At 46.9% G+C, this 72,089-nt stretch overlaps 1 protein-coding gene across 1 annotated transcript; it reads right to left on the bottom strand.

Annotated features, from left to right (window-relative positions):
* Positions 1–54,397: 54,397 nt before the first annotated feature.
* LOC142875597 (U5 small nuclear ribonucleoprotein 40 kDa protein) lies at positions 54,398–55,906 on the bottom strand. Its single transcript, XM_076010332.1, has one exon. It carries the CDS (start codon positions 55,890–55,892, stop codon positions 54,816–54,818), a length of 1,077 nt encoding a protein of 358 aa, XP_075866447.1. The 5' UTR covers positions 55,893–55,906; the 3' UTR covers positions 54,398–54,815.
* Between the last annotated feature and the right edge of the window lie 16,183 nt (positions 55,907–72,089).

Here is a 72,089-nt window from a genome sequence, read left to right as displayed (position 1 = left end):
TCCCAGCAACCACTGAGGCCATGGCTGGATAAATCAGGGGCCATCAGGATGGAGAAAGGAAGGAGGAAGGTAGAGAACCAGTGTCTGTCCGCATCACCGTGTGCCAGACACGGTGCCAGAGGCTCTCCCTGAGCCAGACCTTGGCCCTCCCCTGCCCCCTGCATTCCCTGCCCTAGGCCAGCACACTGTGCTCATCACTGCCGAAGTGACATTATTTCACTTTATTCTGAGCTGCAGGTCCCCACGGAAGAAAGGGAAGGCAGTCCCAGGTTATGTGAGGGGAAACCAAAGGAGTGGGGGGCCAATGCCTGTGCCCTTTCAGATCCATTTCATTTCAGGCAGAGCTCTCAGGAACTCCTTTGCCTCTTGTCTAGAAGGATGGAAGCCCCCAGGAGGACTTTGGCCCCTCTCCAGTCAAGGAAGAGGCAAAACAGTCCTGAGTACACAAACACACTCATACACAGGTGCATGCAGACACACACACACACACACACACACACACACACACACCCCTGGGGCTAGGGAAAGGAGTTGACTTACTCAGCAGGTTAAATGCCCTTAGGGCTAAGGTTTGGATCTCTTCACAAAGAGCTGGTGGGTGGCTCTCTTTTGTCACTCATCTGTAGGAAGAACAAGGCCTTCAGACTAAAACCAGGGCCCCTGGGGCATGGCTGAGGAAACTGAGGCATGAAGCCAAGAAAGACATGGTGCTTGGCTATAAGGAAAACAGGAAAATGCAACCCAGGAATTCACAGTTCCCTCCTCATAGGGAGAAAGACAATGGCTAAAAATCAAATACCAGGAAAGTATCACCCTTTTGCTAAACACCAATGGTCCTCCTCCTACTCCATAACAGAGAAGTCTAGACATTTCCCACAGGCAGATGGAGAGGCTCGAGCTTCTGGCCTTTTCCCAGAGTTCAGGGGGACCAACAAAGGCCCTTCACCCCAGGAATCATACAGATCTGTCCACCTGTCCTCGTGGGAAAGATCCCACTGTGTGTCAAGAATCCAGGCATGTCACTGTTCCGGGGAAGCCTGAGGTGTGTAAGGCTGAGATCCCCACGTGAAAGACACCTGTGCTGTGTGCAGTGGCGCCCTGGTGGGGGGAAGCCGTCCCCTCCAAAGCAGGGAGAAAGGGGAGCCCAGGATGGCTCTACTGCCGCGGCACTCACCTGCTCCAGGAGGATGCCTGCCAGCTCCTCTGCCCAGGATTGTACCTTGCGACCTCCGTGTTCGCTGCAGTACAGGGCTTTCAGGACGCCGCAGAGACACTGTGTGAGGAAGGACAGTCAGGGTTAGGCTTCCCGGCCCTTCCACAGCCTCAGGGGAAATACTCTTTCCTCACATCTTCTCTTCAAGGAGGAGCCAAGCCACAGTCATTGCACATGGCTCTCTTAGACCTTTTCAAGGAAGGCTCAGGGGCCAGTTCTTCCACAGCTCAACGCAGCCAGAACCTGTCCTTTCGCCTCACCCAGCAAGCTAGACTGATTTTCAAATAACCCCATCATTCCACAGAAACTGCCAGGGCAATTCCACACTGCAAGTGTTGGCTGACTTCAAAGAAACAGGATGACATAACCATGGCCAAAGCAAGAACCGCTTCTATTGTTCTCTGACATTAAAATTTCTGAAGACTACATCTGAAAGCCCGAAGAGCTCCCTTCTGCCTTCGGGACTCTTCCATTTTGTGGCTTGTTCTTACCCCTGGTGTGAGGAAACAGCCTCAGATTCTACATGTGAGCACATGCCCTTTGGTTTTTTTTTTGAAAAACAGCTTTGTGGAAGGATAATTGACATATCATAAACTGCACATACTAAATGTACAATTTGAGGAATTTTGACAAATGCATACACCTGTGAAACTGTCTCCACAATTAAAAGGATGAACATTTCCATCATCCCCCAAAGTTGGACCTTCTTCTGTGTAATCCCTCCTTTCCTGCCCTACCCCAGGCCCCCAGGGCTGTTTTCTGTCAGTGTAGACCTGTCCCTTGTATTTTACCAAACTGCCAAACTGTTGTCCAAAGCGGTGTTCCCATTCATTCTAATAGATGTGTACTGGAATCTCCAGTATTCCCATTTTCTTAGGCCTTTTTGAATGTCTCACAGCAATGATGTGTAGTTTCCCGTGTACAGGTTTTATGTGCCTATATTCAGATTTATTCCCAAGTATTTCATATTTTTATATAGCTGATCATATTGACTGAAAATAAAGACAACTGTACTGCTTCCTTTCTGATGTGTATGCCAATCGGGTCAAATTGTTTTATAGCATTGTTTAAATCTTTCATATGTCTACTGGTGGTCTAGTTATTCTATCAGTTATTGAAGAGGCATGTTGAAATCTCTGAGTGCAATTATGAATTTATCTATTTCTTCTTGCAGTTCTATCAGTTTTTGCTTCAGGTATTTTGAAGCTCTGCTATTAGGTACAAAATTATTAGAATTGTTATGTGCTCATGGTGAATTGACCCCTGTGTGGTTATGAGATGACCTTCTTTATGCCTGAACACAGTCTTCACTCTGAAATCTACTTTTTCTGATAAGACTATAGCCAACACAGCCTTTTGGTTGAGAAGTGTTAGCACAGAATGTCTTTTTCTCTGCTTTTACTTTTCACCTATTTGTTGCTTGAGCTTTCAAGTGCATTTCCTGAAGGATGCAGACAGATGGGTCTTGCCTTTTTATCCTTTTGAAAATCTCTGCCTTTTTTTTTTTTTTTGAGATGTAGTCTCACTGTGTTGCCCAGGCTAGAGTGCCGTGGCGTCAGCCTAGCTCACAGCAACCTCAAACTCCTGGGCTCAGGCGATCCTCCTGCCTCAGCCTCCCAATTAGCTGGGACTACAAGCATGCGCTGCCATGCCCGGCTAATTTTTTTTTTATGTATTTTTAGTTGGCCAATTAATTTCTATTTTTAGTAGAGATGAGGTCTCGCTCTTGCTCAGGCTGGTTTCGAACTCCTGACCTTGAGCAATCCGCCTGCCTTGGCCTCCCAGAGTGCTAGGATTACAGGCGAATCTCTGCCTTTTAATTGGGATGGTTAGATCATTGATCTCTAACGGGATGGTATATGTGGTTAAGTCTACCATCTTGTTATTTGTTCTCTATTGGTCTCAGTTCTTTATTCCCTTTTGCCTCTCTTTCAGTCTTTCTTCAAAATTAATTGAATACTTTTAATAATTCCACTTTATATTCTTCATTGACTTATTAGCTATAACTCTTTGTTGTTTCAGTGCTGGGTAGAGTTGATGGCACACATTTTTAACTTGTCCCAGTCAACCTTCAAAGGATAGTATACTACCTTATGCATAGTAAGAATTACTATGTTTGCACTATAACCATACTTTGAGCTATTGTCATACATTTCACTTCCCCATGTTCCGAAGTCCACAATATGTTATTATATTTGCTGTTTAGTTTTGTGTTTTCTTTTCTTTCTTTCATTCTTTTTTTTTTTTCTGTTTAAGAGACAGGGTCTTACTATGTTGTCCAGGCAGGCCTATAACTGCTAGTCTCAAGCCATCCTCCTACCTAGGCCTCCTGACTAGGAGGACTATAGGCACATGCCACCATGCCCAGCTTCATTTTTGTTTACACAACTATCTAATAGACATATTTTATTTTTTATTTATTTATCTTTATTGGGAGGCCGAGGCAGGTGGATAGCTCGAGGTCAGGAGTTCAAAACCAGCCTGAGCAAGAGCAAGACCCTGTCTCTACTATAAAGAGAAAGAAATCAATTGGCCAACTAATATATATAGAAAAAATTAGCCGGGCATGGTGGCGCATGCCTGTAGTCCCAGCTACTCGAGAGGCTGAGGCAGCAGGATCTCTTGAGCCCAGGAGTTCGAGGCAGCTGTGAGCTAGGCTGACAGCATGGCACCCACTCCAGCCTGGGCAACAAAGTGACACTCAGTCTCAAAAAAATAACAATAAAATAAAATATATGCATACTAACAGAAAATATTTGTGTCACAATAGTTAAATATTTTTCACAACTTAAATTAGGAATATGTATATGTAAAATCATGCCTCAGATTTATTTATTTATTTATTAATTATCATTTTTTAGTGGTGGTAGGAATTCTTTATTTTTTTATTTTAGCGTATTATGGGGGTACAAGTGTTAAGGTTACGTATATTGCCCATGCCCCCCTCCTAGCTCGAGTAAGCTTCAAATGTGTCCATCCCTCAAACGTTGCACATCTTACTCGTTTGGTTGTATATACCCCTCCCCTCCTCCCCCCTCCCCCCCTCCCCACACCTGATAAATGTTACTCCTATATGTCCACTTAGGTGCTGATCCGTTAATACCAATTTGCTGGTGAGTACATGTGGTGCTTGTTTTTCCATTCTTGAGATACTTCACTTAGTAGAATGGGTTCCAGCTCTATCCAGGAATATACAAGAGGTGCTATATCACCATTGTTTCTTAAAGCTGAGTAATATTCCATGGTATACATATACCACATTTTATTAATCCATTCTTGGATTGATGGGCACATGAGTTGTTTCCACATCTTCGCAATTGTGAATTGTGCTGCTATAAACATTCGAGTGCAGGTGTCCTTTTCATAAAGTGACTTTTGATCTTTTGGGTAGATGCCCAGTAGTGGAATTGCTGGCTCAAATGGTAGATTCACTTGTATCGCTTTAAGGTATCTCCATATTGCTTTCCACAGAGGTTGAACTAATTTGCAGTCCCACCAGCAGTGTAGGAGTGTTCCTCTCTCTCCGCATCCATGTCAGCATTTGTTGTTTGGTGACTTTTTGATAAAGGCCATTCTCACTGGAGTTAAGTGATATCTCATTGTGGTTTTGATTTGCATTTCCCTGATTATTAGGGATGTTGAACATATTTTCATATGTTTGTTGGCCATTATTCTGTCTTCTTTTGAGAAGTTTCTGTTCATGTCTTTTGCCCATTTTTTGATAGGGTTGTTTGATTTTTTCTTGCTGATTTTCCTGAGTTCTAAATAGATTATAGTTATCAGCGCTTTATCAGATGTGTAGCTTGCAAAAATTTTCTCCCATTCTGTGGGTTGTCTCTTTGCTCTCCTGACAGTTTCTTTGGCTGTGCAGAAGCTTTTTAATTTGATCAGGTCTCATTTGTTTATTTTTGTTGCTGTTGTGATTGCCTTTGCGGTCTTCTTCTAAAGTAAATTCTTTGCCCAGGCCAATGTCTAGAAGAGTATTTCCAACATTTTCCTCTAGCATTCTAATAGTTTCACACCTAAGGTTCAAGTCTGTTACCCAGCGTGAGTTGATTTTTGTGAGAGGTGAAAGGCGTGAGTCTTGTTTCAGTCTTCTACATGTGGCTATCCAGTTTTCCCAGCACCATTTATTGAATAAGAATTCTTTTCCCCAGTGTATGTTTTTGTCTGCTTTGTCGAAGATTAGTTGGCTATATGAGGATGGTTTCATATCTGGGTTCTCTGTTCTGTTCCACTGGTCAATGTCCCTATTCTTGTGCCAGTAAAAAGCTGTTTTAATGACTATAGCCTTGTAGTATAGTCTGAAGTCTGGTAAATTGATACCTCCTATTTTGTTTTTATTTTCTAGGATTGATTTTGCTATACAGGGTCTTCTCTGGTTCCATATGAAGTGTAAAATTATTTTTTCTATATCTATGAAAAATGATGATGGTATTTTGATAGGGATTGCGTTGACTCTGTAGGTCACTTTGGGTAGTATAGACATTTTAACAATGTTGATTATGCTGACCCATGAGCATGGTATATTTTTCCATCTGTTTACGTCCTCTGCTATTTCCTTCTTCAGTGTTTCATAGTTCTTCTTATAGAGGTCTTTTACCTCCTTAGTTAACTATATTCCAAGGTACTTTATTTTCTTTGTTGCTATTTTGAAGGGAATTGAGTCTTGGATTTGGTTCTCACTTTTACTGTTGTTGATGTATATGAATGCCTCTGATTTCTGTGTATTGATTTTGTATCCTGAGAATTTACCAAATTCATTTATCAGATCAAGGAGTCCCTTGGTTGAATCCTTGGGGTTTTCTAGGTATAATATCATGTCATCAGCAAAGAGTGAGAGTTTGATCTCTTCTGCTCCAATTTGGATGCCCTTTAATTCTTCTCTCTTGTCTGATTGCTGTAGTGAGGACTTCCAGCATTATGTTGAACAGAAGTGGAGATAGTGGGCAACCTTGTCTTGTTCCAGTTCTAAGTGGGAATGCTTTCAATTTTTCCCCATTCAGTATGATATTGGCTATGGGTCTGTCATATATGGCTTGTATCATTTTTAGGTAAGCCTCGTCTATGCCTATTTTGTTGAGCGTTCTTATCATAAAAGGGTGTTGAATTTTGTCAAATGCTTTCTCTGCATCTATTGAGAGGATCATATGGTCTTTGTTTTTGCTTCTGTTTATATGGTGAATTACATTTATAGATTTACGTATGTTGAACCATCCCTGCATCCCTGGGATGAAGCCCACTTGGTTGTGATGAATTATTTTCTTGACAAGCACCTGGATTTGATTGGCTAGGATTTTGTTGAGAATTTTTGCATCTATATTCATCAGGGATATTGGTCCGTAGTTTTCTTTTTCTGTTGCATCCTTTCCTGGTTTTGGTATCAGGGTTATGTTCGCTTCATAAAATGTGTTCGGAAGGATTCCATCCTTCTCGATGTTGTGGTGTGATTTCTGCAGGATAGGGACCAGTTCTTCTTTGTAGGTGTGGTAAAATTTGGGTGTGAAACCATCTGGTCCAGGACTTTTCATTTTAGGAAGGTTTTTAATTGCCGTTTCAATTTCAGTACTTGATATTGGTCTGTTCAGGAATTCTCTTTCTTCCTGGTTGAGCCTAGGGAGGCTGTGTGTTTCTAAGAAATTGTCCATTTCCTCCACATTTTCCAGTTTGTGTGCATAGAGGTTTTTGTAGTATTCATAAATTCTCTCTTGTGTCTTTGTGGCATCAGTTGTAATTTCTCCTTTATTGTTCCTGATGGAGCTTATTAGAGATTTTTTTTTCTGCTTTACGTTAATCTAGCCAATGGTGTGCCAATTTTGTTTATTTTTTCAAAGAACCAACTTTTTGTTTTATTAATCTTCCATATAGTTTCCTTGTTGTCAATTTTGTTTAGTTCTGATTTGATCTTAATGATTCACTTCTTCTGCTGGGTTTGGGATTGGTCTGTTCTTCTTTTTCCAACTCTTTGAGACAATTCATTAGGTTGTCTATTTGTGATCTTTTCGACTTTTATATATAGGCATTTATGGAAATAAACTTTCCTCTCAGAACTGCTTTAGCTGTGTCCCACAGGTTGTAGTAACTTGTGTCTCCTTTGTCGTTTAGTTCAAAGAATATTTTTATTTCCATCTTGATCTCATTTATGAAATGATCATTCAGCAGAAGGTTGTTTAGTTTCCATGACTTTGTGTGGAAATGAGGACTCCTGTTAGGATCAATTTCTACATTTATTCCATTGTGGTCTGAAAAGACACATGGTATAATTTCTATTTTTTAAAAATTGTTTGAGACATGCTTTGTGGCCTAGGATATGTTCAATCTTAGAGAATGACCCATAAGCTGATGAGAAGAATGTATATTCAGTGGTTTTGGAGTAGAATGTCCTGTAAATGTCAGTCAGACCCATTTGTTCTTGGGTTCTGTTTAAGTCCATTATCTTCTTGTTGATTTTCTGTTTGGAGGATCTGTCCTGTGCTGTCAGTGGGGTGTTAAAGTCTCCAACTATTATGATGTTGTTGTTTATCCATTTGTTTAGATCCAGTAGAGTTTGATTTATGAATCTGGGTGCACCAAGGTTGGGTGCATATATATTTAGAATTTTTATGTCTTCTTGTTGAACTGTACCCTTCACCATTATATAGTGACCTTCTTTGTCTTTTATTACTTTTGTTGATTTAAAAACTATGTTATCTGTCATCAGCACCGCCATGCCAGCTTTCTTTTGGCTTCTGTTTGCTTCAAATATTGTTCTCCACCCCTTTACCTTTAGTCTAATTGCATCCTTGCAGGTTAGATGTGTTTCCTGAAGGCGGCAGATACTTGGCTTGTGTTTTTTTATCCATTTGGCCAGCCTATGTCTCTTGAGTGCGAAGTTCAAGCCATTCACATTTATTGAGATAACTGATAGGTGGGGCAGATTTCTGTTCATTATGTTGGGTTGAATTTTGTTGCTTTGTTTTCTCTCTTGAGCCATTGTAGTATCTGGGCTTCGATCTTTAGCTTTGAGTAGATTTACATTCTGAGTGTTTATTGTGCTGATCCATGGGTAACACTGTTTTGAGTAATTCTTTAAGGGCTGGTCTTGTCTTAGTGATTTGCTCAGTCTTTGCTTCTCTGAGAATGTCTTGATTTCTCCTTCATATACAAAACTTAGTTTTGCAGGGAATGAGATTCTAGGCTGGGCATGGTTCTGTCTCAGAAGAGTGAGAATGGGGCCCCAGTCTCTCCTTGCTTGTAAGTCTCATTAGAGAAGTCTGGTGTTATTCGAATTGGCTTTGCCTTGTATGTTACTTGTTTCTTTCATCTTACAGCTCTTAGAAGGTCCTCTTTAGTTGATATTTTGGTCAGTCTGATGACTGTATGTCGTGACATCTTCCTGTTTGCATTGAATCTCCCAGGGGTCCTCTGAGCTTCTTGAACTTGTATATCGAGATTTTGAGCAAGGCCTAGGAAATTTTCCTCTATTATATCTTCAAATAGCTTGTCCACCCCTTGAGTTTTGTCTTCTTCCCCTTCTTGTAACCCTATGACCCTCACATTAGGTTTCTTCATATAATCCCACATCTCTTGTAGGCTTTGCCCTTTTCTCTTGTTTCTCTGCTCTATCTCTGTGACTGATTTATTTAATTGGAAGGTGTTGTCTTCAATCTGTGAGATTCTTTCTTCTGTTTGATCTACCCTGCTCTTCAGGCTTTCCACTGTATTTTGTATTTACCTGAATTGATTCTTCATTTCCAGGAGTTAAGTTAAACTTTTCTTCATTGTATCAATTTCTTTAATGAATTTTTGTTCCAGGTCCTGGAGACTTTTTTTTTTTTTTTTTTTTTAAGACTAGTCAAGTGCAGTAGTGAGGAGGGGGGAAAGTAGTAGAACAAGGAGTTCAATCTGTAACTGACTGTGAGCAATCACGTGAGATAACTCACTACCTTCGGACCAGCCTTTTTTTTTTTTTTTTTCTATATATATTAGTTGGCCAATTAGTTTCTTTCTATTTATAGTAGAGACGGGGTCTTGCTCTTGCTCAGGCTGGTTTTGAACTCCCGACCTCGAGCAATCCGCCCACCTCGGCCTCCCAGAGAGCTAGGATTACAGGCGTGAGCCACCGCGCCCGGCCTGGGTCATTGAATTTCTTATGATCCACATTCGAAATTCGTCTTCTGTCATTTTGGTTGCCTGATTTTGGTTGGTGTTCATTTCTAAGGGGCTGGTGCTCCTCTTTGGGGGTGTGGTTTCCGTTTGGTTCTTCATATTTCTGGAGTTCCTTTGCTGATTTCTTCTCATGTCGATCAGTTGTTGCTTCTTTCCTTTAGGTTTTCGTTTGGGTATTTACAGGCCTTGTTTAGTTTCTGAGCCAGTAGGTGGTGTCTGTGGGTGAGATTCGACCACTCCCTGTATGATGAGTCAGTACGTGCCGTGAAAAGGGTGTGCAGGATGTCCTCCCTGTCAGTAGGTGGCGCTTGCTTGGAGGAACATGATATGTTGTTGTTTTTGTGTCCTGTAACCAGCTCTTTATCCTCTGGAGAGGCACATTAGTGCCTCAGGTGGTCAGTGGGGCCCTGGAACTTCCAGGTGTGTCCTTTTCTCCCCCTCAGTGAGGGCTGGTCTGGGAGAGAGTCTGGGCAGAGCTGGGTGGGGTAAGCCTGCCCTCAGGCACCACCAATGTTGTTAGCAGGGATCAAAGTTCTGTTCTCTACTTCCAGGAAACGCTGTCAGGGAGGGGCTGGGATGGCCCGGCTCAGTCAGAAAGTCTACATTTGGGGTGGGGCCGTCTGAGACCCACAGTCTGGAGCAGGCCTTGCTCCTTTCCACCCTCTCCAACTCCACGGCTCCTCCTGGGCCTCTGCCACCCAGCCAAACCTCCCGCCTCCGGGCCTCCCCTGGCTGTTGACATATTTTAAAAACAAGAAAAAATATATTTATCTACCTAGTTATAATTTCTGCTTCTCTTCACTCCATGGCACAGGCAGTGGTCCCCAACATTTTTGGCACCAGGGACAATATTTCCACAGTTGGAGCTGGTGGGAGGAGGCAGAGCTCAGGCAGTGATATGTGTCCTGGATCCTGACAGGACACAGACTGATAGCAGGCCATGGTCTAGGGATTGGGGATTGTAGCTATGACGCATTTTCAACTGGTATTTTATTTCTGGTTGAAAGACTTCCTTTAACATTTTTTAGACTGCAGATCTGTTGATGATTAAGTATCTCAGCTTTTGTATGCCTGAAAACATTTTTATTTCCAATTCATTTCTGAAAGATATTTTTACTGGGTATAGAATTATATGAGACAGTACAAGTGGCGTAGATAGTGAACTAGTAGAAGCCTGGACATGCTACTTTCAAGGAGAGGATAGAACATTGCAAGTAGATGCCCACCTACCCATGGACCCTGTTGGAGAGAGCATTATCAATCATCAGAGAAGGTATGGGAGACACTCAGAGTGAAGGAGATGGGGATGGGGAGTTCCTCTTGCCAGGATCTCAAGGTACCATGGGGGCACATGTACACATGGGGAAGGTAAAGGCAAGAACCCTAGGACCCCACCCTCTGTGCATGGACACTGTACTTGGGCTGGTGGGGGCCCTTAGCACCACTGTGGGCCTCCATTCTGATCATGGAACTAGTTGGAAACTGTATTGTAAAGTTGCAAAAGAGAGCAGGCTCAGTAGTGACCTGCTGGCCTCTGTTTCCTTTAAGCTCACAAGTCCAAACAGCCTAGTCTACACATGGATCAGCTTTGTTGCGGATGCCCCTGCATCACCTCTTGCTGATCCTGGGAGGGAGCAGGGAGAGCAAAAGCCTTTGCATGCCTGTGACTGGGAGCCAAGCATACTACCCACTGGGGAACTTGAACAGAGTGGGTGACATTGCCACTTGAGAGGTCCCACAGGAGCAGCCCCAGTAGAATCTGTGTGAGGAGAGCCAGCCAGCCATCTAGCTGCCCAACCCAGCAGCCCCATGCACCAACCAACAGAATAGGCTTCCTGACGTCATGTGCCACAGTGCTGAAGTACACACCCCCAGGAACTTGTGTGCTGCATGGAGGTCCTAGGCCCCATGAGCTTCCATGCTGACCAGAGCAGCAAGCTTCTGGCATTGTGGGCCATGCATACATCCATGAAAACACGTACCCATGTACCGTAAGATGGTTAGAACCCCTACATCTTAGAACCCCCCACAGATCCATGTGCCACAATATTTGATATCACCAGAGATTCAGATATCCAGATACAAGATGGTCATTAAACACCAGAAGCAAAAAGGACACCTCCAAGACATAGTCATCAACCTGGTCAAAGTCAAGATGAAGCAGAAAACTCCACAAGCTGCAAGATGAAAGCAACAACTGACCTACAAAGGAAAGCCCACCAGGCTACAACAGGTTCTTAGCTGAGTCCTTGTAAGCCAGAAGGGATTTAATCTACTTCAGCAGAACAACTGCCAGCCAAGAATTTTGTATCCTGCAAAACTAAGTTCCATAAGTTATGGAGAAATAAAGGTTTTTCCAGAGAAGCAAACACTAAGGGAATTTGTCACCACTAGACCTGCCCTATAGGAAATGCTTAATAGCGCACTATACATGGAACAGCACAATAGATACCCTCCAGTGTAAAACTCCCCCAAATTAAAGCTCATAGCTCTTACAAAACAATAGCACAAGAGGGAAATAAAACAAAAAGGTATCATTCAACATGATGAACAGAACAGTACCATAGATATCATTACTGACACTGAATGTGAATGGCCTTCATGCTCCTATTAAAAGACATAGATTGGCTAAATGGATAAAAGGTCGTTGCCAAAGTATATGCTGTGTCCAAGAAACCCATGTAACTCACAAGTACACATACAGACTTAAGGTAAAAGGGTGGGAAAAAATATTCAATGCAAATGGAAACCTAAAGTAAGCTGGTGTAGCCATTCTCATATCAGATAAAATTGCCTTTAAGTCAGAAATGGAAAAAGAAAGACAAAGATGTTCATTACATAACGATCAAGGGGCAATTCATCAAGAACATATCTAAATGTATGTGCACTGAACACATGAGCTCCTAGATTCATAAGGCAAATTCTATAAGAGCCAAGCAAAGAAATAAACATTTGCATCATAGTAACCAGGGAGTTTAATACCCCACTGACAAAACTAGATATGTCATGAAAGCAGAAAACCAACAAAGAAATACTGGATTTAAATGGAACCCTAGAACAATGGACCTCATGATCATTTACAGAACGCTCCACCCAAAAACTACAGAATGTACATCCTTCTTATGAGCACATGAGAAAATTTCCAAGATTGTTCATATCCCAGACCACAAAGCAAGTCTCAGAAAATTCAGAAAAATCAAAATCATATCATGTATATTCTCATCCTTTCTTGAAAGGATGGTGAAAAGGGCTACTGTTCTTGAAGTAATGGTGATCGATGGGGAGGTAATTTTTTAAAGAATGGTTATTATAGGTCAGAGCAAGATGGCGGACGAATAACACTGCCAGAGTGTCTCTGCAGAAAAGACAGATTCTAGCAGAAATTAGAGGAAAGAAGCAAGAAGACGAGCATACAGCAGACAAGGGCCGGAAGGGGGGGTACCTGAGACCCCGGGAGACTCCACGGGAGGAGGCTGTGGAGGAGAACTGGAGGCTGAGACCACCAGAGCAGCCCGGAGACCAGCGGCAAGGGTAGGTGGATTTGCTGTTTCCCCTCCCCTGCATTTGGGACTGCTGGTGGGCTCCCCAGCGGGTGGAGAGACCTGCGGACACCAGCCCAGAGACTGCCGCCGCCAGCCAGCGGTGAGCCTGTAGCAGATATGGCACCAGGTTCCCAACTTCCTCTGGGCACCTCCGTGTGCACAGACCCGAGCCTTGCGGCAGGCGCCATATTGTCTCCTCCTCCCCACCGCCGACCCTACCCGCGGCTGGCCAGAGAGACAATACAGCCACCAGCCAGAGGCACCTCCAGGGAATGGGACCTTCCCTTTTGGGACCCTACAGCTGACTCAGGGGAACTCAGACTGTGAGCTCCCTACCCGCCCGCCATCCCAGGTGCTGCTGGCACGGTGTTCCCAGGAGAACGGTGCCGACTCAGAGGCTGAGAGACATAGACCCAGCTTGGGCTTCCTGTGGATGAATTGGGACCGGAAATCCTCTCCCTGGTGGGGATACAGTTTGAACTCTGGGACCCAGAGGTCGGACCTGCAGACCAGATCCCCTGCACCGAGGGCTAGCATTGCCCGGGGCACAGAAGGGTTATATGTGAACAGCCTACTGAGGTGTGTGTGTCTCCAGGGGTGGATTGGCGTCCTAGAGGGCAACCCTCCTCCAAGGAGGAGGCCGTGCACCCAACCCAGGTGGCGTTCCTGTGCAGGGAACCTCCCCGCCGGCATCACAGTCCGGGGAGGCCCGGTGGCTTGTGGTCTGGCCTGATGGCAGAGGCCCAGGAGTAGCTGCGGAGTTGGGGAGGGTGGAAAGAAGCGAGGCCCGCTCCAGACTGCGGGTCTCCGACAGCCCCACCCACACACCCAGACTTTCTGGCTGAACGGGACCATTCCAGCCCTGCCCTGACAGCTTTCCCTGGAAGCAGAGAACAGAACTTTGACCCCTGCTAACGGCCTGAGGGCAGGCTTACCCAACCAAGCTCCGCCCAGAACAAGAGCTGTTAACAGGACACAAAATCAACAGTATAGCCTGTTCCTCCAAGCAAACGCCACCTACTGACAGGGACGGCATCTTGCACAGCCTTTCCACGGCACCCACTGACTCAATATACAGGGAGTGGTCCAATTTCACCCACAGACACCACCTAACGCCTCAGAAACTAAACAAGGTATGTGAATACCCAAACAATAACTTAAGGAAAGAAACAACAACTGATCGACATGGGAAGAAATCAGCGAAAGAACTCAGGAAATATGAAGAACCAAATGGAAAACACACCCCCAAAGAGGAGCTCCAGCCCCCTAGAAACGGACACCAACCAAACTCAGGCAACCAATATGACAGAAGAGGAATTTCGTATGTGGATCATAAGAACACTCACCCAGCTGCAACAACAACTCAATAACCAACACAAAGAAACCACAAAAAGCCTCCATATATGGGAAAAGAAATAGACATAATGAAGAAAAGTGTAACCGAACTCCTGGAAATGACGAATCAATTCAAGGAACTACAAAACACAGTGGAAAGTCTCAAGAACAGGGTAGATCAAACAGAAGAAAGAATCTCAGAGCTTGAAGATAACACCCTCCAATGAAATAAATCAGTCACAGAAATAGCAGAGAAACAAGAGAAAAGAGCAAAGCCTACAAGAGCTGTGGGATTATGTGAAGAAACCTAATGTGAGGGTCATAGGGTTACCAGAAGAGGAAGAAGACAACACTCAAGGGTTGGACAAGCTGTTTGAAGATATAATAGAGGAAAATTTCCCAGGCCTTGCTCAAAATCTTGATATACAAGTTCAAGAAGCTCAGAGGACCCCTGGGAGATTCAACGCAAATAGGAAGACATCACGACATGCAGTCATCAGACTGTCCAAAGTATCAACTAAAGAGGCCCTTCTAAGAGCTATAAGACAAAAGAAGCAAGTAACATGCAAGGGAAAGCCAATTCGAATAACATCAGACTTCTCTAATGAGACTTTACAAGCAAGGAGAGACTGGGGCACCATTCTCACTCTTTTGAAACAAAACAATGCCCAGCCTAGAATATTATTCCCTGCAAAACTAAGCTTCATATATGAAGGAGAAATAAAAACATTCTCAGACAAGCAAAGGCTCAGAGAATTTACCAAGACAAGACCAGCCCTACAAGAAGTACTTAAAGCAGCGTTACGCACGGAACATCATAATAATAACCCACGAACATAAAAACAACCAAAACCCAAAGATATGAAAGGCCAGATATTACAATGGCTCAAGACAGAAATCATTGCAACAACATCCAACCCAACAGAATGATCAGTAATCTACCTTACCTATCAGTTCTCTCAATAAATGTGAATGGCTTAAACTCTCCACTCAAGAGACATAGGCTGGCTGAATGGATAAGAAAATACAGGCCAAGTATATGCTGTCTTCAGGAAGCACATCTAACCTGCAAGGATGCATATAGACTAAAAATAAAGGAATGGAGATCAATATTCCAAGCAAATAGAAGCCAAAAGAAGGCTGGTGTGGCAGTTCTAATTTCAGATGATTTAGTTTTTAAACCAACAAAGGTAGTAAAAGACAAAGAGGGTCATTATATAATAGTGAAGGGCACAGTCCAACAAGAAGAGATAACAATTGTAAATATATATGCACCCAACTTAGGTGCACCCAGATTCATAAAGCAAACCTTACTGGAGCTAAGCAAATGGATTAATAGCAACTCCATAATCACCGGAGATTTCAACACCCCACTGACGGCACGAGACAGATCCTCCAAACAGAAAAATAATAAAGAAATAATGGACTTAAACAAAACGCTAGAACAATTGGGTCTGACAGACATCTACAGAAAATTGTACCCTAAATCCACTGAATATACGTTCTTCCCATCAGCTCATGGGACATTCTTTAACATTGACCATATCCTAGGACACAAAGAAAATCTCAAGAAATTAAAAAAAATAGAAATCATACCATGTACCTTCTCAGACCACAGTGGAATAAAAGTAGAAATCAACCGTAACAGAAACTCACATTTCTACACAAAAACGTGGAAATTAAACAACCTCCTACTAAATTATTACTTCATAAATGAAGAAAACAAAACGGAAATAAAAAAGTTCTATGAAGAAAATGACAATGGAGAGACAAGTTATCAAGTCCTCTGGGACACAGCTAAAGCAGTTCTGAGAGGAAAGTTTATCTCCATAATTGCCTATAACCAAAAGACAAGAAGATCACAAATAGACAATCTAATGAAACGACTCAAAGAGCTGGAAAAAGAAGAACAGACCAACCCCAAACCCAGAAGAAGGAGAGTAATCAACAAGATCAAATCAGAACTAAACGAAATTGAAAACAGGGAAGCTAATCAGGAGATTAATAAAACAAAAAGTAGGTTCTTTGAAAAAATAAACAAAATTGACACTCCATTGGCTAAGCTAACGAAAAGCAGAAAAGAGAAATCTCTAATAAGCTCCATCAGGAATAAAAAAGGAGATATCACAACTGATCCCAAAGAGATACAAGATACAATTTATGAATACTACAAAAATCTTTATGCACACAAACTAGAAAATGTGGAGGAAATGGACAAATTTCTAGAAACACACAGCCTCCCTAGGCTCAACCAGGAAGAAATAGATTCCCTGAACAGACCAATCTCAACAGCTGAAATAGAAACAGCAATTAAAAATCTCCCTAAAAAGAAAAGTCCCGGTCCAGATGGCTTCACACCTGAATTTTACCACACTTACAAAGAAGAACTAGTACCTATCTTGCAGAAACTATTCCACAACATCGAGAAGAATGGAAACCTCCCCGACACCTTTTATGAAGCGAATATTACTCTGATACCAAAACCAGGAAAGGATGCAACAAAAAAAGAAAACTACAGACCAATATCCCTAATGAATATAGATGCAAAAATTTTCAACAAAATCTTAGCTAACCGAATCCAGACACTTATCAAAAAAATAATCCACCACGACCAAGTGGGCTTCATCCCAGGGATGCAGGGATGGTTCAACATACGTAAATCTATAAATGCAATTCACCACATAAACAGAAGCAAAAACAAAGACCACATGATTCTTTCAATAGATGCAGAAAAAGCTTTTGACAAAATTCAACACCCTTTCATGATACGAACACTTAAGGAAATAGGCATAGAAGGGACATACCTAAAAATGATACAAGCCATATATGACAGACCCATAGCCAACATCATACTGAATGGGGAAAAATTGAAATCATTCCCACTTAGAACTGGAACCAGACAAGGCTGCCCACTATCTCCACTTCTGTTCAACATAGTACTGGAAGTCTTGGCTACAGCAATCAGACAGGAAAGTGGAATCAAAGGTATCCAAATAGGGGCAGAAGAGATCAAACTTTCACTGTTTGTTGATGATATGATATTGTATCTAGAAAACCCCAAGGATTCAACCAAGAAACTCCTGGAACTGATCAATGAATTTAGTAAAGTCTCAGGATACAAAATCAATACACAGAAATCAGAGGCATTCGTATATGCCAACAACAATCTAATTGAGAACCAAATCAAAGACTCAATATCCTTCACAATAGCAACAAAGAAATTAAAATACCTAGGAATATACTTAACCAAGGAGGTGAAAGACCTCTACAGGGAGAACTATGAAACACTGAGGAAGGAAATAGCAGAGGATGTAAACAGATGTAAATCCATACCATGCTCGTGGATCGGCAGACTCAATATCATCAAAATGTCTATACTACCCAAACTGATCTACAGATTCAATGCAATACCTATTAAAATCCCATCAGCATACTTCACAGATATAGAAAAAATAATTTTACGCTTCGTATGGAACCCAAGAAGACCCCGAATATCAAGAGCAATTCTAGGCAACAAAAACAAAATGGGAGGTATTAATATGCCAGATATCAAACTATACTACAAAGCTGTAGTAATTAAAACAATATTGTATTGGCACAAAAATAGGAATATTGACCAGTGGAACAGATGTGAGAATCCTGATATAAAACCATCCTTATATAACCATCTAATTTTTGACATAGCAGACAAAAACATACGCTGGGGAAAAGAATCCCTCTTCAATAAATGGTGCTGGGAAAACTGGATAGCCACCTGCAGAAGGCTAAAACAGGACCCACACCTTTCACCTCTCACAAAAACCAACTCACGCTGGATAACAGACTTAAACCTAAGGTATGAAACTATTAGAACTCTAGAGGAAAATGTTGGAAACACTCTCCTAGACATCGGCCTAGGCAAAGAGTTTATGAAGAAGTCCCCAAAGGCAGTCACAGCAGCAACAAAAATAAATAAATGGGACATGATCAAACTATAAAGCTTCTGCACAGCCAAAGAAATAGTCATGAAAGTAAACAGACAACCTACAGAATGGGAGAAAATGTTTGCATCCTATGCATCCGATAAGGGACTGATAACTAGAATATACTTAGAACTCACGAAAATCAGGAAGAAAAAATCAAATAACCCCATTAAAAAGTGGGCAAAGGACTTGAACAGAAACTTTTCTAAAGAAGACAGAAGAATGGCCAACAAACATATGAAAAAATGCTCAACATCCCTAATCATCAGGGAAATGCAAATCAAAACCACAATGAGATATCACATAACCCCAGTGAGAATGGCCTTTATCAAAAAATCTCCAAACAATAAATGCTGGCGTGGTTGCGGAGAGAGAGGAACACTCCTACACTGCTGGTGGGACTGCAAACTAGTTCAACCTCTGTGGAAAGCAATATGGAGATACCTTAAAGCGATACAAGTGAATCTACCATTTGATCCAGCAATCCCATTGCTGGGCATCTACCCAAATGATCCAATGACACTCTACAAAAAAGACACCTGCACTCGAATATTTACAGCAGCACAATTCATAATTGCAAGGCTGTGGAAACAGCCCAAGTGCCCATCAATCCAAGAATGGATTAATAAAATGTGGTATATGTATACCATGGAGTACTATTCAGCTCTAAGAAACAATGGTGATATAGCACATCTTATATTTTCCTGGTTAGAGCTGGAACCCATACTACTAAGTGAAGTATCCCAAGAATGGAAAAACAAGCACCAGATATATTCTCCAGCAAACTGGTATTAACTGAGTAGCACCTAAGTGGACACATAGGTACTACAGTAATAGGGTATTGGGCCGTGGGGAGGGGGGCGGGTATATATATACATAATGAGTGAGATGTGCACCATCTTGGGGATGGTCATGATGGAGACTCAGACTTTTGGGGGGACGGGGGAAATGGGCATTATTGAAACCTTAAAATCTGTACCCCCATAATATGCCGAAATAATAATAATAAAAAAAAGAATGGTCATTATAAAGGCTTTACGACCGACTTCTTGGAAATATCCCCTTAGCTCGGCATCAACATAGAAATCTCTGGTAGAACCATCTTAGACTGTGAGCTCATGAAACCACTCCTTTAAAAACGCTGGTAAAAGTGCTGCTGTCTTTAGAGATGGTGAAATAATGGTGAAACAACACTTAAAATAATTATTTTTTTCAAATCTGGTGCTACCCACTCCTTGAAAAATCCAGGTGACCGTGCCTAAGCATAGATTTATCTGCCAGAACTGTTTTCCATTCCAAGCTGAGTAATCAAATCTCAGACTACAGTGGAATAAAACTAGAAATCAAGTCCAAGAAAATTTCCAAATCCATACAAAGTCATGAAAATTAAACAAACTTCTGCTGAATTATCCTTGTGTCAATGATGAAAGTAAAAATGAAATCAAAATGTTCTTTGAACTGAATGACAGAGGGGATACAAGCTTTCAAAAATCTATAGGATACAGCAAAGTCAGTGCTAAGGGGAAAATTCATAGCCTTAAATGCTTATGTCAAAAAGATAGAGAGATCATAAATTAACAGCCTGATGTCATATCTCAAGGAACGAGAACAACAAGAATAAACCAAACCCAAAGCTAGTAGAAGAAAGGAAATAACAAAGCTACAAATGGAAGTAAACGAAAGGGGAACAAACAACAAAACAACAATACAGAAGATCAATGAAACAAAAAGTTGGTTCTATGAAAATAAAATTGATAGACCACAAGCCCCGTGATACAGAAGTAGAAGAGAGAGGACTCAAATAACCTGAATCATAAATGAAAAAGGAGACATTACAACTGACATCACAGAAATCCAAAACATCATCCATGATTACTACAAAAATAACTAGAAAACCTAGAGGAAAAGGATAAATTCCTGGAAACACACAGCCTCACAAACCTGAATCAGAAAAGAATAGAAATCTTGAACAGACCAGTAACAAGCAGCGAGATTGAGGCATTTCTCCAGAGCCCCAGGCAACCTGGGGTCTTCGGGGCTCCTGTGTGTGACATACAACATGCTGTGTCCAGTCCTGGGCGGCGTCCTCACAGGCTCTGCAGGAACTGGCAACAGCACGGGGCCCAGACACGTGAGGATGCTCCACGCATGGGTGCACCTCCAAGCCACAGGAAGGACTTTTCTGTGCCCTTTGGCCTCACTTGTGGGAGCCAGTCCCTTCCCATCTACCCAGAGCTTGTCCCAGCAACCGGGCTCTGCAAGCAAAGGCTCGCGCTGCCCTCGCTGCTCCCTCTCCTTTCAATCCCTCCCAGCTCAGTCTGCCTGGGGGAGAGCTGCCTGCTTCTCTAAGGTGACAATCCACAACCATAGGCATTTTTGTGTTTTGAAATATGGAGACACTGTGGAATGGCTGAACTTTGAGCTAATTAACACACATCACCTCACATACTCAGTATTGTATGTGCTGAGAACACTTAAAACCTACACGCAATTTTCATTTACACAATACGGTGTTACTATGTCAACTCTTTCAGTTTCCACACAGAAGTGACATCATATGCTATTTGCCTTTCTCTGCCTGGTTTCTTGCACTTAACGCAATGCCCTCCAGCTTCATCCATGTGGTCACAGTGACAGAATGTCCTTCTGTTGAAAGGCTGAATAGTATCCCACTGTGGGTGTGCCCTGTTTCCGTCACCCATTCATTTGGATGGATTCCCTGCCTTGGCTACTGTGCATAAGGCTGTGACACAAAAGGAGAGAAAGCCTTCACCATCTGCCCACTGAGTGTGATGTTGGCTTTGGCCTGTCACGTGTGCTCTTTACTGTGTTCTGGCACATTCTGTCTGTACTTAATTGTTGAGAGTTTTTATCATGAAAGGATGTGAAATTTTGTCAAATGCTTTTTCTGCATCACTCAAGATAATCACATGGTTGTTTTCCTTCATTCTTTCAATGTGCTCTGTCATATTTATGAATCTGTGTGTGTAGAACATCCCCTTTGATCAGGGTGAACGATGATTTTAATGTGCTGCGGAGTTGGCTGGCTGCGTTTGTTGAGAAAGTTTGCATGTATGTTCACCAGGGCTACGGGCCTGTGACTGCATTTTCTTGTAGTGTCCTTGTCTGGTTTGGGCACAATGCTAATGCTGGCCTCATAAAAGGAGTTTCTGTAATTTTATTCAATTTTGGGGAAGAGTTTGAGATGTGTTCTTATTAGTTCTTTAACCACTTGGGTACCGCACTCACCGGCGGCGAAAGCTCGCCCGCAGCGGCGCGCAGGCCGCGCGGTGGTCTGTGCTGTGCACTGACGGCGCGTCCGTTTTGCTCTTGTGTGATGAGGAAAGCTTTAAAGCTTGTTTCACTTTACAGGCAGCTTTATTTGTCATGTAAATCAGAATAGGTAACATGCACATATATGTTTTCCTTACATTATTTTTAAATGTTCACAATTTTATTTTGATATGTGAAAGATTGGAAAAGTCGTATCACGGCTGTTGGCTAAAGCCGATGCTTGGCTGTGCGCCTTCATATCACGGCTGTTGGCTACAGTCTCTGCGTGTTCATCTGTGGCTGTCGACTATAGTAGACGCTGGTACTGAAGTGGTTAAACGTTTGGTAGAATTTGGCAGTGAAGCCATCAGGTCCTGGGCTTTTCTTCCCTGGAGGACTTTTTAGTACTGATTCAACCTCCTTATTCATTATTGGTCTATGCTGTCTGCCTCATTCTTCAAGGTACAATTCAAATGTCACCCCTCTGAGAAGCTTCCTTAAATCCCTGCAGGCCCAATTGATCATGCTTTCTCTGCTTCTTCTAGTCACCCCATCCCCATAGGTAGAATGCAGCTCTGACACAAGCACCATGGCGGATCCAACTCCACCTCCCCAGCCCTGCTTCGAGCAGCTTCTCAGTAAATGTGGGCTGCACTCACTCAGGGCTCAGCGAACGTTCTGTGTAAAAGGCCAGATGGGAAATGCTTTAGGCTCTGCCAGCCATGGGGTTTCTGTGGCGGCTGCCCCTCCACTGCGGTAGTCAGAGGCAGCCTTGGAGGACACGCACACTATGTGAGTGAGTGGACGTGGCCGAGTTCCGGTGAAAGCTTATTTACAAACAAACTCTGCAGCTCCAAGTACTCAATAAATATGGAATGCACCAACTAGACACGTTTCCTTCTCACCCCCCAGTCACCTTGCACATGTAGAGTGGCCTCACTGCTGTGGAAGTCAGAGTCGTGAACCATTTGGTTAACCAGTAAACATGACTCTCAAGATTTTCAACTGACAGCAGACAGAAGAGGTGGCCAATGGTCTCCAGAGCTTCCTCTGCCACCTGTGTCAAGAGACACAATGAGTTTGCCTCAGCTCGTCATTCCTCTTGGTATCCCCAGGGCCTAGCACAGTGCCTGAAAGGCAGAGGGGGCCAGGCAAAGGCAAATGACAGAACCCTATCATTACCGAGTAAGTGAATGGACAGGGGAGTCTTTTCTGATTGTCCCCTTTTCTGGTCAACAGGAAGAGGTGGCTGAAGAGGGTCCTTCTCCCCCCTGCAAGGGCCTGGTAAGTCAGCCTGTCACAAGCGAGTGGATACACACTGTCCCTCCCCACCTTTGGCTCCAGCCTCTCCCTTTCAGCCTATCCCCCAACCCCAGCTACCTCCCACTGACACCTTGCTGTTGCTGGCCAGGGACCGATTCTTGAAGAAAACCTGGAGGGTTTCTTCAGCCCTGGTGGCCACTTCCATGGGCGTTCTGTTTGTCACTTCCTTCTGCAGAGAGGCGTCGTCCAGGAGATCATGGGCACCCGTGGCCAGTCCATGGAGCACTGTGAGGGGAGCAGAGAGTTGGAGCTGCCATCACCCTTCCCTCCCCACGGAGGAAACAGACACACAGACGTGTGTACACAGTCCCCCCTGCTGCCCAAGAGGGCCCCTGGGGCCCTGTGCTGGCAACATTGCCCATTCACCGTCTCCCCAGCTATCCTCCCCTGATGGCACCCGGTCCACCCAGAGGGGCAAGGGAATGGGTGAGGCTGCCGACACTCCCCGCATCCCGATCAAGTTGGCTCCTGGCCACAAACCAGGTGACGGAGCACAACATCTGCTGACACGCTGGTCTGCTCCCAGCCACCTCCCGCCCCTTCTCTGGGCTTCTGGGATCCACGTTCAGAGACCCCATCTTTTCCTGCCCTTCTTTGCTCCCTCCCTGATCCCCACAGAGCTTTCCCCACACCCCGACCCTCACCCTGACACAGCAACAACATGTCCTCCTCCCTGCACTTATTCCTCAGCAGGCTCAGGATACGGGCCCACGTGGCATCCCGGCAGCTGTCTATGTCTGGGAGGGAGAGAGCAAGATGACACCCCCATCCTAGCGAGGGGGGCCTTCCAGCCATGCTGTAGTGTAGGAGGCCTCACTGATTAGGGGCCACGAGGCCTGGCTTCTGACCCTAGCTTTGCCGGCAAAGAGCCTGGGTAAGCTGGAGCAAGGTACTTCATTGACCTGAATCCAGTTTCTGCAGCTATGAAAGGGGACCCGACCTGGCTGCCTCTGGGAAGCAGCGCGGAAGGTGAAGCTCCATGTCGGTGTGAGCACAGCACACAGAAGCCGGGGGCTGCCACCACCTGCACACGCGCCCCCTTTCAGGAACACTTGAAGAACCAAAGACATGTGCTGTCTGAGCGCGATGTGAGAGCATTTGTCATGATCAGACCGGGAGACACAATGCCCGCCTCTGTTGCTGTGTCCTCTGTGCTGTCTGGTAGCCCAACCCTCGTGCCCTGTCCTTTGGAACCTGAGGCGCAGAAGGCCGGCTGACTCCCCAGCTTCTCTTTGGCCCCAGCTCAAGTGGTCAACAAAGGGCAGGGACTGTCATTTATCCTGTGACTTGATTTGTTTTGGATTGAGGGACAGAAGTGGAATGGGTAAGAGAACCACTGCTGTCACCAGGTGCCACAGGGGCAGCGTGGAGGAGGGAGACTGTGTGGTGATTCTCTGCCTCCTCCTGCTACTCAATTGCCCTTCCAAGCCTCTCATCCGATCCACAGCCCAGTGTTCCCTAAGCAACGTCTCCTCACCGCCCCCTTCGCCCCTCCCGCCTCTGCGGAATGGGGCTTTCTGATCCGCCTTCTCACTCACCTTTGCAGCCCCCGGCCTCTGTGTGCTGTGCTCACACCGACATGGAGCTTCACCTTGCGCGCTGCTTCTCATACCCTAATACTCTTTCTTCTGAGCCATTCCTGGTCCCCAGGAATTGCTCCTCAGTTCCCATCTGCCCCACATGGAGCCTGGATGGTCCCCCTCCTCCCCAACACCCCGAAGTGGTGGCCCAAGTTCAGCTGTCCCACTAAAAGAATTAGGAGAATCAAGACTCCCTACAGTGACCCCTCTCCTGCTGCCCCATCATCTTCTCACACAAAATCTCCCAGCACAGGGTCCAGACCTGGGCGCAGGCTGAGTTCCTCCACTGCCAGCAGGAGGATCCTTGGGGGCATCATGTTTTCCTCAATGTCATACAACAGCATATGGATGACCATTTCTATGCTGTGTGACTCCAGAGCCAGGAAGACTGATGTACACGCATCCTCCAGTTCTCCCTCTGGCTTCTGGAAAGAGAAGGACTGGCTGTTCCCAGGCTCATCCCCAAGACGAGTCCCCAAGCTTCCGAGAACCACATTTCATCAATAAGTGATTAAGACAATCACTTCTCTCAAGAGGGCAGGAGCTCACTCACCTCAACCCACCACCCATCCAACATTCACCTTAATGGTGCTGGAGGGCGAAAGCTTCCTTGAGTGCACACAGGAGGATGAGAAGACAAGAAGGGACAAGTTCTCGGCCTGCAATGTCTCTGGCTTGTGTACTGGGGTGAGGGTGGGGAAAGGAGGTTCCAAAGCACAGAGTGTCCCCTGTAGCTGCGAGTGAACCATCAGGAAGGTTGATGGAAGTGGTGGAAGCAACTTTGGAAAGTCCCTGGGAGGTCAGTGGTCTAGGTCACCAGACAACTGTGCCAAGGGAAGGCAGGTAAACTGGAAGAAAGGTACCTCCCAGGTAGCAGTTATCCAAGAAAATAAGAGGGCAGATTAACCCAGTGTCAGGAAAGTAACTGCAAAACTATGTGGATGGATAGACAGGTTGATGGCATGAACATTCAGTGCAGAGGTGGGCTAGCACACTGGTGATGGATTTAAATAGCTTAGAAAATTGAGTGGGACAACTAGTTGAGTCACAATAACGGAGGTGACCACCTATGGTGTCCCACAAGGGACACGATGCAAGGATGAAGTCACCTATTAGGATATAAAATTAAGGGAGGCCAAAGGTGGCTAACAGAAGCAATGAAACAGACTGTGCTTGGAATACCCACCCCGACCTCATGTCGGAAAGTGCGGGAATTCCTGGGGTCAGTGGGATACTGCCGCCTCTGGATTCCAGAATTCGCAGAGAAGGCTTGACCCTTGTATGAAGGGTGCAAGGCAGGGCAAACGTGGAAATGGACAGTGCAGATGGAGAGTGCCTCTCGAGCCTTGAGAACAGCTATGTTAAATAAAGGCTCCGGCTCTGGTGCTTCCTGATCCTGCAAAGGAGTTCCACCTGTTTGTAGACGAGAAGAAGGGAATAGCCAAGAGAGTGCTCACACAGGCACTAGGACCTTAGAGGCGCCCAGTGGCGTACCTGTCAAAAAACAAAACAAAACAAAACAAAACTAGACCCAGTCGCAGCGAGATGGCACACCATCGAGATGGCGAATCGTGGCACCTGCTGCCTTACTGGTGAGAGACGCGTTAAGCTCACCCTGGGTCAGCATTTGCAGAGTGCCACGCCTCACGCCAGAGAGGGGACCCTGAAGCAGCCACTGGGACAATGGATTACGAATGCAAGGCTGACTCACTACCAGGGGCTTCTGTTGGACACTCCTCGCATTGAGTTCCGGACTCCTGCCATCCTGAACCCGGCCACGCTCCTGCCGGATCCCGAGCCGGAAACACCTGAACACAGTCGCCTCGAGATCCTGGCGAGACCCAGATGGCCAGGAAAGATCTAAAAGACCGCCCTCTTCAAACAGCGACCTGACCTGGTTCACCGATGGGAGCAGATTTGTCCGGGACGGACACAGGTATGCGGGGGCGGCTATAGTGAATGAGCGGGGCAATCTTATCTGGGCATCACGCCTCCCGCAGGGGACAGCAGCCCAGAAGGCGGAACTGGTGGCATTGACAAAAGCCCTCCGCAGGGCCCAAGGAAAGAGGCTGACTGTATACACTGACAGTTGCTATGCCTTTGGGACAGTACACATACATGGGGCTCTCTGTAAAGAGAGAGGTTTCATCACGGCAGAGGGCAGAGAAATCAAACATACGCCTGAAATACTTCAGCTGCTAGAAGCCATTTTGTTGCCAAAAGCAGTGGTAGTAGTCCACATTCCGGGACCCCAGAAGGGGGATTCTTTTGAAGCCCGGGGCAACCCGGCTGCAGACGCTGAGGCAAAAAGGGCTGCAGAGGAACCAGCACTAACAGATGTTCTATATTTGAGCTTGCCACCTCCTGGGATGGGAAAGATGCCCCCCAACCGGATTATTCCAGCACGGATATAACCTGGGCCAAAGAAAAACTGCAGGCAACACAGAGTAAGGATGGTTGGCTCCAAGATGAAGAGCATTGCCTAGTAGTTCCTGAAGCCTTGGGGATCCTCCTACTAGGACACTTGCACCAGACGACACATCTGGGAAAAAGGAAGATGTTACAGTTGCTGGACACTGCACAAATCAGATTCAAATCACAAGGAAAGACATTGTCCGGAACTGCCGTGTCTGCCAGATCATGCAGCCGGAGAGGATCAGAGGGTACCACGCAGGTACCAGGGAGCGGGGAAGGCAACCAGGATTATTTTGGGAAATAGACTTTACAGAGGTAAGGCCTAGAAAATATGGGTACAGGCATTTGTTGGTCATGGTAGACACCTTCTCAGGGTGGGTAGAAGCTTTTCCTACTAAAGGAGAGACTGCCTTAATAGTAGCAAAGAAAATAGTAGAAGAAATAGTTCCCAGGATCAGGCTGCCGGAGAGCATAGGGCCTGACAATGGGCCAGCCTTCACAAGTCAGGTCAGTCAAGGGCTAGCCCGGGCACTGGGGGCAGATTGGAAGTTACATTGTGCATATAATCCCCAGAGCTCAGGGCAGGTAGAAAGAATGAACAGAACCCTAAAGGAGACTTTGACTAAATTGGTCCTAGAGACTGGCGGAGACTGGGTGACCCTCCTTCCCTTCGCCCTGTTCCGAGCCGGAACACCCCTTACCATTTGGGCCTAACCCCCTTTGAGATTGTGTATGGTACCCCTCCACCTGTAATCCCCAGGGTGAGCCCTGAGGCTCTCCTGGAACACCCTAGAGGGGTACTGCAGGCTGTACAAGCTCTGCAAAGTGTTCACAGCCGAGTGTGGCCGGCCCTCCTGGCCATCTACCAGACAGCTGGGCCAGGGAGCAAGAGTATTAAACACTTGTATCACCATCACCAGCCAGGGGATTGGGTGTGGGTAAAATGGCATAACAGTAAAACCCTAGAGCCTAAATGGAAAGGACCCTCTCAAATTATTCTTGTTACCCCCACTGCCCTTAAGGTTGACGGGGTAGCAGCCTGGATCCACCACTCCCACGTGAGACCGGCTGGTGAGGACGAGCAGAAGTGACAGCAGGACGAGTGGAGGCGACAGCAGACCTCACACATCCACTAAGACCAGGCTGACCCGTGTGGCGTCTGCGGAGTAAACGAGACTACTGACTCAGATGCTGGTAGAACTGCTGATCGCCCTGCTAGGACTCGGACTGGGACTAGTTACCCCAAAGATTGGGACTAAGCTGAAAAGATGGGGTTTAGTATTGTTCTATGTTTCATATGCAAGTGCATTATGGATATCCTGCTCTTGGACTAAAAGTTTTGCAATTGTGATTAATAATGAGAACCCACATCTGCCATATAAACTTACATAGAAAATAACTAACTTAGAAACCTATGAGGTATATAATAGCACCTCAAAGGCAGAGCCACTAAACACCTGGTGGCCAAATTTATATTTCAATGTAGAAAAAGTCAGTCTCCTAGAAAAGCCGGCACAGACAGTACCATATCCTCGAGAGGCCCTGCTGCTGCCCCAATCCCCAGTTCTTAAGTAACTGGACTATGGAGGAAAAATGTGAAATAGACCTCTATAAGCCGGAATAGGTTTTACGCCTGTATGGAATTCCGGCCCCCTCAGGAAAACCGTCAGTGTGGGGGTATTAGAGTTTATTATTGTGCCAAATGGTGGTGTGTAATCACAAATGACAGACAGTAGAAATGGCAGGTACAACCTCTTTTCACTATAATATCCTATGTCCAACCTTGTACTAGAGACCGGCCTAACCCCCTGCTTAAGCCAGTCAGTCTTCAATGAGTCTGAAGAATACTGCATTATGGTACTAGTGTTCCCTAAGGTCATCTATCATCAAGAAGACACTGTCTATGCTGCTTGGACCAGAGAAGGAAAGGACTCCAACTTTTTTTTTTGTTTTGTTTTGTTTTTTTTTTTTGGTCCTCAGGCATCAGTGAAAAGACTCCAACTTAATTTTAAAAAAAAAAGGGAGCCTTTCACAGCAATAACCTTGGCCACTCTTTTTGGCCTGGGGGCAATAGGATCGGGGACAGGCATCTCATCCTTGGCAGTGTAGCGTAGGGGGTTCAATAGTTTAAGGGCCGCCGCAGACGAAGACATAGCCAGAATTGAGGAGTCCATCTCCCATTTAGAAAAATCCCTAACTTCGTTGTCTGAAGTAGTGCTGCAGAACCGGAGGGGGCTGGATTTAGTATTCCTCCACCAGGGTGGGGTGGTCCATGTGCGGCCCTAGGAGAGGGGTGCTGCTTCTATGCAGACCACACTGGGGTAGTAGAGAGTCCATGGCAAAGGTCAGGGAGGGACTTGCCCGACGAAAACGAGAGCGCGAGCAGCAACAAAAATGATTTGAGTCATGGTTCAACAGTTCCCCGTGGTTAACTACCCTGCTATCTACCTTGTTAGGACCTATAATAGTGCTCATGCTCATCCTCACCTTTGGGCCATGTATTCTGAATAGGTTAGTCACTTTCATAAAGGAACAAATAAATACTGTGCAGTTAATGGTACTGCAGCAGCAATACCAAAGGGTGAGTCTTAAAGAAAACAGCTTAGCAATAGAAGAGATACAAGACCCTGGATACGAGCAAGAATGCTCGTAAGAACCTAGCGAAAGGGGAGAATGTAAGATACTGGGCTAAAAGGACAATAGACACCTTCCAGCTTCTGTTTACTGCTTGTTTGCCAACCGCAAGGCATTATGAGTGTACTATGGGATGCAGAAGAAAAAGACAAAGAGAGCAGAAACCTGAGTCTCTCAGCTAGGACCCGGAACAGGTCAGGGCCTATCGAGCAGGCTGAAGTAAGACTCACTGTGGGGCGGATGCATGATCAGCGTGCAAAGAACTAAGTTATAAAAAGGGGACTAACACACAAAGGAGGGTCCCTGCCTGGAGAAGAGGCCACAGTGCTGGCACTCTGGGGGCTTGGACCCTAGCTTGAGCTAGACAATAAAACTCCTTTTGATAATACAGCCTCGGTGACTCTGTCTCTCTGTCCTGCGGCCTTGTGAATCTCGAATATAACAAACCAGCATGAGGTCCCATGGCGCTAGGAAGGCTCATTCCTAGAGTTGTCTATCTGGTCCCACAGTGCTGTGAAATAGGCGGTGTTATATCTTAGGGGAGGGACATGACTGCACTTGATTTAATAGCCAATTGTTAAAGGGGGCCAGATAGAGTCAGGCCTCGGGCCCATTCTGAAAAAAGTCTTGGACCAGATCTGTTCTGCGAGCTATCAGGATCTAGGCCTTTGGTTGCTTTTTTCCCCCTTTTCCTGTATCTAGTATAGCATTTACAGGAAACATATAATAATAATAATAGTACAGCAATGAGTGTCATAAAAGTACTAAACAGAAGGTGCCCAAGAGAGTCATAGGTAGAATCAGAAGGTAGCAAGCAGCCTAAACAGCCAAAAAATCTTCTGCATGCATCATCATATTCTTTAATCAGACTTATAATATGTTTACTCTCTTTATCAACAGTCAATTGAACTTTATGGTAAATTTTATTTGAGGATTACAAAACTGATACCAATTCAGAATCTAATAAATTTAATTTTTCCTCTGGCCAGTTAGTCCCCATAGGTATCCTGGCCAGTTAGTCCCCATAGGTATCCTGGCCAGTTAGTCCCCATAGGTATCCTGAGGAGGGTATAAATTGAATTTGAGAAACATTTGATCTTTAGTATTTTAATCGCAAAGTTATAAAACTAATTTACCTACAATTTGTAGCAAAATATAAGCATTATTAACATTTAAGATAAGGACATTTAGTAATTTATAGTAAGGTGGCTGATAAATTACTCATTATATTTCCTTTTGTATAAATCCATAATTGATAAAAATTATACTTAGTAAGTTCTAAGTCTATAGGAAGCAGAATAAAACTTTTATGATTCGGATGGCTATCTGCAGCATGTGGCCTGAAAAGACAAAGCATTTCATTTAGCATTTCTTTAGGCTTCCGTGTGCACCTCCTTGGTCTGGAGGCTCTAAACTAATTCCATCCCTCAGAATTGGCCCTTACAATCTGACACGCCCCCTCTTCCACGATATTCCCTGGGCTTAGAGGGAGGACATTTGAACAGGGCTTTGGCAGATCTTATGGTTTTAAGGTCCCAGAGATCAGGTGAACTTGCTAATTACTTAAAATTTGTCAGGACTCTGGAAAACAAAACAAAAGAATTAGCAATGTTTTAAATAAAGAGTCTTTATATGAAAATTTAGTTCCATCTCATGAGGTTTGAGTTAGCTATACTCATGGTCATGTCAGATTTTTAACTAAAGTTAAAGTCTTAGAACTTTGTTTTGTTTTAGTCCAGTGGTATACATAATCTCCAAAGTTATTAGAAACCAGTATTTAAGTGGATTTGTCAGTCCTTTCCATGGCCTTTACTTGAAGAAGCCAATTTTAGACTTAGCCAGAAAGAACCACTTTTTGAGATGAATCAAAGTAAAATAATAACTTAAAAGATGATAAAACTTGACCAGCCATGGTTACAGACAGTTGACAAACCAAATTGGTTATTTTGTGACATATAGCAATTTACATAATAACCATAATTATTACTGATAACGTATACCAAGACATGTCAATATTTTATAATACTAGTATATTAATAACATACTTATACAAGTACAGCCCAAAGAAAGTTAAACACCATTTTATATTTGACAATGTTTCCTGGATAGTTTTGACACATCAAATAAATCTAAAGTCTGTCTTAGACTTTTAGTGATCCTAATGTATAAAAAGCTAGGTTAAGGTCAAAAGGCTGGATTTAGAATTTAAGTTTTGGAAAGGTTGTCAAATATCAAAGGCTTAAAGCATTTGTTCATATATAATCACAAACCACTATAAAATAATTTAACAAAGAGAGAGATAGTCATCAAATAAATCTAAAGGTGATAGTTATATGGATATAAATCTTAACCCTTTTTTAGTTTTTTTTTTTTTTTTTTTTTAGTTAGTCAAAACCTAATAAAGAGAGCACAAGGATTATCTGACAAAGCATAAAATTTTTTTTTAGGCCAATTACAAAAATTAAACAAAAACCTTTTGTACTACATTACTTTTTATATTAAAAGGAAAAAGAAACATGTTACAGAATCAAAATGAGTACACATCTTGTCATTTCATTAGGAGTAAATTAATATTGACAGAAATCTTTGTTTTAGCCAAAATTCTTTTTAATAAATTTTGTTTTATAAACTTTATCCTCACCTGCACGTACCATACACCATCTACAAAACATACCTTAAAACTTTCGATTTTTGTCCTAACATTCCCTTTTCCTAAATAACCAGTCAATTTAGGACAAAAATTTTATGCAAGATACTTTCTTTAAATTATTCTTTCTGTTTAACCTTTCTTACCAAAAATATATTTCTATATTCATTGTCTCTTTACATCTTTTTCTTACACACAAGTAGAATTTTGTTTTTAATTTTTTAAAATTTATTTTGACTTAACCCTTAAATAACCTCTGAATTAGATAAAGTTATATTATTTTAATAAGAACACATTCTGTTTTATAATTTTTCTTATTGAAAAAATCTTATTTTTTTTTGGTACACCTTATATATAGAATTACGCGCATTGACTAAAATTCTTATTTTTAGTAACTTTAAATTTTAGTGAAAGCTTAAAAAGTAGGAAGTCATGAATTATTTATCATAAGACACTTGTCATGAAACAAAATTGTAGGTTACTATAAAATTATAGCCAAATTAATAATTTAAATATATATATATATTTTGCCAAAATTCTATTTTTTTTTTGAGAAAGGAGACTCAGTGTCTCAAACAAGTATAAGACCTAATAGACTGCAGTATGAGTTATAAGGAAGCTGAATCTGTGTCTCTTTTCTTTTCTTCTTTTTTGCAGTTTATTAAAAGGTGAAGAAAAACCTTTTGTTATTTCTATTAATATCATATGACAATCTAGTTTAAAAGAGAAAACCAAATTTTATTGTATCAGCATATTAATGATCAAAGTTAATTTTAATAAAATCTTATAAACAAATCCTAATTTTAAACAATTTGACTATAAGTTAAGACTTTTATAAACTTTTTATAACCTTTAATTTTTATATCCACTTAATTTTTAATGATCATTTACATATTAGTTTTAAAAACCAATAAATTAAATAAAATAATGGACTTAAACAGAACTCTAGAACAAATGGGCCTGACTGACATTTACAGGACATTCTACCCCAAAACCACTGAATATACGTTCTTTTCATCAGCTCATGAGTCATTCTCTAAGATTGATCATATCCTAAGACACAAAGCATGTCTCAAATGATTTTTTAAAAAAATAGAAATTATACCATATCTCTTTTCAGATCCCAATGGGATAAATGTAGAAATCAATCCTAACAGGAGCTCTCATTTTTACACAAAGTCATGGAAATTAAACAACCTTCTACTAAATGATCACTTCATAAATGAGGAAATCAAGATGGAAATCAAAAGATTTTTTTGAACTAAATGACAACACAAGTTATCAAACACAAGTTATCAAAACCGGTGGGACACAGCTAAAGCAGTCCTGAGAGGAAAGTTTATTTCCATAAATGCCTATAAACAAAATTACCTTTTAACAAAACTAATACTTATGTTGTATAACATTTTTATTAAAAGAATTTTTGTATAGAGTTGTTTTTCTTTTATCTAGAAGTTTTAATTACACGTACTAATCATAATGTCAACTCTTAGAAAAACCTAGGAAGTTAAAGTAACTTTGAACTGTTAGTCACCAATTTTATTAGTATTCCTAAATATAAAGCTATGAAGGTATAAACTTAAACTTATATTTAAGAACTGATGTTCTAGTATTTTACCTTATAAATGACTCATTTATAAGGTGCATATAATGACATTTTATGATTATCTTTTTTAACTTAACACAATGACTTTAAGATTTTAAATTACATGAAAACTTTATTTGTATTTATTGCATTTGTATTTAACTAATTCATCTATATTAGCAGTTTACTTAGATCCTAGCTATTAAAAATTTAAGTTACTTTTTTATTAACCATTTTTGTACCCTGTAAATTAGATATATATAACAAAAGATGGATCAAAATACAAACTCAAATCTTATCAGAAACAATAAGAATTTTAATAAGACTTGTTATTTTAAACAAATATAACATCACTTCTAAATTTTGTAAACATAGTAGTCATTTTAGAATATCTTGTTTAAAGGTATTAGTTAATTAGATCCTTCCAAAACATCACATCCCCAAACAAAATATATTGGCATCATAGGGATCACAGGGTTTAAAATGTCTCTGGCACCCAAAGTTTGGGAGCAAAGGCCACTGTTCTCCTAAAGGCTTGCTGAAAATCTACTGACATTAAAATTAATAGGATTAATAAGAGAAAGACTTAAAACTTATACATGAACGCCTTTAGAAGGAACACAAAGATGCAGGGGAAATTGTCCAGTTTTTACGTTTAAAGTATGGACAGCTGTGTAGAAAGATGATTGGACAAAAAGGATATGAGCTAATTCTAATAGGCTTAGTGGTAGAACCAGCAAGGCATTTTATATTTAGATTTTGCGTGGCCTCTGGAGTGTGCATTTTTCCCTCTGGGTGTAGGACAAAGCCCTTTCTGGCATGGGGTTTTACAGTAAAACAAAGTAAAAATAAAGTAGGTCAGAGAATTGCTTTATGGCCATTTTACATAGAATAATTTTAGGTTTTATGGGTAGCTTCAGGGAAGAATTGGCACAAGAGGCAGGCAAGGTCAGAAAATTTTGCTTCTGAATCCTTTATTTTAGGCTAGTTTTTTTTTTTTTTTTTAATCCCATCAACATAAGATCTCCTGGCTGTAGACTGAGGAAAAAACTTTCAGCACCAATTTTTAGCACCTCAAACAATGCTACAAAGTGGTAACATGCTTTTTACATGAGGCTCAAGATTAAGCTGTTTTAAAAAACAATCTAAATGGTCTCAAAACAATTTTTAGTGCATAAACTTGAGCACATTTATAGAGTAAGATTACTTTGAGATTTTCATGGATTTTAACCATCAGTCACTTTTTATCTTAAAATAAATTGCTATATAAAAATTAATAATTTGGAAATTTTTTTCTAGGCAAAAACTGTTACAGTAACATAATGTACTCATAACCAGCTAGATTGTAAAGAGTAGGACAAAAATGGACAAGACCAAGGTAAAACTAAAGCTTTCAATTTAAGTTCTTTACAACTTTCAGGACAACTTTGAATCCCTAACAGTACTGTTAATATTAGATGATAGTGAGTTAGACACACCCTGTGTACCTTTCTATAGCCATTGAATCAGTGGAAGTAAACTGTACCTGCAGTTGGGATTAAAAGACCAAAACAAAAATGTTTTTTATACACCTTTGACAATTAAATTTTGTTTTTTGCTCTACTTGGTGTTTTATTTATTCTAATTTGCTGACACTTAGACACATTTGCATTTTTACCTTAAAGTTAAACACATAAGTATTTTTGTTGGTAACCCAGATTCAGTTATTATTGTGGATGGAAAAATCCAAGCCCTCAAATATTTGAAAGAAGTTTATTCTGAGCCAAATTTGAGGACCATGACCCGGAGCCACAATCAAGAAGCCTTGAGCAAGTGGGCTTGCTGTGGCTGGGTTACAGTTCAGTTTTATACATTTTCAGAGAGACAGGGGTTACAGGCAAAGTCACAAATCCATACATGAGAGGCATACATTGGTTTAGCCCAAAAAGGTGGGACTGTAAGGGCCTGGTCGCAGCCCAAAGCTGCTGGCTCACTTGTGCGAGCCCGGATAACAGAAAATTGGCCCAGGGGAGGAGTAATCGGCTTCTGGAAACTGCTAGCTTGGAGCCCAAAGGTAGAGCTATCGGCTAAACGCATATTTCTGCTTCTGAGCATCGCTTGCTTGCAGCGAGACGCACAGGTACGGTGCCAGATAAAGGGAGAAAGGCCCCTTTGCCGCCGGCGGGCTACCAGTCCACCAATCATTTTAAAGACTAACACGTTCAAGAGGGAGGGGGGATAAAAGGGCAGCCCCAGCTTTGGTCAGGGTCCTTGCCTGTAAGAGCGGCCACTGCGCTGGCACTCTAGGGCCTGGACCCTGGCTAGCCAGAAAATAAAGCTCCTCTTGAGTGATTGCATCCTTGGTGTCTTTGTTCGTCTGCCTGGCGGGGTGCAGGAAGCCGGTCCCTAACAGGACATCTCCAAGCATAGGGGAGGCAGAGGGTCCTACAGGTTATAGGTGGGTTTAAAGATTCTTTGGCTGGCAATTGGCTGAGAGAGTTAGACTTCATCTAGAAGACCAGAAAGGGTATGTTTATTTTAAGATAAACATGTGAGTACTCTGGGAGGACATTTTAAATTTACAATAGGCGCCTGTGAGGATGCTTTAAGATATTTTAAATTTATGATAGGCAGCTGCTAGTGTTAGAGGCAAGGACCCTCAAAGACCCTCAACTCCCCTATGACTCGTCCTACGCACGGACTTCACCCTGGAAAAGTCCAGCTATAGCTCTGAGAAGAACGCATTCCATGACGTGCTGACCACGGGATGCTCCAGGGAGTGCTGAAGACGCTGATTGGGGCTGATTAACCCAGACCCAAGCCTCATCGTCGCCCCACTCTATTTTTTTGTTTCTATTTCCTTGTTTCTGTATGCTTATAAAACCTACTAAGAATCTAAGTAAAGCAGACCTTGACAACCCTTTGCTTGGTCTCGTTTCTTTCTCTCGCCCATCTCTTTCAGACACGGTCCCCCTCGCCCCCGCGAGTAACAGAAGGTCCTGCGGGCCGGGACATGCTAGGATGGTTGAGTTAAGACAGGGGCTTCTTATCTTTTAGGTGATGTTAATGGCATACCAGAATCAGGTTGGCGCTTAGTGGGAATTTACTGTTTGTCAGCCTGACCCAGCTGGCCTCCTTAGAAAGGAGGTTTTAGCAAAAGAAAAGGATCAGAGTTCAGTCCTCACTTTGCATGCCTATGTGAAGCTATGCCAGAATCATGCAACGCATCCAGAGGCAGTAAGTGGCTGCAGCAGGTTGCAGCCTAGGAGAACCCCCAAACCAAACTTCTACTACCATTCTATCGCCTCTTGGATATCATTCTAATGTCTCTATGAAAGACTTGCAGATGTCCTCTTGAAGATGTCCGCCTCTGGGGTCAAGGTGTTGCGGCAGGTATACAGCTAGTGTTACAGCTCTTGACCAGGGAAAGAACCAAGCAGCACATGAAGAGTTGGAGAATAGCTTTTTATTCAGCCAGCAGGCTCAGCACAGCAAGCGTTACAACTCCCTTCTCATTTTCTGATCTGCTGATCCCCCCTTCCTTGTTCTCCTCCTACTTTTATACCCTTGGCAGGACTCAAAAAAACATCCAATCAGCAACAAGCTTTAACATCCAATCAACAACAGTGGGATTCAAAAATTACCCAATCAGGATCACGCAAGCAGCGCCCCTGGAAACACATGGCAGCACGCGGGCCTGGGGCATTCCCCTGGCGGCTCTGCCTCGCCCGCCCAGCAGCGTGCTTTCCAACTGGCCACGCACAGCGCTGGCCCGCGGAGATGTGGAACGACGGGGAGGCGGCAAGCGGCCATGTCCCGGCGCCCGACATTTTCTGTATCAAAGGAGGGTATCTGTGAGGACCTGTGCAGCATTCTGCTCCCGTGTCTCTGCAAGGCAGCATTTGCATGCCACAGCTGCTCCACCTTACCCTGCTGTGGACACGTGGAAATCACGCACGCAGGCAGAGAAGCATGAGCACAGCTTGTAGGAGTGAGCATACACAGGGGAGCATACACACCCATACCTTACAGATACCTTCAGTGTGCTTCTTAGTCTGCCCGACCTCCATTTCCAGTACAGATGAGAGCCCCTGCCATAGTGTTCTGTCCTGAAGAAATAACAGCGTTCTCTTTGGCTCCAGACTACATGGTTCTCTCCAAAGACGCTGAGCTCTGCCTGGAACAGCTTCCCAATCCCGACACGACCTTATTTCTATTTCCCTGCTAGACCGAGGTCTACGAAGAACTTCTGCTCCATGTTTATATCACATTTTGTCTCGTCTTGTGAACCTGTCTTCTCTGAGAGGGATTTTATCTCCCCCTTTCCTCCTTCAGTCACCATCTGGAGGACACACTCTACCATCCTGGTCCCCACACCTCTCTCACTGCAAGTCATTTCCAGGTCCATCTCAGTACAAATGTTCACAACTCTAAAACCAATTGTGTTAATATTAATAAATCCAACACCCATCCTTACTAATCTGGCCTCATGAAGACAAGTGACAGTGTCAATCCATTTAGAAGGGGGAAGGTAGTTGCCATTATGTTCTTCCAATTGTAGTTTAGGGGACATTGAAATGACCAGAGACACACACAGGTGGAGGGATTACCATAAGAAGGATGACTCAGAAAAACTAGGAGAATTCAATCCTGAGAGGGAGATATGCCATTGAAAAGCCATTTAAGCATGACAGAAAGGGGAAGAATAAAGGGATGTCACACATTCTGAGCATCTGCTAGGTGCTAAACCCTCTGCAGGCCCTTTTCCTTTTAGCCTCTCCTTGAATCTCTACAACACCACAAGGATATGGCTGTGTAGTGATGCTTACAGATATTATATAACTGCTCACAGTCACAGCTAACAAGGGGAAAGGAAGGGATTCAAACCCAGGTCCACGTGGCTCTGTTCCATTCAAGTTCTCTGGCTGCAAGAGAGAACTAGCAGAAGTAAAAGGGTGGGGTGTTATGCCAACAGTATACGTGGTGAGAGATTAAGAATTGAGTCTATCTGGGAAAAGTAAGAACAGAAGCTGATGACAAGGTGAGACTTCTTGCAGACTAGAACTGCAAGGTGGCTTGGATTTCAAGACAGCTCCAGGAACCTCACTGACAAGTAAACGCCCTATATTTTCATTCTCCTGCTCAGGCAGGTGCCAGATGGAGCCACAGTCCAACTTCCTCAGCTGGCTCAGAGTTTCTGATTACTACAAACTTTCATCCCTCTACCTTTTATCTTCAGCTCCCACTGCCAAGGCCAGGAAAATTCCTTTCCTGCTTCCTATCTCTAAGTCCCAAGGGAAAAGTCAGAGCAATGGTCAGCCTACAGCCCGTGTGCTCAGGTACCCAGCCCGACCTAATCAGCTGGGCCTTAAGCTTGCTTCTCCTCTGCCTGGAGACTGATGGGTCCTCCATGTTTAGGACTCAGCTTACCTCCTCAGAGAAGCCTCCCCCTCCATTTGGCCACTGACAGTTTTCCAACACTCCCCCACACACCCCAGCTTTCAGTAACCCTCTCAGCACATTGCCCTGTATTTAATTTCTTTCCTTCTTAGCACTATCCGAACACATTTCATTTGTTGCTCTCCCCCAGGAATACAAGCTACATAAAGGGAGGAACCTTGTTTGTCTCCTTCCCACGCCCCAGGACTCAGAACTAGGAGCCACAGCTCCCTGCAGGCATTCAAAATAACAATCTGATGAATGAATGACTAGCCATCGGGCTCTATTCTCGGGAGGGGTGGCTAGAGGAGGTCTCATGACTTGAATATCTAGTCCAAGTGCTGGGTCCTTAATGATTTCAGATTGGTCTCATATAACCTCATGATGATACTATTGGTCAGTATTTTTCTTGGCTTTATTTTATACATGAAGAAAGGGATTCAGAAAAAGTTAAGTGACTTGCCCAAGGCCACTCAGTAGGTGTCTGGACCCAGAATGGAAGCATATCAGCCAGACCCCGAAGGCTTTGAGCTTCATATTGTATCTTTCTTCCTCCCATCAGGGCAAAGTAGGATGAAAAGGACAGACTTTGTCACCACACTCTAGAAGGACATTAAACAATACAAAATAAAAGTCATTATTATTTCGCTTCCCTGGGGCTGGTCATTAGGGATCTCATTATTCCATTAGCGGCACCAGCTACATCACAGTCAGGAAATGCTTAGGTCAATCTGAGGATAATGGGTTCACTAAGGCCCACCAAGGACACGTGGTGTAACCTTCTCAGACCTCCTCGTGGTGGCCATTGGAGGACAACCATGAGCTCCCATGCAAGTTCTCCTCAGAACGTTCCCCCACGGCTAAGGCACACACCAGCACAGGAATCTCACGCCCATTAAACCAAGTAAGATTTGTGGAAGGACCTCAGGTACATGTGAGTTCTCAGACTTCAGTTTCTTCAGTCCTCGATTATCACTTGTTACATACTTACTGAGTATGAACCGTTGTTATGGAATGAACTGTGTCTGCCCAAATTCCTGTGTCGAAGGCCTAACCCCCATTGTGACTCTATGTGGAGACAAGGCTTTTAAGGAGGCAGTTAAGATTAAATGAGGTCCTAAGTGTGCGGTAATAATCCAACAGCATTGATGACTCTATAAGGAGAGAGAGAGGAGAGTCCTCCCACCATGTGAGGACGCAGATGGAAGGTGACCCTCTGAAAGCCAGAAAGAGGCCTGGCCAGGAACCACACCTGCCAGCGCCCCGTCTCAGACTTCCCAGCCTCTGGGGCTGTGAGAAAATAAATTTGTTGTCTAAGCCACCTTCTCTGTGGTATTTTGTAGCCCTAGCAGACAGAGGCAACTGTCTCCTGAGGACTACAATACTGCTGTGCTCCTAAAATGCTGAACTTCACACCTGGGAAACACCACAGTCCTGAGGGAACAGCTTTTCTGCACCTGCTGGTAACCCAAAGCCACATCAGACTGCAGTGCTGCCAGGCTCTGCCAGCTGCGGGACAGCCTGGCCCATGACACCCACATTCTCACCTTCCTGTCTCCTGTCTCCCCTCCCATCTGCATCCTCTGAGCTCTCACGCCGTGTGGGCCCCAACAGCTACTTATCACTATTTATGTCCACTCCGAGGACACTGCCGCCAGCGATCTGCTCAACTGCACTCATCCGGGTCCCTTTACCGGCCCTGCTCCGCCTTGATTCCCAGGTGTCCGGGCCAGTGGAACTGCAGCGCGCTGGACAGGATGGGCTCTGGGGTCAGGTGCCAAGAGTGGGATCCCAGCTGTGGCCTTGCTGAGGTTCCTACCTCTAAGCCTCAGCTGCCGCACCTGTGAAATGGACGTGGTAATAGTGCTCACCAGCGCCTGTGGAGGAACGTACATGACGGAGGAGACAGTCCACGAATGGGTTCTACAGGCTGCAAGAAAAGGTCAGACTGGGCGCGGCGGCTCACGCCTGTAATCCTAGCACTCTGGGAGGCCGAGGCGGGCGGATTGCTGAAGGTCAGGAGTTCAAAACCAACCTGAGCAAGAGCGAGACCCTGTCTCTACTATAAATAGAAAGAAATTAATTGGCCAACTAATATATATAGAAAAAATTATCCGGGCATGGTGGCGCATGCCTGTAGTCCCAGCTACCTGGGAGGCTGAGGCAGGAGGATCGCTTGAGCCCAGGAGTTTGAGGTTGCTGTGAGCTAGGCTGACGCCACGGCACTCACTCTAGCCTGGGCAGCAGAGTGAGACTCTGTCTCAAAAAATAAAAAAAAAAAACAAAAAGAAAGAAAGAAAAAGAAAAGGTCAGTTGGCCCCTCGACTGTCAATCAGACACTGGCCCCGCCCCTGCCATTCTTGACCTTTCTCCCAGCCTGCTTCGCCCCGCCCCTTTCAAGTGTGGCTCCACGTGAGCACAGCGTCCCCAGTTTACCCCATGCCCGTTCCAGCCGTAGGGCATGTGCTCTCTGGGTCGCCTGTGTGCCCGGGCTGCGAAAGTATGGGGTCGTAGTTGTGGACACCACTGCACTTGCTTGGGGACGTCTCAGCCTCAGGGCTGGGGTACCTTTGGAGCTGGTGACTCATCTCTAGCGGAGATGGAGATACGGAGCCTGCAAAACCTACAACTCTGCTTCTCACTGTGAACTAAAATAAAAGCTAAGGCTCCCCACCACTGGCTGACTGAATGGACCCCTTCTTGGCCAAGGGGATACCCTAAAACTAAACTGCCTGCCAGGAGGAGGGAGGTCAGACTTGCCTCATCATGCCCCCTCTCTTCTTGGAGACATTGTTTGTAACCCATTAACAGGCCTAAGGCTATACAAGACAATCCTGCAGGTCTCAATTTACACAACAAATGTATGTCTGGTGGCTTGTCTCCTGGTGGCTTGTCTCTGATTGGCAGAGCTCCTTAGCTTCAAACATTCCAAACCTTTTGACAAACTTCATGTCTTTAAGCAGTTATGAGTCAAAGAATCTTTAAACCCACCTATAACCTGTAAGCACTGCCCCCCTTCGAGATGGCCCACCTTTTCCGGCCAAACCAAGGTATGCCTTCCACGTATTGATTTATGACTTCACCTGTAACCCCCGTCTCCCTGAAATGTATAAAACCAAACTGTAACCCAGCCACAGCGAGTCCACTTGCTCGAGGCTTCTTGTGGCTCTGGGTCATGGCTTTGTGGACCCAGGACTGGCTCTCCAAGATGCACAGGTGAGGCTGTCCCTGCTGGCCACACGGCCTCTCCCCCTGCCATCGGACTCCGGCCTCTCTGCCCATGGGGGCTTTCTGTGACAGTAGGCTGGGACCCACCCGGCTCAGGTCCCTGCAGGCCTTTGCCCTCTGCGTCTGAGGATGACAGTGAGGGTGTTGGGGAGACAGACTGGGGGGAAGGAGTGTGACGTGGGGCGGGTGTGCTGAAGCCCTGTCCTGGCAGGAACAGCCCACACCCGGGGACGCCGGGGCTCAGGGCAGGGCCTGTGTGTCCAGGTCTCTGTAGGTCAGCCTGCAGCAGGGCACTTGGTGGTCAGCGCCGCCCGGAGACAGGGCAGCCGGGGACAGGCCGTCCCTAGAGCAGCTTGTGGCCCACATGGAGAAGAGATTTTAAGTCAGGGCTGTTGGGGGAATAGGAGACAGCCAGGCAGGGGAGAATGCTGGTCTGGCAGAGTAGACAGGGGCTGACGCCGGCCCCAGCTCTGGGACTCTGGGCTGTCCCTCACCTCCTTACTCTCTTTACTTGCTGTGGGGTCTCAATGCCAGGATCTGTGTGTGGCGGGCGAGAAAATCCGTGGGACTGATGAGGTGAAATTCATCACCATTCGGTGTACTTGCAGTGCCACTCACCTGCTGAGAGGCACCGGGAGGGAGGGCACAGCCTCTCCCTTGGTGCTGCAGCCTTGTTGTGTTTGGAGCTGGGGAGGGAACCAGGGGTCACGGGCTCTTTCCCTGGTCTCCACGTGGGAGGTCAGGTGGCACGGGGTGTGCAGTCTGATCCAAGACTGCGGGGCGTCACGCAGAGGCCCTGGTGTCCCCACAGCAGAGCCCTCTCTCCACAGCATCTGAGGAATCGCCAACAAGGGCACTGAGGACAGCATCAAAGCGAGACCCACGGGCTGCTGGAGGAGGCCGTGCTCCCGTGGGTAAGAGCCGGAGCTGGGTGCTCAGACTCACGCCACTGTAGCGCGGCGCCTCTGCGGAGCTGAGGGGCTGGATTCCTGGGGGCTGACTTTGGGCACGAGAGCCCAGGGGCTGCACTGGGTCCCAGCTGCCCTCGCATGGGCCTGAGCTGGTGTCTCCAGAAGAGCCCTGTGGGTGCATTTCATTTCTGGCCCTTTTGCCTGCCTGCCCGGGTTGGAGCTGCGCCTAGTGCCCCAGGCCTCCTTCCCGGTCCTGCCCCACCTGACACGAAGCCCCTTATTGGGGGATAGGCTGGGCTCAAAGACATGTACCCAGCCTGGCACAGTGCTGAGCCTGAGCAAGACATAAGTAAACAGTTGTGTGCAATGCCGCCCACAACCTCCAGGCGTCAACGGGGCTCTCCTGTCTGCCCGTGAAATGCACCCGGAACCGCCACAGCTACTTTGCGGGAGACTCTGCTACGCCATGAAGGTAACCGTCCTGTCTCCTGCGCCCTGTACAGTGCTCACTACGCGGCACCAACTGCAAAGCCGAGGGGCTGAGAGCCACGTGGGCCTCGACACTGGGCCTTCTCTTATCCCAGCCTCTTGTGGGTCAGAAAGGTTTTAGTCCTCAGAGAGTAAGCCGAGTTTGGGAAAGCGAAGCCATGTCTCCGGGTGTGAATCCGAGCAGGTGTGCTCACAGGTGTTCATTGCACTGAACTTTTACACAGTCCTGGGTGACCCGTGTTGTAATTGCCATCCCAGAGGGGATGAAACTAAGGCTCAAGTTCAAGGTCACACAGCTGCCAAGTGGCAGAGCCTTGACTTCAACCCAAGCCAGCCCAATTGCCCTTTTCACCGCACCACGTGGGCTCCCTGAGCGAGCTACTGGGGATCACAGGCAGGACTTGCAGGAATCAAGGCACCCTCGATGGACAGGGTCAGAGGGAGACTGCCGCTCATGGCAGCTCAGCTTTCCTGCGTGCGCCAGGGGTGCCACCCTTAGTTTGCCTAGTGCCCCAAAGGCTGCACCAGCTGCAAAAACAGATGCCCAAACCACTCTTATTGGTAGAGTTTCTGCTGTCTGCAACCCTGTTGGGGAAATATGATTGAGGAACTAATGAGATGTGGCTCAGAAGACCATCATTTTATTGTATAACCATATATTACTATATTAAAGACAGAAACAGGAGTTTGCAGGGTTTTGCCCTGAAGGAACCTGTGGACTCAATGGTTCACTTATTAGAGGCTGCTGTCATGGGAGAGCTCCCAATTCTCTGGTAGGGATGTTTTCCAAGAAGGCTTCCTGGTATTTCAAAATCTGTGAGCTTCCCTGTGTCTTGAAAGACAAGGCAAATATGGCCCACAGGATGGAAGCCAGAGACAATGAGTGCACTTTGCCCAGACGTGCCCCGGTGGTTATAAACAACTTGTTTATTAGAGATGGGCTTCCTGCTCGCTCCTGTCTGTCTACCTTTAAGTCCACCATAACTAATCAAAGAAATATAGAGTCACTATACCTCTTTTGTTATACCCTTGTTAATTGATAACTACCTCTTAGAACTTAGAAGTTAGCCCCTGAAAGACTTTGTACCTGTTTGTTCACATAGATAGATTAGCCTTGAGAGAAGCCCCTTGAGAGGACTTTTGACCCTAACCCACTATCTGTATCCCCTAGCAACTGCATTCCCTGATATGCAAATATGTTACCCTGACAACTGGTAATTGATGTCTGTGATTATAAAAACTTGTGTGAATCCAACCATATTGCTGTCGGTTATGGAGATCCGCCAGTCCCCTAGGTACCCCCCCCCGTGTTATATCTGATCTTTATACATATATATATAAAACTATAAACTATACCTTAGTGTCTGTGTATTCTTTTATTTTTTTGTATCTCCTATCAATTTCCTTATCCTCTGTGGCGACCCCTATCTTAGGGACCTGGCTCCGTGGGGAGAAGCAGCTGAGCTCCTCATGGGCCTGCCTCAACTACTCTCTCCCACACAATCCGACTGGAAGATAGATAGTAAAATTATTAATAGTTCCGTGAGACTGATAGTCAGTGTCTGTCTTCTCTGACTTGCGGTTGCTGACACCCCCTGCAGCTAATATCTGGCCTCTGCCCTCTGGCAATGCCTGCCCGAGGAATGAGAGAGGGCATGGGATTCCCTGGGCCACGTGGCTCCAGCCGACACGAGACTGGTCAGGGTGGAAGTGAGCTGGCCGGTCCTGCCTGCAAGCCAGCAGGTAAGTCAGCGATGCCGCTGCTGCTCTGCGAGGAAGCACGGCCCCTGGAGCAGTGCGCGTTGGGGGTCTAGAATCTGCGGTGGCAAACCAGACACATACTGCAGTTTGGGACTCTGGGCATCTACTAGAGGAAGAGGCGTGGGCAGTGAGTGAGAAGAGATTAAGGCAACGGACCCCTTAAGCCATCAGAGCATCCCTCATCCCTCCTTCCCCGCTGGAGCAGAGGCCCCTTCCTGCACCTCCCTCCCTCCAGCAGCCCAGAACCTGACACACAGGGCTGTGCCCTCCCTCCAGCAGCCCAGAACCTGACACACAGGGCTGTGCCCTCCCTCCAGCAGCCCAGAACCTGACACACAGGGCTGTGCCCTCCCTCCAGCAGCCCAGAACCTGACACACAGGGCTGTGCCCTCCCTCCAGCAGCCCAGAACCTGACACACAGGGCTGTGCCCTCCCTCCAGCAGCCCAGAACCTGACACACAGGGCTGTGCCCTCCCTCCAGCAGCCCAGAACCTGACACACAGGGCTGTGCCCTCCCTCCAGCAGCCCAGAACCTGACACACAGGGCTGTTCCCTCCCTCCAGCAGCCCAGAACCTGACACACAGGGCTGTTCCCTCCCTCCAGCAGCCCAGAACCTGACACACAGGGCTGTGCCCTCCCTCCAGCAGCCCAGAACCTGACACACAGGGCTGTTCGTCACTACAGAGACTCCAGGAAAGGCGAGACCTGGCTGTTGACTGCCACTTTCTTGTCCAAGGAGCAGGGACACGCGATGGGACCCTGATAAGGAACATCGGTTCAAGGACTAAGATTGACTCAAACCTCATAAGTGTCAGTTCTAGAAGATGTATGGCCAGACCCTCGGCAGTGTGATCATGGTGAGCCCAGGGCCGCACTTCTCAGGCCAGTTGGAAACACAGACATGCCTGGTGATGCGTTCGGGGAACAGCAAGGAAGCCAGTGTGGCTGGAGACTGACATAGGGGACGGGGACGGGGACCAGGGCACAGAGGCCTCTACGTCTCACCTAGAAAGCTGGCTCTGCACTTGAGTTACAGTGGCTCCTTCAGAAAAACACTAGATCCTTGCGGAAGGAGCCACATCTGAAGAGTCAATGAGAGTGAACACTTGGTAGTCATCTGGGCTCGCTACTCACGCCCAGAATTAAGTAGTCCTGGCAGCAAACTGCTAAGAAGATAAATCAGATGGGCTGCATTGGATTTGTTCCGGCCAGGGACTGACCAGGGAAAGAACCAAGTGGCCCACGGAGAGTTGGAGAATCAGCTGTTATTCCTCTGAGCCCCGCTTCCTTGCTCCTCCAGTTTTATACCCTTGGTGGGATTCAAAAAGCGTCCAATCAACAACAAGCTTTAACATCCAATCAGCAACAGGCTTTATACCCAATCAGTAGTGAGTTCAGCCATGGGGCCCTGGAGTGGGGTTTTTCCCTATCATTCCCCCCTTTAGATGCCCTTATCCGTTTACACAGTGGCATCAACCTCTCTATGAATCTAATAATTGCATTGAGCAAACAGGATCCCATGGTTACCATCAGAAGGATAGAGGCCCGGCTAGGGGCAATAGCTCAGCCCCAAGCCTGTTCTAACTCCTGTTTCCTCTTGTGGATTCTTTCTTTTAGAATTTGACTTTGGTAGTTACAACTCCTGATTGGTTTACATAGTTACAGCATTCTTCCCCAGAGAGCCCCAAACTGAGAACACAGAGGCACCCCATGTAGACCCAAAAAGGATTACCAAGAAACAAGTTAGTCCAGTCTCTTGGGGCGGAGGCCCCGAGTCCAATTCCCAAGAAGACTGTCAGTATTCCTGTAAGGGTCCAGGCCAGTGGTCCCATTCAGTCCTTGGCTTCCAGCCAGATGCAGGGGCAATCCGTACACACTGGCCCTTTTGCCGTGGGCATACCTGAGGGCTTGGATGAGCACCCGTAACTCTGCCCTCTGGCTGACCATCCCCGAGGCAGAGGGCTGACGTGATGACTTCGCTCCCCGTGGTGACTGCGTGGCCAGCCAACCGTTTGCCACCGTGGGTGTAGCTGCTGCCGTCCGTGTAGAGCCACAGGTCAGGCGCCGCAATGGACCACCCCCAAGTCTGGCCGGCTTGCACAGACCTCCTCCACGGCCTCGGCACAGTCCTGGTCCGGGGGCCTGGCCCGGTAGGAAGGAAGGTGGCAGGGTTCAAGGTCCGCAGTCTCGATGGTGACCCGTGGGTTTTCACACAGCAGTCCCCGGCACTGCGCCAGCCGACTGCTAGAAAGCCATCGGCGCCCCGATGTGTTCACCAAAGCACGCAGACCTGCACACGGACACCCTGCCCAAGTGCAACCCCATCCGCCTCCTTGACCAGCAAGACGGTCACTGCCAGTGCCCGCAGGCAAGGCGGCCATCCCAACGCTACCCAGTCCAGTTGTTTGGACAGATAAGCTACTGGCCTCTGCCAGGGGCCCACAGTCCGCGTCAGCACCCCCACAGCTACCTGCTGCTTCCCACCGCTGAGGGAGCCTGTTCAGCCTCCTCAAGCCGGCCTGGAGCTCCCGCACCGTCTGTTCCAGCGTCTTCTTCATCCATTCCAGGTGTGCACGTGTGTCCTGCTCCTTCTTCAGCTCCTCGGCCATCATGGCGGCATCGGTGATGGCCTTTTGGGCCTTCTCTGCCTCCCGCCTCTCCTGGACAGCCTCCTCCACCTCCCCACTCAGCTGGGCCAAACCCGCCTCAAGCTTCCTCTTCTGGTTCAGAGGCCTGTGTTCTGAGAATGCAGGATGTTAGGCTGAGGTGCTCGGTGGCCTCCAGCAGCTCCTGCTCCGCCAGCCGCCGCTGCGCTCACCCTGCTCCCGCGCAGCCCGCAGCTCCTGCAGCTCCGAAGCCAGCAGCGCGGCCGGCGCCCCAGGGCCTGCGCCTGCTCGCGGAGCTCAGCCGCCACTCCCCTTCCCGCCCTGCCTGCTCCTCCGTCCGCGGGGCCTGCAGCAGCGTGTGGCCGCCTGGGCCTCCGTGGCCCGACACGTGGCATGGCCCAGCTGCAGCTCCAGGTCCCTGAAGTCCCCCTCCATCTTCTTCTTGAGCCTCAGTGCTCCACTGCGGGCCCGGGTCTCAGCACCCAGGAGGCCTGCAGGGACTCAGCGCACTCCTCATCTTTCTCCGCCTGCTTCTGTTTGGCCTCCTCCAGCTCCTCCATCCTCTGGATGGCGTCTGCCTCACGCTTGCAAAGCAGGTCCCGCCCCAAGAGAGGCACCGGACAGTCTGGCATGTAAAGGACCTCGTGCCTTATCTGATGGCCCCCCATTTGGCATACCTGGGACTGGCAGACGGGTCTGGCTACCCGAGTCCCAGTAGCTCTCACTATAGTTGTTTCCCGTTTTGTAAGTGGGGCCATGGGGGTTGTCACAACTGAGCGTTCTGCTCCAGTGTCCACCTTGAATGTCATTTGTTGGCCCCCTACTTTCATCTTGACTGTGGGTTCCCAAGGGCCAAGAGTGAAGGAACCTGGATGGCCCAACTCAGAGTCAATGCCAGTGAGCCCCACGAGCTCTTGGGCTTCTGGTTTCTGTTGGATAGTCCTGAACGGAGCTCTCCCTTGGCACAGGTGACTTCTCTTGTGGGGACATTCGTTCTTCCAGTGGCAGAACCCCTTGGAGTTGGCACACTGGTCTCCCACCAGGGGCGCCCGTCCTCTGGTTCCCCCCTTTCATGGGGGTCCGGGCTGCTTGGATGGGTCGGATCTACCGAAGACAGCAGCCAGGAGGGCAGCCTTTTTCTTCATCCTCTGATCTTTCTCCCTCTGAGTGGTCTGGTCCCGGTTGACGTACACCTTCTGGGCCACTTCCATTAACTGCGTGATGCTCATGCCTGCGAATCCTTCGAGTTTCTGCAGCTTCCTCTGGATGTCGGAGGCCGATTGCCCGACGAACGCTGCATTCACCATTCTCTGGTTTTCGGCTGCCTCCAGATCAATAGGTGTGTCTATCCGGTATGCCTCACAGAGGCGCTCGTAGAAGTCACTGGGTGACTCCTCTGGCTTCTGGGTAATTAGGAAGCTTGTTCGTGTTGCTCGGCTTTTTGGCCCCTTCCCGCACTCCTTGGAGAAGAGCCTCTCGGTCCCGCTCGAGTGCCGCTGTCCTTCTGGTGCGCTGAAACCCCACTCTGGGTTGGTCTCGGGCACCGCTCGTGATGCCCACTGTTCCACATCCGGGTGCCCGCCGGCGCCCGCTCGTGCAGCCACTTCCGAGTTCCAGTCATGAGCCAACGCCGTTCTTCCGTACTGAAGAGAGACAGCAGGAGTTGCCGGCATCTTCCACGTGGGGTGGTGAGTGTGGAAGGTAGACTCCAGGAGGTCGACGAGGGCCCGCGGTTTCTCCGAGTAGGACGGGGTGTGGTGTTTCAACTCAACAGGTCAGTGGTGGAGAAAGGCTGATGATACAGGGCAGGTTGCCCCGGCTGGATGGTTCCGTCACCCCGAACCTGCGGCGGACCTCGCGTTTCACGAAGAGGCATCTGGAAGGCTGGGGTAAGCGGTTGGGCAGACCGCAACCGGCGGACGAGTGGTGGAGAAACTGATGGTGGCAGGGTTTCGGGTGCAGTCGGGAGTGCCCGGGAGGGTGGCATGACTTGTGGGTTGTAAGGTGGTGGTAGGTCCTGGATCGGGTCTCCTTGATGTATCAGCTTTGTCTTGAGATCGAGGACCCTCTGAGCCACTAGGGCCCTACTCTGTCCCTCATCAGCGCAGAACGGAACCCAACGGGGCATAGTTTGAGTGATCTCCAGCCACGTATCTATATATGGGAATTGATCTGGGTGACCTGGAACCCCAGTCACCACCCTCCACACTGAACGTATAGTGGGCAGGTCAAGGGTCCCCCGCAGGCCAGCCTACTCCGAAGGTCGGCCACTCCAGCTCGCAGAGGGTTCTCAATCTGTCGGGTGTCATCACGACCCCATATCCGCCCTTAAAGCTCGTTTTAAAATTTGTCAGCATGCACCTTAGAACAGTTGGCTTGGATTCGAACTTTCCCATGTTTTTCCCGTTCCCTACACCACCGACAACACTCCTTTTCTGAACCTTGTCCCTGCCCAGACTCTAGTCCCTGCTCTGGCTCGCCCCTTTCTCTTTTGTCGCAAGACAGACAAGGGGCTTCTCTCAGGTGTCCGCCTGGCCGCGTCCCTCGCAGGAACTTAGGCGCATCTTGGCTAAGGCGTACTTGTATGAAGCCCAGGCCCAATCACTCCCTATCGCGGGGAGTGAATCGCTGTTATGCTGCATGACGTCGCCACAGAACGCAGGTTAGAAACCACTCAAACCCCGTAGCCGACGCTGTGGGGCTACAGACACAATGACCGCAAGCAGTCACTGCGTTCCTTCCACTCACATTCACTCCCTCCCCTGGGGGTCCCTACCCTTAGGAGGTGATTGAGCTCCTCTTCCATCTCACTGACGGGCCTCTCTCGGGTGGGTCCCAGGTTGTCCTACATCCTGGTCTTGGTCTGACTGGCCCTTCCCTCTGGAGTGTCCCGGTGACTCTGAAGGCTGCTATGCTAACTACTATGCTGATTGGATGTTAAAGCTTGTTGTTGATTGGATGCTTTTTGAATGCCACCAAGGGCATAAAACTGGAGGAGAACAAGGAAATGGGGCTCAGAGCCCCTCTGAGCCTGCTGGTGTGATAAAGGCTCATTCTCCGACTCTCCATGTGCTGCTCGGTTCTTTCCCTGGTCAGTCGCTGTTAACACTTGCTGTTACACTTGCTGTACACTTGCTAAAACATTTTGGTTCCCTGACTGGGAAAGCCAACCGCGCTGGCCCCTTGAAGCCACCGGATCGGGGATGAGCATGGCGGACAGCGGGACCTCAACACAGAATCCTGAGCAAAAGCAGCCAGACATAAAGGAGTATGCACTGTATGGTTCCATTTATATGGAAACCAGTAAAAGGTTACAGAAATCAGACTAGTAGTTGCCTTGGGAGCAGCAAGGCACAGATTAACCGGAAGGGACGCAGAGAAATTTTTCTGGGGGTGTTAGAAATGTTCTAAATCTTACAGTGGATGGGTTACAGCATGCATTTGACAAAATACATTGAATTATAAAATTTAAGCCACCTCCTGCATTTCACTGTATATAAATTACCAATCAAAATATTATAAATCCAGCAGCTGTGAACATTCACGTGTAGGTTTTTGTGTGGCTTTAAATTTTAATTTCTCTAATAAATGCCCAGGAGTGTGATTGCCGGTAATATGATAAGTGCATGTTTTTAAAGAGAGTGCTAATCTTTAAGAAATTTTTCAGAGCGCAGCATATATTATTTTATATACCCACATGCAAAGCATGGAAACCTGGTTTCTCCACATCCTGGCTGGCACTTGGTTTTTGTAAGGCTGGTGGCTGGGTGCTCCCCCTCTTCCCCCATCCTCACAGCATTGCAAAGCCTGCAGACCTTGCACAACAGCTGCCCTAACTGCATCCTGCTACCAACGGTCATCCCAGCCTGGACCCCCGCCAAGGCAAAGCAGGAAGACACCCCAGGTGCAAAACATCCTGCCCTGACCCCCTGGAGACAGATAACAACAACAGCTAGCCCCCTATAAAAGCTAACTCGCGGTCCTGGGCGGCATAAACTTCTGGGGACCCCTGTTCTGGGACCCTTGAACCTCACCCAGGAATGCTTTGAATAAACGCTATTTTTGTTAGCATCTATCTGGACTCATTACACTTTCTCCACCACCACAAAACTTAGTTTTATCAATACTTTTAAACTTCAGCTTGTGAAATAAGTGTGCAGTGATTTCTCATAATGATTTTAATTTGCATTTCCCCAAAGGCAAGTGCTTTCTTTGTGGCTTATTTGCCTCTGCCGTGAAATGTCTCTTCATGTCTAATGCCCATTTTCTAATTGGATTATTTTTACTGTTGAGTTTTTACTCATATTCTAGATATGAGGGCTTTGTCAGATATGTGGTTTACAAGTATTTTCTCCTCTTTATAGCTTGTCCTTTCATTCTCTTAACAGAATCTTTTGCAGAACCAAAGTTTTTAATTTTGAAGTCCAAATGATCAATTTTTTTCTTCTATGGATCATGCTTTTAGAACCTATGAACTCTTCACTGACTCCCAGGATCCATATGATTTCTCCTATGCCTTCTTATAATAGACAAAAGTTGGAAAACAATCAAAGTGCCCCTCAATAGGAGAATGGTTGAACAAACTGATACATCCATGCCTATGCTGCCCAATAAAGAGAAACAAATTATTGATGCTTGTAATGAAATGTATGGTCAAGAGGCTTAGGCTAAGTGAAAAAAAAAATCAATCTCAAAAGATCACACATACTGGCCAGGCACGGTGGCTCATGCCTGTAATCCTAGCACTCTGGGAGGCCGAGGCAGGCGGATTGCTCGAGGTCAGGAGTTCGAAACCAGTCTGAGCAAGAGCGAGACCCTGTCTCTACTATAAATAGAAAAAAATTAATTGGCCAACTAATATATATAGAAAAAATGAGCCGGGCATGGTGGCGCATGCCTGTAGTCCCAGCTAGTTGGGAGGCTGAGGCAGGAGGATCGCTTGAGCCCAGGAGTTTGAGGTTGCTGTGAGCTAGGCTGATGCCACGGCACTTACTCTAGCCTGGGCAACAGAGTGAGACTCTGTCTCAAAAAGAAAGATCACATACTATATGATTCCATTTACATAACATTCTTCAAGGGACAAAATTATGAAAATGGAAAACAGATTAGTGGTCACCAGGCATGGGGTGGGGGGAGGTGTGACTACAAAAAAACAGCACAAGGGCGATCTTGTGATGATGGTCCAGTTCCACATCTTGGTGGTTACAGGAACCTGCACACTTGATACAAGGGCACAGAATGATGCACATTTTACCAGTGTCACTTTCCTGGTTTGGATGGTACTACAGCATGTGAAAGATAAACAGCTGTGGAAACTGGGTGAAGGATATTAGTACTTCACAATTCCTGTGAATCTATGATTATTTTAAAATTTAAAAAACTTAAATGTACATAAAATAAAAAAATATTAAAAGGCAAGAAAAGCCATGCACACACTTGATAAAAATAAAATAGTACAAAATGGTTAATGATGAAAATAAATCTCTATACTACTCCAGACCCCCAGCCAAAGTCCTCTCCAAACACTCCAACAGTTAGTAAGTTTCTTGTGTACACTTCCAGAAAATCTCTAGGAACGTGCAAAATCCTATGTATTTTTCCCACTTCTCTAGCTTTTGTCTTAGACTGGTCTTTATTTTATTTTATATGTATTTAATATAGCTTAAGAAAAAAATCAGTAATTTTTAACAGCAGTGTTAGATTTTATTGTGACTATACTATAATTTGTTTAATCAACCTCTGCTGTTTTTGGTAATTTTTTATTGGAAACTGCTGTAATAAACATCATTATATGACTTCATACCAGTATAGTCATAGGATACACTCCAAAAAAAAAAAAAAATACAGCCTGTGGATCAAAGGGCATGTGGAATTGTAATTCAGATAAATTTTGCCAAACCATCCTCCAAATAACATTCTTATCAGTAATGAAGGAAAGTACCATTTCCCTAACCCTCTCACGAATACAATACATTTTCAAGATTTGATGGTTGCTAATCTGGTGGGTACAGTAATTTCATGTTTAAATTTGTCTTTCTATAATGGCAAATGAAGTTTTAAGTATGTGATAATTTTATAGTATTTAGGATACGGAAAATGCCGGGCGCCAGGACACGGCTGCTAGCCGCCTCCCCGTGGCCGTGCCTCTCCGTGGGCCAGCGCTGCGCGTGGCCAGTTGGAGGGGGCCGCGGGCCGCCCCGCAGCAGAGAGCCGCCCGGCCGCGTGCGGAATGCGGCTGGGCCCACATGCTGCACCCTAGATTACGGCCACGCTGCTCGCGTGATCCCGATTGGGTAATTTTTGAATCTCACTATTTTTTTTTTCTTGTAAAAAGACATCTATTTGGCTTTTAATATAAAATGACTCAAAGAAACACAGAAAGAACATATCATACAAGCCAGATGCTGAAAAAAAAAAAAATCCCAACCAACAGATTTGTCATATTCCCTGTCTTCGGCCTGGATTAGAAAACAGGAAACTACAAACCAATCAATATCTGTCCCTTTGAAGAAAACATATTTAAAAAAAAAAGTCCCTGAAATCTGACAGGTGGTTTTTAGAGGCCACTGGGAGCTTCCTGGTGAAATGGGATAGAAGTGTTTTTTGGAATATGGCCACTGCCTCCTGTTTCTTGTTCATGACGGTCATCTCAAGGGAGGATGCTCGCCTGGGCAACATGTGACGCCACTTGTGCCGTCTGAGGTCTCACCGTCAAGCAGCCTTGTAGTCTTCCACCCCGTATCTTCACTGAATCTCACCCATGTATAGTCTCTTGTCACTGGATGCTGAGAGAATGATAGGCTCGTCGGGGTGGAAAGCCACTTCATTGATGGAGCCAGCATGGCCCGGCAGCTTATACAATATTCTCCTGCTGGTGGTATCCCACACATACACAAACCTGTCAGCTGAGCCAGCTGCTATTTTGCTTCCATCGGGTGACCAAGAACATCTCAGAAGATTCTTTTCAAAGTTGTGTACATTTCCTTGAAATATCTTTACACACCTCTCCTTGGGGGCAAATGGCCTGACATCCCAGACACGAACTGTATTGTCCATTGCATTGGACAAGAGATAAGAGCCTTCAGAACTTAAACTCAGGCCAGTCACTGAATCCGCATGGCCTCTCATGGTGTAAGTCAGCTTATTTTGGCGCAGGTCCCAAACCTTGATATCGTTGTCTATTCCACCAGAAATAATCTGATCACTTGTATCATTGAAGGTCACAGCTAACACCTGGTATGTATTCTGAAATGTCTGAATGGCTGCTTTCTTCCGGATGTCCCAAAGCTTAACTGTACCATCATCACTGCCAGTGCAGACAAGCTGGGGGCCCCTCCTAGCTGGATAACAGGAATTCACGAAGGAAGTATGCCCCTTTAGCCTTTTAACTCTCTCGCCTGTTTCACTATCCCACACTGCCACAGTTTTATCGGTGGATGCTGAGAAGAGCATACTGCCGTCTGTGTTATAATGCAGTTCCATCACTGCTCCACTGTGTCCCTTCAATGTGGCATAGTTATCACAGTCACCATAGACATTCCACAATAGTATCAGTCGGTCAAATCCTGCAGATGCTAAGGTGGATCCATTGGGGTGAAACTTGCAGCAGTATACTTCCCCTTCATGTCCTGAGAGCAGCATGATTGGGGCTTGAAGGGAGGAACACCTTGGAGGTCCCGCTTGCAGCAGAGCTCCCGGCGTCGCCTGCTGCTGCCCCGCTCCCGGGCCCGACCCCGCCGCTCCCAATAGCAACTCATGCCGCTGCCGCTTAACTGGGACCAGCGGCAACTCCGGACCTTTACGCTTCTGCTGTTCTATCATGGCGGTAACCGCTCTCTTCCTGAATCTCACTATTTTTGACTGGAAGTTAAAGCCTGTAGTTGATTGGACGCTTTTTGAGTCCTACCAAGGGCATAAAAACAGGAGGAGAACAAGGAAGGGGGCGGAAGGGTCGGAAGATCGGAGGACCCGAAGAGAGCTGTGACACCAGGTGTGCTGAGCCTGCCGTGGAAAAATAAAGACGGTTCTCCGACACATTGACGCAACATTTAAAGCCTTTCTTTTTTATGTGTGTTTTGTTTTTGTTTTAAATGGGACTGACATAGAAAAATTAGCTGGTTATCAAGGTGGGCACCTCTAGTCAGAGCTACTCGGGAAGCTGAGGCAGGAGGATCGCTTCAGCCCATGAGTTTGAGGTTTCAATGATCTATGATGACGCCATTGCACTCGAGCCTGGGCAACAGAGCAGAAAATAAAAAGGAATGAAAGGAGAGGAGTGGGGCGTAAAAGCTAGAGATTAGTCTTAATTCGTATTTAATTCAATAGCCTCATTTCCTATCTTTCTCTGCATCAAAATGCAGGTAGATGGATGAAATTGGGCAGTTAAATACCCGAATTAAAAACGATGGAGGCTGGGAAGGAGGGAGGCAAGGGTGAGAGCGAGGATGGCAAGGGCGGCCACGTCCAGGAGTCCCCGGAGCGCTGCGGGGCCGAGCTAGAGCGCTGCGTCCTGGGTTTTTGCCAGGACTGTGCAGTCTTGGCTGTCCACCCACGCCCCAGACCATTCACTGCCTGCGACAAATCCTCCCCCACATCTAGAAATGCTGTACCCCATCCCCCAGCGCTTTCCAAAAGACAGGTTGCCGCGGACAGCGGGACAGCCAATGGGCCGACCCGGCCAGGCCAGTGCCATGGGAATAGTAATCCTGTTAAGGCACCCCAGGGCCCCTGGAACCCAGTGAGGAGCCCCATCTCTCCACCACCCATCTGGGTGCCCCTCGACCTCTCTCCCCCAGTAACTGGCTGCAGGGACCCAGGAGCCCCCAGGCCCAGTGGATGGGGGTATGCGGGAAAGGATGAGGGTTATGGGGCGGCAGGAATGGGTGGGGGAAGGGAAAAGAAAAAGCCAGAGACAGGCAAGCAGCTCCCAAACCAGCCACTCTGTTACAGCAAACTGGACCAGGAAACAAACCGAGAGCCACACGAGAGTACTGCAAAACAGGCTTTTATTTCGCCAGCGGGCTCACAGCGGTCTCGCCTCCAAATTCTGAGCAACATGAGGTCTAAACATGGGGGCTTTTATACAATATGGAAGCAAATGGTTACAAAGTCTGCTAAAGCTCTGGTCTCACGGTCTAGTCACATGTTACTCTATAGTTGCTTTGCAGTTGCGCACAATTGAAGTCTAGCGAAAGGTTGCTGTGTTGAGGCCCAGCTGACTGCTGACCATGGGACCCTCGTCCTCTTGATGAAAACTTGTGCTTTGTAACTTTACTCTTAAGGAAAAATCTGTACTTTGTAAATTAAAAAACAAAGTAATTAACTGTCACTGATTGTTTACCTTGTCCAGCTGCATGTAGTTAAAATTTTACTGTGCTTGCCTAACCCTAGGAAAGAATGTACCCTCTGACCTAACTGATGCTATCTGCTTCTGTAAACCACATGCTTGCAAACTGTTATCAGAACAGGTGGTCTGAGGCTGGTCCTGGACCCCCCAGCCATGGAAAATATGAGGCAATAATGTTCCCACTTGTGTGCCAAAAGTCATGTAGCTCCAACTTGGAGTAGTATAAAATCTCCCTGCTTTTACGGCTCGGGACTGCTCTCTGTGCCTGCCTCTTTTCAGGGCAGGAGTAGCCACTGGCCAGCTAATAAAGACTCACAATTCGATTCGATTCAGGCTTAAGTGGTCTTTTCTCACACTCCATACCATAACAACTCCTTAGTTTCTTAGATACACAGTTGTGCTACTACTAGGAGGGGAGTGGAAAAAGTCTCCGTTACATCCCCCTCTTGATGCCCCTAAATGCGCTGTGCGATCACCACTGCATTAGCGGGCATCACCCAAATTGTTTAGTGGACAGTATACTTGGAGGGCCATGATGCAGGCTGTGGCCCTTCGGGTGACCGTAGTTTCTATGAACTTAATGATCTGGCTGGTAACGCAGGGCTCTATAGTAACAAGGAGAATGGTTATGAGGGACCAGCGAGAGGGAGTAAACAAGAAGACTATTGTCCCAAGCTGAGACCTAACCCCCAGTTTTGGCTTTCTTATCTTTTTTGTTGGACTCTTTCTCTTAGTTCTTTTATCTTTTCTGTTACTATCCCTGATTGGGTGACATAATAACAATACCCCTCCCCCAGGAATACCCAGGTTCCCCCTTTTTCAGCACTCAGGAGATCTGGAGTTCTCTGGTTTTGAAGGGTCACTGCTGCTAAGGACTTTAGTTGACCCTGGAGGGTAGCCATGGAGTCTGCTATTCGTTCTATGTCATTTACCAGTTCCCGGGATAGTTTTTGGTGAATGTGTAAGTGAGGTCCCTAATCCACAAATCCAGCTCCAATGCTTGTCAAAATACCTGCCCCTGCGAGGAGTAGGGTGAACAGAGGGACTGCGTGTTTCCTTCAGACATTTAGGGGAGGGTTTAAGGCTGATTCAGTTTGGGAAGTATTGTAGATTAAAACATCTGGGACAGGAATATTCGGGTACAGACCCCGGTCCAACAGCCCAGAAGACAGAGATACAAGTTTTGCCACATAGGAAGAATGTACCTTCTCTGGGAGAAAGACTATTGGAGCTGTAGGTGTGACTTTTGTTGCATAGATTGCCTGGGAGAGTGCCTACAGGCTTGAGCTGAGGAGACAAGTGACATTAAATGATCTGGCCAGATGTACACCTTGTTACTGGTCCAACTAGGAGGGTTTTGTTGGGTTCTGGCGCAGGGGCTCTCCAACCTGTGGGTATTGGAATCCCCAGGTATAGTTGCCTATTGAGGGGTAAGCAAATCCAGCATTGGGTCTGATTAGGTAATGCCTTAAGTATGCTATTAACAATCCGGGCTATCTCTTGGAGGGACCTGGCAGAGTTTTGGAAGGTGGGGAGAGTGGCCTTTGGGTGCCCACCCCTCCATTTGCATCTTGCTTTATTGGGAGCCCTGCTCCATAAGCCCAACAAGCCATGTCTCCTTGTCTTCCCCCTCAAGTATTTCCTATTAAGTGCTGTTCCCACTATTTTTTTGTTCCATGGATACATTTTTTTAGGCTTGTGACACATTCTGGCGTAGGGACTGTGGTTAGAGCCTGGAACTCATGAGTCCCATATGGCCCTGTTTCCAGGTCATCAATCCTCCTTACATATTTGTGACAAGAATGGGAACATGGGTTTTGAGAATTTATGTATTTGCGTAAGGAAACTCACGTTAAGATTATTAGTTGCATCTTGTGTCAATGACCTTTATCCCGTATTAAGTTAATTTTCTATAGGAATACCCAAATTAGAAATAGGACCCCTGCTATAGCCGTATACAATATGATAAAACACAATCTTTTACCCATTCCCCAGTCTTGGGGGCTGTGGAGTAAAGTCCAATGGCCAGTAGTAGGGCCAATAGTCCTGATAAGCCAATAGGGATGTAGGAAATCAGTCTGGCCAGGTCACTGTGTCAGAGGTGGACCTGTAGTGGGTCTTTTGGGTCCTGCTCTGCTGTCCAGGTGCCTCAGTCCTCTTCAGATGATGCTCTTTTTACTTGGGTGTGGTGGACCCAGGAAGTTATTTCTGCAATTTTAACTGCAGTGGGTGTGGTTAAGACTATAGTGTGGAGGCCTGTCCAGGTGGGCTCAAGTGGCGTCTTTCTCCAATCTTTGACCCACGCAGAATCTCCCGGGTGAGGGGGGTGGACAGGGTACCTCACTGCTATGGGTGTTCTTTCTCTAACCTTGTGATAAATTCTGTTCAGAACCTTGGACAGGGAAACAAGCTGAGCTTGTAGTGTCTTCTATTTGGGTAATATTGGGTAATATTTCCTTAAGCAGCCTGATTATAGGTGGGGGCCTTCCATAAAGAATCTCAAAGGCTGAATATCCTGATGGCCCCGGGGTACATCTGACTCTGAGTAGAGCTAGGCTGAGTAAGTCCACCCAGGGTAGTCCAGTTTCCTGGCACATCTTTGCGAGGGTGTGGTTCATACGCTTTACTTTCCCTGAACTTTGGGGTCTATATGCCGTATGGAGCTTCCACTTACTCCCCAATGCCCTTGTTAAAGTCTGCGTGAAGTCTTCGGTAAAGTTCGGCCCGTTGTCACTGCCCACAGTTGTGACTGCGTATCCTGCCTTCCATTGCCCGTTCTGGACGCATCTGCTGCGTGCATCTGGGAGTCCTGGATCAATGGGCAGGAGGGTCGTGGGGTGTAAGTTCTGCACGGCCTCCAGGGTTATCTGTGGGTTATCACGGGATAGTCCTTGGTATTGGGCTAACAGGCTGCTAGAGAACCAATGGTGCCCTAAGTTGTCGATGAGTTCGATGACTGTGTGGGGAATGTGAGCTCGAGTGTGTCCACTCAGTGTGAACTTTTCCATGTCTTTGAGAAGGGGCCATTGCCGCCATTACCCTTAAACAGGAGGGCCATCCTGAGGCCACCACATCGAGCTCTTGGACAGATAAGCCACCAGTCTTTGCCAGGGTCCTAAGGCCTGTGTTAGGACTCCCACTGCCACATGGTCATATCATTAACAAACAGGTTGAAGTCCCCAGTGTGACGTGGCAGCCCTAGGGCCGGGGATCGGTGCAGCTGATTCTGCAGATCTCGGAAGGCCTCTTCCTGCTCAGGTCCTCACTTCAGCTCCTGCGCCTCAGGCCCGGGCAGCGGAACCACTGGGCGTCCCCAGGGATGTGGCTCGGGAGTGTGTGGGACTGGGCACTGCTGGAGGGAGGGTGACCGTGGCTTCGTTTACCATCTGGAGATCCTGGATGGGCTGGTAAGTCCCATCAGGTTCCTTTACTGGGAGCATCGGAGTATTCCACGGGGACTGGACTGTCTCAGGATGCCTTCCTGAAGAAGTCTGTCTAGGTGAGCTTGGATTTCCTTCCGAGCTTCTCTAGGGATAGGATATTGCCTTTTGCAGATGGGCTGTGCTCCGGGTTTTAGCTCCCTTATGACTGGAACCCTTTCAACTTCTAGTCCAGGGGGATTGTCTTCTGCTCACACTGTCAGGAAGTTATGCCAAAAATCAGGGGGTGGGGTTCCCTCCCTTGATGGCCGAAATGTGGCCATCGGTGTAAGGATTCTGTAGACCCAATGGTCAGTAGCTTCTCCCATGCACCTTGCAGCCACATGCCCAGTGGCCATGGAGGCACCACTCCATTTATTTGGAAACTAAACAACATTTTACTTTGTTTGTTTCTCTCTCTCTCTTTTTTTCCTTCCATCTTCTCTTCTCTTCTCTTCTCTTCTCTTCTCTTCTCTTCTCTTCTCTTCTCTTCTCTTCTCTTCTCTTCTCTTCTCTTCTCTTCTTCTCTTCTCTTCTCTCTCTCTTTCTTTCCTTTCCTTTCTCTTTCTTTTCTTTATCTCTTTCCTTCTTTCCTTTTCCTTCTTTCCTTTCTCTTTCCTTTCCTTCCCTTCCTCCCCTTTCCTTTCTCTTTCTTTCTTTCCTTTCCCCTCTTTTCCTTCTTTTCTTCTTTCAATAAGGTCTACCTCTATTGCCCCTGGGGATGGTGACTGCCATTATCAAGGAACTGCACAGCTGCCAATGACAAGTCTGTGCCACCTTCAGGATGATAGGTGATCTGGGCCCCAATTTGTGCAGGAGGTCCTGCCCCAATAAGGGAACTGGGCAGTATGGGAGATAGAGGAATTCCTTGTCACTTAGTGTCCCCTTGTGGAGTGCCACAACTGTCTTTCCATTCATCAGTTGACATACGAGTTGTTTCTACTTTTTGGCCATTATGAATAATGCTAAGAGAATCTGACAGGTTGACAGAACCATTATGTGGTGCCACTGAGACAGAAAATGTTGGGCGCTGGGGCGCGGCCGCTTGCTACCTCCCTGTCGTTCCGCATCTCCCAGGGCCGGTGCTGTGCATGGCCGGTTGGAGGGTGCGCTGCTGGGGCCAGCCCCGAGGTACAGCCGCCACCCCCCCCACACACACACACGTGCTGGAATGTCCCCGGGCCCACTGCCGCCACCTGCTTCTGGGCCCTGGGCACTGACATCCACTGTCCAGGCCCGCTCAGTGCTCCCCTGCCTCCTGTCATCCTGGCGTGCTGCTCGCGTGATCCTGATTGGGTAATTTTTGCATCCCACTGTTGCTGATTGGATGTTAAAGCTTGTAGTTGATTGGATGCTTTTGGAGCCCTACCAAGGGTATAAAAGCAGGAGGAGAACAAGGAAGGGGGGCAGAAGATCAGAAGAAGGGAAGACAGCTGTGACACTTTCTGTACTGAGCCTGCTGGCTGAATAAAAGGCTGTTCTCCGAGTCTTCGTGTGCCGCTTGGTTCTTTCCCCAGTCAAGAGCTGTAACACTAGCTGTGCACTTGCCACAACACCACTTTATACCCACTGAGGCAGCTATAATAAAAAACAGACAATAATAAGGGGAGAAACTGGAACCCTCCTTCACTCCTGGTGGGAATGTAAAATGGTGCAGCCAGGTTGGAAAACAGCCTGGCAGCTCCTCAAGAGGTTAAACATGAAGACGCTCTATGACCCAGCAATTCCTTGGTGTGTTCCCAAAAGAATTAGAAACATGTCAAAGCAAAAACTGTTATAGGGATGTTCACAGCAGCATTATTCACAATAGCCAAAAGAAGGAAACAACCCAGATGCCCATCAACAGATGAATGGATGAACAAAATATGGTCTGTCCAGCCATGTGCGGTGGCAGATGCCTGTAGTGCCAGGTTTGCAGGAAGCTGAGGTGGGAAGATCGCTTGGGCCCAGGAGTTTGAGCTCAGCCTGGGCAACACAGAGACCTTGTCTCTAAAAATAAATAGATAAAATAATACTATAGTCTATCCATACAATGGGATATTATTCAGCCATAAAAAGGAATGAAATTCTCATACATACTGCAATGTGGACCAGCCTTAAAATTTTTTTCAAGTGAAAGAAGCCAGACACAAAAGGCTCTATGGGGTATGATTCCATTTATGGGAAAAGTCCAGAGTAGGCGAGTCCAGAGACAGAAAGCAGATTAGTGGTTGCCAGGGGATTGAGAGAATTTCCTTTTGAAATGATGAAAATGTTCTCAAATTGGCTGCGGTGTGGAGATGGCTGTACAATTCTGTGAATACACTAAGAACCACTGAACCTCCCACTGTGGATGGGTGAATTGTATCTCAATAAAACTGTTTCAAAGAACACACCCTGCTGGGCTGAGAGCCATAGTTGATTCAGATAATTACAGTCCTGTACCAGAGTTTGGCTTGGCTGTTATTTGGCCAATGAGATGGGAGAATGTTCTGCCAGGGGACTACGTAGGAGAGCTGCCATTGAGAAATTAAGATCTACAGGAGGAAACAGACTCTGAACAACACTTGAGTGTCATCTTCTCTATGTGTGATGCCTGGAGCTGCAGCAGCTATTCCTGGACATGAGATCAGGCCAGACCAAAGCCTCAGTGATTATTTCTTTGGCTGTGCAGAAGCTTTTACATTCATAAAGCCTTTATGGATCACTTGATAACCTGTTTCTGCAAAACAGTGTTCTCAGGGGTGTTGTGTGTGTCAGTGTATGTGTGAGAGTGTCTATGCATATGTCTGAGTGTGTGTATGTGTGAGCATGTCTATCACACATCCTGCTCTGCAGAGCTCAGTGTGGAAGGACACAGATGATGCAGGTGGGACTCAGAGGCACAGTGGAGATGGAGCAGGGGATGTCAGGGAAGGGTCAGGAAGAGCTCTGTGGCCAAGCGGCCTCTGGGGCAGGTCTGGGAGGAAAGCACACTGCTCTAGGCAGGGCAGCAATGGGGGCAGAGCCTCCAGGAGGGAACTGTAGGGCCAGGCCAGAGGGCAAGGGTGTGTGTGTGTGTGTGTGTTTGTGTCAGGCGGGAGCTGCAGTTCCACTGGTTCCCCTCCGGGTATTGAGTCTGTTCTTGCGTTGGGGACCCTTGGTGCCGCTGGGGAGGCCTGGCCCAGCAGACACTACCCCGTCTGTGTCCTGGAAGTTGGCTGGAGCCAGGAGGGGACGTGGCTCCTTGGGCTCCCCACAAGCCACGTTGGGGCCTTGGAGACTCAGAGAGAGGCGTGATGGAAGACGGGCATGGATGTGTCAAGGCTGCACTTGCTTTGTCAGGGCCCCACCCCAAGCGCTTCTCAGCCCTCAAGCTGGGTGCCCTAGCTGAAGCTTCTGGGGCACCAAGGGCCTGCACCTGAGTGAGAGGACAGAGAGATGGACTCAGCAACGGGAACAAAGGTTGATTTTGTCAACCTGTGCGACTTTATTTTCCCTTTGATCCCAAAGAATCAAAGGCAGAATTCAGCACAAGCCGAGGTCCAGGCTCTGAACGAAACCTCAGTGTGTGCCCGTAGGAGCATGACATAAAGCCAGCACCACCCCAGGCCTCAGACAACCGCCCCTTCCTACCAGGGGAAGCTGCTTATGTTCTTGGCGAGAAGAGACCTCCCACAGGTGGCTGCTGCCGCAGCATCTTGCGTGCTCATGCCCAGGCTGGTGTGTTGGCTGGGCCGGCTCCCTCCCACACTGGAACTGCTGTCACTCCCCTGGAGTAGTTCCCATTCCAGTCCCAATCCTCTGAACTGGGAGGACTCACCTCACCTCCAGCTCCAGGGCCTGGTGGCTCTATAATGTGCAGGGTCCCAGGTTCTTTCTGTTTGGGCCATCTGCCTCTGTTGGGTTTGGTCTGTCTTCTTGCCACTCACAAGGAAGGATGCTGGGAGCCACTTGGAAAGGACAGATGCAGAACACGGACAGGCGACCCCTGAGCGTTCCCAGCTCACTCTGCCCTGAGCCCACCGTGTGGTCTTGGCTGTGACCTTTGTCTGACACTCTCAAGGCGCCAATACCACCCCTCAATTGGCAGGGTGCCAGCGAGCTCCCTCCAGGGCTGACCTCATGAAGACACACTGTTCTGGAGTTTATGCTGCCACATTGGCGCACAGCAACAGCCAATCATATCGTTACGCAATTGTCATGTTCAAGAATTTGGAACAATTATTGAATAATTAAGTCTCATTGCATTTTATAGTCCCTCACACAATCCTCTTTTTTCCTTCCTTAAAGCCAGGGATGCTTATATAGAACGTATTTTTAAGAATGAAATTCTACTCCTCACGGAACCACCATCCTCTGATCCCTGGACACAGCTGGGCAGGTCCCTGCACCTGGTCCCTCCACTGTGGGGCTGGCTTCACAGCACTGGAGGCCCAGCCCCAGCAGCACGCGCCCGCCGTGGCCTCTAGCCGGCCCCACACAGCACCGTGCCGTGCCCTCGGGGTGTGGAGTGGCAGGGAGGCGGCAAGCAGCCCCGACCCGGCGCCTGGCGCTTTCCACCTCACTGATGCAGTGACCAAAGTAGGTGCCAGACACACAGTGGAGCCCAAAGGACGTGAGGTATGGCAAAACCTCAAGTCAGGATAAATTATATATATATATAATTTATTATTTATTTATTATAAATAAATAATTTTTATAAATAAATTTATTATTTATTTAGTATTTATTATAATTTTATAATATATATAAAAAATATATATATATATATTTTTTTTTGAGACAGAGTCTCACTTTGTTGCCCAGGCTAGAGTGAGTGCTGTGGCATCAGCCTAGCTCACAGCAACCTCAAACTCCTGGGCTCAAGCAATCCTGCTGCCTCAGCCTTCTGAGTAGCTGGGACTACAGGCATGCGCCACCATGCCTGGATAATTTTTTCTATATATTTTTAGTTTTCCAGCCAGTTTCTTTCTATTTTTAGTAGACACAGGGTCTCACTCTTGCTCAGGCTGATCTTGAACTCCTGATCTTGAGCGATCCTCCCCTGTCAGCCTCCCAGAGTGCTAGGATAACAGGTGTGAGCCACCATGCCCGGCCTGGATAAATAATATTTTTGCATTATGAAAACAATCAAACTTGCAAGCTGAGGCCCCAGGCTGGCTGCCGGCTTTGGCCAATATGGTTGTATCAACCTCAGCGAAGACACGGCTGCACGGTGACATCGTCCTTCGTCTGGTTTCCTCTCCGGCCTACCCCGTGTCAGAGACTGGAGCTGGGCAGTGGCTCCTGGATGGAAGATGCAGCCCCCAGACAGTCCTGGTCCCAGAGGCCTGACTGTCACGTAGGCTGCATCTGCAACAGCTGTTTTGATCGCTCCCTTTCCATGCCCTTCCACAATCTGTCCAGGCTGTGAGTTCACTGACAAAGGTGCAACCCGAGCTGATGGCATGGGCTTCCCCAGCTCCAGCCCCAGCTCCAGTCTTCCTGGCGTGCCTTCCCTTCACCAAACACGCGCACACCTGGCTTTGGCTGGTGGACGTTCTGGTCGGAGCTGGCTGTTGTGTTCCCAACCTCTTTCTGTGGAAGGAATCCACCCCTGTGGACACCTCAGGAGCTGCGATGTTGGCCTGCTGGGCTTGTGGCAAACGTGCTGCTGTCACCTGAGGGGCCTGTCTGGCCTGTCCTCTTTCTGGAGCTCCAGGGCGTGAGTAGTAGCCGGAAGGACTCCTCCTCCGCTCATCGCGTGTCTCCCACCTGCCTCGTCTTTCTTTGAAACAGGGCACACATGTTGCCATCACTTCTACTTTTGTTCTAATGTCATTAACAATTACCTGTGCTCCTGTTCCACGGCAGACAGCAGGGACAGATGGAGGCAGGCCGGGTGCTGCCCTTAGAGACCCCAAGCCTGAAGGCGAGGGCCACACACAGCACAGAGGAGCAGTAAGGGCTACTGCGGACAGATGCCCGGGCCCTACAGGAGCAAGAAGCAGGACACTTAGCCTGGCTACTATGGAGAGCTTGCTGGAAGAGGGGACCTGTCAGCGAATCTTAAAGGATGGATAGGAGTTAGCTGGGTGGAGAGTGGGGGAAGGGCAATCTAGGCAAAGGAAACAGCATGTGGGAAAACACAGAGATATGAAAGAGCACAGGGAACAATCTTCTCTTTCTCTGTCTGTCCATCCACCCATCCATATACTCACCCATCCATCCATTCAGCAGTAGACATGGCCCTGGAGCTGAGTCAGCTTCTTTCTCAGGGCTGTGGCTGGAAGAGAATCACTGTGAGAAACTGGAAGTACAAGGCCGCACGCCGTGGGAGGCCAGGACCTATGAACAGAGCTGTTCTGTGGGACCAGCAAGCCCCTGGGGCTTGTGCAGAGACATGCGGCTGCCGCACAGCGGTGTGCACGGAGAAAAACCCGCTGAAAACGAGCTCCTAGACGAAAATGCAAGCCCTGAAAGGAAACCCAATGACAACAAAAAGTACACCCAGGAAACCAAAGATAATAGTGAAGTCTCAGCATGCCTGCTGTATAAGCAGTTTAAGTGTGAGGAAAGATAAAAAGAGGAATGGAATCCACAAGAAGGAACAGGATAGCTATGGGAAAACAGAGAAATTCTAGAAATAAAAATGACAACAACATGGCGATCTGACTGTGGGCCGCAGAGGGACCTAGCTGCAGGGAGTGTGCAGCAACCTCTGAGGAAAGCCCTGGAGACACAGCACGGAGAGGCAGGGGCTGGGCAGGCATGTGCTGTGAGGACTTAGAGAGGCAGCAACTTCAAGTATGGCCTGGCAGTGCCTGTTGCCAGGCGGTGCTCTGGGCACGCGTGTCTCTGCACATGTGTGCGGAGTGTGCACTTTATCACCTCCTTGGCCGCTGAGTTGCCTTGCCGGAGACACGCAGCTCCTGCACAGGGAGACCGGGCTTGTCTTGTCTGTTCCTGACACTCAGCAACTCTTGAGACTTAGGAACCAGAGAGCCCAGGGCAAGATCTTCCTCTGCCTCGTTTGCTTCTCATTGAGGTCAGGTAGTGTGACGAAAGAAAACACACACGTTGGAATTTGGGACTCTCTTGGACAAGCTTACCCCTCTCCGAGGCTCACTGTGCGCATCTGGAGGATACACAGGGACAGGGAGGTGGCAGAGGGCCACTGCAAAGGTCATGGGTGCCTGGCTCCTTGGAGGCTCTCAGTAACTGCGCTGTCCTCCTCTGCCCTGCACGGGCTTGCGCACTGGTGTTGCTCCCTGTGCATTCGTGGGAAGGAAGCCAATCACAGCTTAGTCATGGGAAGAGTAGATAAAATAGTCACTTCCCATTTGGACACCGGCGGCACCCCAGGTCCTGAGGCTCTGCTCTGCTGCGAGCAGGCACCACGCCTGCTACTTCACTCTCCTGAAGTGAGACAGGGAAAAGTGTTCTTATAGAAAGAGTTTCCCTATCTGTCCTCACCCTGGGGTGCGTGGGGAAAATGTCAGGGAAGTCTGTAGGATCTGCAACACCTCTGGGGGCAAGGCCACTTGTTTTCAGGTGGTGGGCAAAAGCATGAAGTTCTGAGGCTTCCTTGTTGAGAAAGAAACAGGGTTTAAAGGCTTTCTTCCTTTTTAAATTCCCTTCTATATCAGATCTGCCCCAGTATCTTTTGATTAAAATGAAAATAAAAAACAAAAATATGCCAGAACCAAAAACAAATCTCCCAACTTCAGTTTTATTGATTTTAAAAGGTAACGCCTGCTCAGAGTAGAATATTGGTAAATACAACATTTAAAGTATACACAGGGCAGGTATGGTGGCATCTGCCTGTGGTCCCACCTACTTGGAAGGCTAAAGTGGGTGTATCACTTGAGCCCAGGAGTTTGAGGTTGCAGAGAGCTACCATTGTGCCACTGCACTCCAGCGTGGGTGACACAGTGAGACCCCATCTTAAAAAGAAAAAGAAGTATTGAAAATAAAGTATAAACCAGTGCATTGATGTTGCCCATAACCCACCGACATAGATCACACTTACGATCCCTGTAGGGGCCAAAGGGAAAACTTCCCCTTTGCAATCTAAAGATTTGCTGAAAAATCAGCTGACAAAAGGCATATAAATAGGAAAAATAGCAAACAGATCAGCAAGCATGCACAAGGAGAGTCACAGAGTGATTGCCCGATACTCCAGCGGGTACAGATGCTTATATACCCTTCTTCATGGGAAAAAGGAGGGGAGGAAGGGCAGATGATTTTAGGGGGGTAGTAAATGCTTTCTAAGGGAATTCACTGGACTTGAAGAACATACAGTGGCCTAAGACAAAGTCTGTTAGGCTTGCAGAGTGGAAAATGGCTTGTGACAAGTCTGTTCAGGTTTGTTCAAGACTTCAGTCTTTCTTTCTGCAATACAAGTTCAATCAGTGAAAACTCAGGGAAGGGGCCAGAGGCGAGTGTTTCTTTCTTTGGCAGGTTTGGGCTTCAGGCAGATTAGGAACTTCCGGAGAACAGCTTTAACTGCGCCTTGGGACCCAGAGGGCTGAGAGCAGGGCGAGGGAAGGACAGAGAGGGCCTGTGGCTTCTTTTTCAGTTAGCATGTCAGAGTGCTGTCTTTCAGGTATCAGCTTCTGAGCCCTAACATTCCCTTGTCTGAACTTCCCTAGAAATTTCACACACTGAAAACTGAGTTGGCAGCTGGGGGGAGAAAAATCAAGTTCATAGCCAAGTGGCAAAAGTCTGCGCTCAATTCGTCTCCCATTTATGGGAGTACGCCAGTCCAGTGACACAGTTGTGCCTCATTTCAGGAGATGGCATTGCAGACAGAGCCCCAAACAGGAGGCAAACAAAGACTGACCCGTCTCCTTGGGGACTGGGAGGCAGTCAGGTGAGGTGTCTCGGTGTCAGACTGAAAGCATCTCCAGTTACAGTGGAAGTAGGCAGTGGACATCTGACAGATTTTTCTTACCTGTAGTTTGTTTATAGATAAGCTTTAGCTTTCAGGGCCCCAGAAAAAAGGTAGTAGCAATTTCTTTTAGTCTGAGTCATAAAAATGGGGGGTGATAGGGAAAAACCTCCATCCTGGTGCCCCACGGCTGAACTCACTGTGGATTGGATATGAAAAGCTTGTTGCTGGTTGGATGCTTTTGAATCCCACCACTGATTGGGCAACTCCTCATGCTCATAGTTGATTGGTTGTGTGTAACCCCAAGAAGTGTATAAAACTGGAGGAGAACAAGCAGTGCTCAGAATTTGGCAGCATGCCCCTCTGAGCCCACTGGTGAAATAAAGGCTGATTCTCTGACCCTCTGTGTGCCGCTCGGTTCTTTCCCCAGTCAGTCGCTGGAACACTCGCTGGAATAGGGGAGGGGGGCAGGGAACATTAATTTGGAGCCTTGGAGCCGGGAAAGAATTCAGAATTCAGTCCAAATTGCAGGTAAATGATAAAAACTCCAAAACAATGAGCAGGGCTAGAATCTAATCACAGGTGTACTATAGTTTTCCTTTGAAATATAATTTGTTTCTCTTCAGTTCCCCATTTCTGCTAAAGATAAATCATAGTAACACCAATTTATTTGCCAAATAAGTTTTATTCTTATGATACTCGACCTAACGATTTGCGCACAGTGTATCAAGAATAATGACTAGCTATTTAGGCTCTATTAAGTTGGCTTTGAGGGAACTTTTCAATAAGTACTCTCCGATTAAACTTTTGAAAGCCTCCCAAGGCCAAGAGCAGTGGCTCACACCTGTGATCCCAACAGTTCCGGGCACCAAGGTTGAAAGGGTTGTTTGAGGCCAGGAGTTCAAGACCAGCCTGGGCAATAGGAGGACTGCTGGGGGCCAGGAGTTCGAGGCTGCAGTGAGTTATGATCACACCACTTTACTCCAGCCTGGGTGACAGAGCAAGACTCTGTCTCTAAAAACATTTTTTGAGAATACAAATGTTTCCCCAAGTATTTATGTGTGTGTGTATTTGTATGTAGACATATCTCTGCTTGTTTTGCCTGTGTGCGTGTAAACTCCAGAGCGACCGGGTGCACCACACTGTGTCTGGAGCAGGGGCTCCAGCACACGGACACACTCTGGCTGTCCCTTGTCTGCGGGGACACCCAGCAGGGCACGGGGCTCCAGGTGAAAGGGCCATTTCTTTTCTGGTGTTAGGAAGAAGTTGAGCTCCTGTTTCAGAAGAAAGGATAGATAGTTGGTTGGCTCTGTTGGGGTGAATAGGTGCCCCAAGTGTATGGGACCAGGTAATATTGGGTGGTCTTCCATTCAAGTCCTCTCTGGTTACTGCCCGCTAAGATTCTAAGAACAGGAGATATGGGGCTTTTGCATGGCCATTCATTTCTCATCCCAACCTTGTGACCCAAAGGTGGATAGAAAACTTGCATGCCTCCTGGCCAAGGTCAGATGCCTGGCGTATGGCCTTGGGGCTCCTCGTGGCTCCTGGGCTTGTACATGCGCAGTTCCACATCTGCCACATTGGAGGCAGCTCGTCTCCCAGGGTGGGCATAGTTTGGCTGCTGGCATCCTCTATCCACTCGGGCTGATGGTGTCCAGAGTCTGCCTTGGAGCTGTTTAGTTTTTTGCTTTTCTTATTCCTGCCACCTACTTTGGAGGCCAGAGGGTTGTCAAACCAGACTCCTTTTTACCGTGCGTCTCATCCTTATTGAAGAGGTCCTAGGAACCAAGCTCTCCAGATGTTTTTAAACCAGGTGTTCGTCAGCCTGTGTGTGGGTTTCTCCATGTGGTACTGGGAATGGCCAGAGCAGGCTCACTCAGGACACAGCAGCCTTTAGCATCTGGGCCCATTTTCCTGGCCCCCAAGAAGCCCCAATGGCCCCCAGTGCAGTATTACTGTGTCCTGGATGTCTTTCCATTTGGGCACCAGTTTCTGCCACCCAGTCACAGTGCCCCATCCTATGCAGAGGTCTCAGGACTGGCCTTCCTGCCTCCCTGGAAAGCCTCTCCTCCCGTCTGCAGCGAGACACCATTGTCTGCACCACACAGGTGTCCAATCAGCAACGCCTCTCCTGATGGACAGGTTCAGGATAGGTAGAGAGTTTTCCTTCCTGAGGGTGTCGGTACTTTGGTTGGTTCTGGCTAAAGTGGCTGCCCTGGTTTTTGCCATCAGGGTGTGACTACATGGAACTTGCAGGGAAAGACTCCACTGGCCTTTCATTCTTTCTCAGTTACTGAGGGCCTCAGTCATTCGATCTCCAAGAACTGGATTCTGTCAACAGCAAGCTTGAAAAAGGACTCTGAGCTTTAGCTGAGATTGCCGCCCCAGCTGGCAACTTGATTTCAGCCTGGTGAGATCCT

Source organism: Microcebus murinus, chromosome 14 (genome assembly GCF_040939455.1).
Source record: "Microcebus murinus isolate Inina chromosome 14, M.murinus_Inina_mat1.0, whole genome shotgun sequence".
Lineage (NCBI taxonomy): Eukaryota > Metazoa > Chordata > Mammalia > Primates > Cheirogaleidae > Microcebus > Microcebus murinus.
This window is presented reverse-complemented; position numbering and strand designations above follow the sequence as displayed.

Bases quoted from the DNA above. Each gene is read 5' to 3' on its own strand.
- LOC142875597 (XM_076010332.1), bottom strand. From the start codon at position 55,892: ATGATAGAACAGCAGAAGCGTAAAGGTCCGGAGTTGCCGCTGGTCCCA.